The following is a 72,089-nucleotide window of genomic DNA, read 5'->3' on the forward strand; positions in this document are numbered from 1 at the left end:
TAAAAAATATTTATATTTTTCAAATAGAGATGTTAGATTTATAACTTTAAAATATTTTTAAAATTTAGATGTAATGGGAGATTTGTAGGAATGATAGATTATTAAGTTTTTTTGAAATTTTTAATATTTAAAAAATAAATTTCTATTCTAAAGATTTTTTTTTTTTTTGCTTATTTCTTGAAATATGTTTAACTAGTACATCTAGTTTAAGATATATTTTTGTGTGGAGGCATTATTTAAAGAGGCCAAAAAAAAAAGGTGTCTTCTACATAACTTATTACATCGAAAGGTGATATACAATGGCACTTCCGTGTTTTTAAATGTTCATATATAAAATCCACTTTTTTTAACATAAGAATAAGAAGGAATATTAAAAAATATATAGTGATATAATAATATAATAATAATTGTATGCGGGAAAAGTGATTCAATGAAATCCAAAATGTGAAAATATTTCAAGGACTTGCCCACACACCCACGGACTCTTGGTATTAAATAGAAGAATGTGGATGATTTAATTAAATTAGATTTAACTAAAATAGAGGAATGAGAATAAAATGAACATTAAATATTCATTTAGGAATATGGTCATTTTTATACGTCTACAGTAATAACTAAGGCTTAATAACTTTTTTGCTTTTTTCATGAGTTTAATATCAAAAACCATTTGGCATTGGTGGTGTGGAGTCTGGAAGCAACCTTGTGTTCATGCTTTGTCCCTGGTTGATTTTTGGAATAGCTTAGGGAGGCCACCAACTAAAGCTTCATTTCTTCAGGTGGCTTGGAGTATTGGGTCATCTTGTATCATCTGGCAAATTTGGTTGGAAAGGAACTAGAGAGTTTTTGAGGAAGCAATCTATGGGCCTAGTAGTTATGGTTGAGGATTATTGGCATGATACAAGAAATGATATATGTGAATTGTGATATGGATACCCCCTTGGAGCCTAGTGAGATTGGGTTGAGATAAAGCTTGGGCTTGATTCTGAATGGTCTGAGATCTATTGTGTTTCAAGGAAGGCATGCCCCTAAAAGGAAAACCCAAAGGGATGGTAGATGGACTCTACCTCCCAAGGGGGTTTTCAAAATCAACACAAATGGGTCTTCTAGGGGTAATCTTGGGCATGCAGGCATTGGTGGAATCGGAAGGGATAGCTTTGATGCGTTGATTTTATTTTTCTCTGTCTACAAAGGAATGCATTCAAATAATATTATGGAAATTGTTGCTATTCTCTATGCTTTGGAGAGAAATCGTGCTCTTGACTGGTGCAAAGTTATTTGAGAATTTGATTCTCATATTCTAATCAACCCCCTAACCACGCAAAAATTTGATGGAGCTAATTGGCAACTTGCTTTGATGGCTTGACATATTCTCTTGCTCAACAATTCTTTGGGTGTTTCCTTTGTCTTCATCTTGGGGGAGTGGAATAGAGTGGTTGATTTCCCGACTAAATGGGCTTCTAATCATATGACTGGATGGAATGCTAATGAGTGGGAGCATCTTGATTTGGATTGTTCCCAAGAGTTAGATAAGTTAATTTAGGAGGATATGCCTGGTTGATGGGTGTGTTGGTGGTTTGTTAGGGGGTTTTGTTCTTTTGATGATGTCTTTTTTGGTTAGATGTTTGAGGAATATATATAATAACCAATCAAGAAAAAAATACAATAATATAATATTTTTTAAGCGGAATAATGGACTAATAAAATAATTGCCTCTATAATGATATATTTTGATGTCTTTTACATAAATTAGGTAATGTAACATTTGGAGATTACATATATTATGAGTAATATTTTTATAAAATATAATATCAATTAATAATCTAGATAGATAATATTATATTATACTTAACACATTATTAGTATATTACTATAAATAAAAAATATTAATTAATAATATAGATAAATAATATTATATTTTAGCATGTGTAGAGATTAATTAATTTATTATTGATATTATTATAGTTTATTTGTACTAACACTTGCACCAAAAAGAGATGCAAGGGTTACACGATAGAAAATTATATAAGTTAATATGTTAGAGAGCATAATGTTATATGTGCATAGAAGATACATTAATTTAATTCACAATATCTTATGTATAGAATAGTATTTTTTGTATATACAATTTTGAAATACAATCTTGATTTTAGGTTAATGTTTTGTCGTCAAGCTATCATTTTTCCCTCTCTAAATTTTCAACAATAAAAAAAATTGTATTGAAGATGTGAAGTAGTCTTTTAAACTATTTGGATTCTTTTGATATATGTCATTATTGGATATTATTTTTTAGTATCAACCATGTGAAGTATATAGTACTTATGCCATTTCTTCCATGGCTCATATCATATGAGTAGTCATTCTTTCTTTAACCCATCTCTTCTGAACTTGAATAGTTCAGTCTATACTCATTCCCACTTGAGATTAAAAGGTACAACAAAATAAATCATGGCATAGCATCAATAAGAATCAATATTAGACAGGGGTTCTTATATGATGGCATTGGAGACGAAGCCTCACGACCTCAAAATTATTTTTAAAAAAATGGATCAATTCGAGATTTTAAATTTTAGACATAAAACACATTTACCAATTACCTATTTGTTTATCTTCTATATCTTTGGTCATAAAAACTATTAAATTGCATTCTTCTCCATCTATTTTTGGGTAATGGTGTTTGAATTTGATTCGAACTCCCATTTGCATGTTTTCTCCTAAAAGACCATGCCTAGATTGCAGACGTAGATTTACTTGAAAGTTAGGGTCTTAAATGACTCCTTGAATAGATATCCCTTTATGATACACAACTTCAAATACCCAGCAAAAATAAATGAAGTAAAATAAAAAAATTCCTATTTTAAATATTAAATAATTCTATGGAAAATTAGATGCACTTCACAGTAGAAAATCAAATTGAAAAAAAATAAAAATAAAAATTTCTCTCAAATACTTATAATTTTATAAAAATAGAAATGTCAAAACAATGCAAAACCTCAAATTAAAAACTAAATAAAAATAATTATTTTTAACTCAAATAATACGATTTTTTATTTTAAAAAACTTATAATTTAAAATAAATAAATATGAAACATTGTCTTGCGTGGTGAATAATGAGTTGTTCTCATATCTCCATGAGACATGTTCATACATGACAATAATATTGACAAAGTTTTAAGGTTTACTCAAGTGAAAATTCATATTATAGTTGTGGATATAACATATTTTGTGAGGGAGAACAACCCAAAAAATAAAAATCACAAGAAAGAACCTTAAAAAATTTCAATATTTGTCATGCAAATTTTTTTGGGGGAGCTACGGTGTTGGCATATAGGTCAAAAGACGCCTTGTTACATCGAAAGTCGTTATACAATGGTTGGGGTTGTAAAATGTCCATACATAAAATCCACTTTTTTTCTCAAAGATAAGGATAAGAATGAATATTAAAAATATATAGTGATATATAATTTAATAATAATAATAATTTAGTCTTAATAACTTTTTTTCTTTTTTTATGAATATAATAGGATATAAAAATATTAAAATAATAATATATTAAATATAATAATATAATCATATAAATCTAATAATTTAATATTAATTATAATATAATAATTTTTTAACTTGGAATAATTGACAAATAAAATAACTACCTCCATAATGATATCTTTCAACATCTTTTACATCAATTTTCTATAGGTATGCTAGTATTATAAGGACATAACAAAAAAAATACTTTATCAATAAAAATGAAAATCTACCAACATGGTGGACAAAAGGCTTTCAAGAGTAGAAGCTATGTAGTTATTTATCTTTATTAATGGTTGTAGAATGTCAGAAGGTTGTTGTAGTTTCACGAGGTCAAACAAGGCATAGATTTCCAGCTCTAGAGTTAATGTCATATGCTACTTCGTTTAGTTGGTTTATGTTCCAAAAATTTCTTTGTTTCCAAACATGTGTATGATTACTTGTGTGGATTTACAATTTTTAGTTACTTAACTATTGGCTTTAGAAATAGTTCTCTTTGCATGCAGATGGGATGTGGATAGGCGATGTATGGACAAATGTCACTAGACAAGGTTGGTATGTCTAAGCCAAGACTAGATTCTACACTGGCCATAATATGCTTTGACTCATATGAGAGTAGGTATTCTTCTAACATGGTAAGCAATCTTGATTTCTCACTTGTCAAAATCAAACTTTCAAAGCCCATTTTGCCAATTGTGGTTGCATCACAAAATTATCAAAACCCATGTTAATGGTAGAACTTTTAGTCCATTTTGATTGTAACTATTCATAAAACAAAACTTCCAAATAAGAAACATCCTTCTATGGGCATTTGAAAATAGGACTGGGCTTCACATCTTCAAACCAAAATTTTGATTGCCTTGTCAAGCAATCTAAATGAAATGGAATTATACGTTTCATAGGAATTCCAAATTTGAAAATTAATGTCACCCTTTGAAATAAAATCCAACTTCATGTAAGATTTCTTTCTAGGAATGTTGTGGGCACTTCAATCAATATTTGAAATGTTGAATTGCTTCTTTAGATTGATATGCCGAAAATTCATTATTTCATTATTTGTACACCTAAGAAGCATCGAGGCAATCTGTGACAACTTGTAATTTTCAGACAAAGTTCACTTCAAATTGAAATTTTAAGTTAATTTTGAAAGAAATATGTAATATAATTGAAAGGTGGCTATAAAGTAAGGTTGAGATAATCATCTTCTCTTGTTGGGAGAAAAGCCCTTGTTTTAGGTCAAGCCTTAATTAATTGATCCATTGAAGCCTAAATATTTTCTATATTAGAGAAGGGCATTAAAAACTAAAGGTAGAGACACATTCCGGTTCGAAGCAATGAATTATTTGAAATGATATAAAATGCTAAAGTATAAATTTTGGACATAACTCTTTCTCAAACATCAAATGGGGTGCATTCATATTAATTTTAAAATAGGTTATGTATAACATGTGTATATCTCATTGGTGTGTTTCATGGCTATCAATTATTAGATTATGAAAATTTAATATGAAATGATATCTTTTTCTTTCCTATTTTGTGTATCAGCAAACTCATAAAAAAGTGACATATCAAGCTTTCATAATTTTGAAAAGGGCATCTCATGCTTATTTTGAATTATCCTCCAATAAATACTAAATAATCATCTTATTAAATCTTTGTAGCCACTGAGAGATTTTTATTAGAGAAAATAAAATATTGTTGGACCTATAAAAAATTGCTACTGCAACCAAAAAAGATTCACCAAAATTTTTACCTAACCATTAAAATTTATACTAAAAGCTAGAAAAACTACCGACTCAGGGCTCATGTAGAGGAGAAACATCATGAACCAAAAGTTTTCTTACAGAATTTAGGGGGTCATGTGAGGCCTAAGTTGGAGCATAATTTCCCAAGCAATTATTCCAGCAACAAAAGAGTTAGTGCCTCTAAGCATGGAGGGCATGTATTATGATGGCATAATAGTCCTTCTAGTTTCAACAAGGATTCCTACAAGTACAATAGAGTGCATAACACATTTTCAGTAGCTAGTTTGCATTTTTTCATTTCAATGTTCATTCTTTTTATATACATTTTGGGCAATGGTTTGCAATAAATGCATTTGTCGGTTGCACTAAAGAAATTCAATTATGGATTTAGCATTTATCAAATTTCTCATATGACAAAAATTCTTATCTCAAATCATATATCCGATGTCTATATTTTTTTATAGGGGATCATAAATTGTTTACCAAGAAGATGAGAGTTGTTTCTTGGGCACGAGATAGGTTTTCAACTGAAAACTCACACTATATGCAACCTATCAACAAATTATATTATATTAATACTAGTATACCTATATTCTACAAAAAATATATGTAAAATAATGTCAAGAGATATCACATATGTCTTGCATGTTTATTAGTTGTCAAGAAGGACACGAAGTTGAATAATGTTGCACTCTTTCACTCTCATTAAAGATGTAATTGTTTCATATACTTAGAGACAAGTGGCAATGATTCTATTTTATTCAGAGTAATAAAATAATATTTATAGAGAAACTGAAACATGCATGCATTTACCTGTCATCTACACGTCAAATTTATTCAAAATCAATTTTTTGTTTTACGAATATTTGTATGTCATTGTAGATTCCTCTTAGCATAATTATATAATATTAATAGAATATATTATATAATATTAATTAATAATATAGGCCAAAAATATTATATTATTGTATGTGAAGAGATTAATTTATTTGTTATCGATAGAATTATAGTTTATCAATATTACATTATATTTATGATACTATATTAATTATGTTATATTAATATAATAATATCAATATTACGGAGGAGAGATGGCGGATAGACCCTGGCAGGGCTTCAAACACCATGAGAGTTTCAACTACAGTGGAGGGCTCAATGGAAAATGACCTAGGAACAAGAATGGATACTGTGGCCACTTCAAAGATACCCGCTCACTGTTCAAAGACCAGTCTTGGCCATGGAAGGGTCTAGAGATTGTGCAACAAAGGAGGATGACAGCGAGAGGATTTAAAAGAAATGATAGGTTTAGGATATGAGACTCTGAGCAACTGACAAAAGGTGGATTTCAAGACAGTGCAAGAGAAATTTTGGAAGTCGAAGCCTTCGCGGGAAGCTGCGAAAGTTTTAGAGGTATGCCCAAACTCAACCTATAATAGAGTCCTAAACATTGAAATCTCGAATGTTGAATGGGGTGAAAACATCAACTTTCTTAATGCACATGCTCTCTTCTTGAAATGGGGGGGTTCGTGGTCGTCTTTGTCAAAAATCAGGGCATGGTGTGACTCTATTTGGGGGGAGGGTGTAGAACTGAAAACAATAGAAAATGGATTTTTCCTGGTTACATGCCCATCTAGTATGGATAGCGATTGGATTCTTGACAATGGACCTTTCTTTATGGATGGAAAAGGCTTTAGCATTCTCAAATGGAAGCCAAATTTCAACCCAAACACAGAAACCATCAATAGGGTGCCATTATGGATTAAATTTCTAGGGTTGCCTCATGGATACAGGAACACAGAAACCCTAAGAAAAATAGGGGAAAACCTAGATTTTTTCAGAAAAGCTGAGGAATTTATAGACCCTACAGATTTCAGTGTGGTCTCACAGATATGCATTGATTGGGATCCGGTGCATCACTTACCGGACACAATAGAAATTAAATCTAGTTCAGGGATCTGGGCACAGAAGGTGGTCCTTGAAGAAAGGATGGCATCATGCTCAGACTGCAATTCATTTTCTCATGCTAAAGGGGATTGAAAAATCGAAGACAAAGGAAAGTCTAAAGTTCATGATGGATTAGCGGAGGATATAGTCAGGCTTTCAGAATCCAAGGATTGGGAACGTCAATGGGAAACCTTGGATTGGGATGTACTGCAATAATCTAGGAAGAGTTATGGTTCTGATCTGAACACTTGATAGTCTCTCTCTGTTCTAGAAAAGGGTTGATTAATGATCTATTTACATCCGAGTCATCTACAAAGCACTTGGAAATCCTAACAAACACGGTTAGATCAGTTTAATTCGTGATCCAAAACCAAGGTAGTGATCCTTAAATGCAAAGTAAGGTGAAGGGTGCAGCGGGGAACAACTGGGTCCCTACTATTGGTTTAAGTGCTCCAGATATAACCCCATCGGAGAATCATAAGAAAAATGTTGGCCATCCTGAAGAGGAAGGCAATGTGTCCCCACAAGATTATCAAGTTGTTACCATAGTAGATGAGGAAGAGACAATAGTCCCAGAGACTCAAATGGAGGATATGCCTAATGAACATAATGAGGTGCCTCAAGAACGGACACACTTACAGGATAACAAGCTTTCTTCTACACCTCTAACAGTTTATCAGATAGTGGAGGAAATGGTCTTTAAGGACATCCAAATCTCTCCCATTTGAAACCTAGATGCATCCTTTGAAGGGGTGAAAGATAGTGGAGGTGACCTGGTTTTGTCAGAATCCGAGGGAGATCTATCTGATAATCCGAAGGGAGAGGAATGACATAGGGCTTCTTTCTATAGGAGGGGTTTCAGATAGGAGAACTCTGGAAATGACTTTGGCTCGAAATGCTAAATTAAAGATAGGTGAAAGTAAGAAAAGAGGACCTAAATCCAACAGAGTTAGACTGGAGATTGCAGGTAATGTTGCTGACCAAAGCAAACTCAGACTTAGATCAGGAAGGGACGTGGTCTCTTCCTGGAAGCAATGAGGTTCCTTTCATGGAATGTCAAGGGTTGCAATGCCCCTGACAAGGTTAGACCGATTAAGAGATGCCTTGATCAGTTTTGCCCGGATCTCGTTTGCTTACAGGAAACCAAAATTAAGTCTGAAGATTTTGAAACCTTTTATAGTAGATTCAAAAAATGAAAATTTGTATTAGTTGAAGCTCAAGAAGCCTCGGGTGGTTTAGCCATTTTATGGAATGAGTCTCTAGTGGAAGTCAACAGTATGAACCAGAGACACTAGTGGCAATGGGTGTGAATTTACTCGAAGCAACTTCAGGTGCAATGATATCTCATAATGCCTCAAACAGGACACTGAAACACCCTTCCTTATAGGTGGAGACTTCAATGCCTTGATTAGACCATCTGACAAAATGGGTGGCAATGGTTGGATGAGGCAAAGTAACTTAGATTTTTGCTCTTTCATTACAGAGTCGGGATTAATAGAAATCCCTTTCAAAACTGGGGAATTCACATGAAAAAACAAAAGAAGTCACTTCTTAAATATCGCAGAAGGACTTGACAAATGTTTTGTAGATGGTGACTGGTCTTCTCACCCGTGGACGTGTAGTGTTGATGTTCTACCATTCACGGGATAAGATCATTACCCCATTGGCATCCGAATTCAAGATGAAAGAGCCCCTGATAGACGCCCCTTCAAATTCGAAGCTATGTGGCTAAGTGATAACATTGTAAGATCATTGGTGGAGACATGGTGGAAACAACCCCTCGAAAGTCCTGATGATAAAGCTTTTGTGTTCTTCAAAAAACTTTAATTTATAAAAGAACAACTCAAAAAGTGGAATGGAGAGTTTTTCAGAAACATTTTCAATGAGAAATTGAGTTTAGAGGAAGAGTTAAAAAATTTACACGAACAAATTATTCTACAAGGCATGGATGAATTGTCCTTCTTGAAAGATAAACAACTTAATAAGGTGTACTCTGAAGTCTTAGCAAGAGAAGAAACCTTTTGGAGATAGAAATCCTGTGAAACGTGGCTGAAGGAGGGTGACAGGAATACCAAATTTTTCCACAATTCTACAAAGGTAAGGAGAAATTATAACAAAATCTTCTCAATTCACAATATGGTGGGGAAGCTGCTAACATACTAGGATTCCATTAACAGAGAGGCGGTGAACTTCTTCTCAAGTGCTTTCAATGGAGAGGCAATGGCAGACTAGGATCTGCATTCTATCATGGACATCTTACCCACCCATGTGAAGGAACAACATAACAAAATGTTACTCGGGGCTGTGTCGATGGAGGAAGTAAAGGCTGCAGTTTTTGACATGGGAGCAGACAAAGCCCCAGGGCCGGATGGGTTCCCAGCTCTTTTCTTTCAACATTTCTGGGACATTCTGGCAAATGACCTATGGGAAGTGGTGGAGGAGTCTAGAACAGGTGGTTTCATCCTTAAGGATTTTAACAATACATTCATAGCATTGATTCTGAAAAAGGAAAACATGTCTACTTTCTATGGTTTCAAGCCCATCTCTTTGTGCAACATGATCTATAAAGTGATCTCTAAAGTGATAGAAAATAGGCTAAAATGTATTCTGGAAGAGGTTATCTCCTCGGAACATAGTGGTTTTGCCCTCGGAAGATCGATATATGAAGGTATTATTTTGGCACATGAGGCAATTCACTCCATCTGTTTATCTAAGAAGGAGAATATGGTGATAAAAGTGGATATAAGGAAAGCCTATGATGAGGTTAATAGAGATTTCCTCTTAAAAGTCCTAGAAAAAATTGGCTTTGACCCGGTTTGGATAGCCTGGATAGAAAGCTATATTAAATCCCCTCAGTTCTCAGTTCTTATCAATGGGAGCCCTCAAGGATTCTTCTCTTCTAACAAGGGTGTAAGATAGGGGGACCCACTGTCTCCTTTTCTTTTCATTATTATGGCAGAGGTGTTGGGGCGTATGATCTCGAAAGATTGCAGAGTTGGCCGGTGGATGGGTATAAGGATTGTTGCAGGGGTGGATCCTCTAACTCATCTGCAATTCACTGATGATACTTTTCTGGCTGGAGAGGCCTCGTCAAGGGAAGCTCGAGTAGTAAAACATGTGATAGATAAATATGAACAAGTGTCAGGTCAAAAAGTGAACTGGCTCAAATCTAAGATTTTTTCTTCAATACTCCACCTCTTAAACAGAGGGAAGTCAACAACGTACTTGGCATGAAGCTAGGAACTTTACCAAGTAAATTTTTAGGTGTTCCCTTATTTGGAGGCACCAATAAGTCAACAATTTGGAAAAAAATTGTAGAAAGCTGCTTCAACAGATTGGAGGGATGGAAGAGTAAATGGCTGACTTTGGTAGGCATAATTTTGATGTTGAAAACAGTTGTCTCTGCCATTCCCATATTCTCAATGACATGTCTAAAAATTCCCAATAAAATCATCAATGTGATCAAACAAAAAATGAGAAAATTCTTCTAGAATGGAGCTAATGAACAAGATAAAATCCCTCTATTGGCCTGGGAAAAAGTTTGCAGCTCAAAAGTGAAGGGTTGTGTTGGGCTTAGGAATTGGCAAATCATGAATGAGGCTCTGGGAGCTAAACTCTCTTGGAGCATTTATGCTAACCCAAATCAATTATGGGTTAAGGTTATGATGGCCAAATATCTGGACTCAATGGAGAATCACAAAATATTCATAATAAAAAACCCTCCCAGGGGATCTGCAATTTGGAACTTCATAGTGAGCAGTAGGAAAGTTCTTACAGAACATCTTTCATGGCATATTGGTAACGGAAAGTCAGCTAAATTTTGGGATGACTCTTGGGTGGTGTACCCAGTTATAAAACACATGGCCGATTTTTCCGAAACAAAATCACATCTATGTAGGATATGGGGTGACAAAGTCAGTGATTATTTGGTGACCAAACAAAGTCACCTGGGAGAAGTATGGTGCTAGAAAGACCTCTCATACATAGGTCTGTCGGATCAACAACAAGTGCTGTGAAATCAAGTTTTCGATCAGAGAAATATTTACCTCATAAAAGGTCAGGACAAAGTAATTTGGTGTGGTACTAAAGATGGGAACTACTCGGTTAAATTAGGCTATAGGCTTTTGGAAGGCATGGTGGGGGACAACATAACAACTAATGATTTAATTTGGCATAAGCATTGTTTACCCAAAGCGTGGTCATTTGCATGGTTGGCTCTAAAAGGGAGAATTCTTATAGGTGAGAGGAGGAAAAGGCTTGGTTTGGCAGGACTGACCAAGTGCTTAATGTGTGGGAAAGTTGAAGAGGGTCTTGACCACTTTCTGTTACAATGCAAGATAGCGCAAAAATGTTGGTATATGGTGAAAGGCAAATTGCAATGGCAAAGCCCATTGCCAAATTCGCTCAAAGATGTGTTTGATAGTTGGCTAAGACAAAACAAGAAATCAACTTTCTCAAGCATATGGAACATATGCCCATCACTTGTGATATGGGAAATATGGAAGGAAAGAAATCGTAGGATCTTCCAAGACAAGGCTGAGGATGTTAGGAGGTTGTGTAGCAGGCTTGATCAGGCAGTTGAGGAAACTCTAGGGGCTGCAACTTCTCAGATGGATTCTATGAAACACCTATTTACCATAGAGGATATGAAAATACAAAAAGCATGGCCTAATGTCAAAGTAAGACATGGGGCCTGGCCTCCTAGGTTGATGAGTAAGAAATGTAATTCACCCACAGAATGGATTCCACATCAGAAGGGGTGGATCAAAGCCAATTTTGATGGGGCAGCTCAATATGGAGGGGGTTTGTCAGGGGTGGGAGTGGTTTTTCGAGATCACAATGGCAACATTAAAAAATCAGGAGCTCAACGTATCAAACAGGGCACCAACAATGAGGCGGAAGCTTATGCAGCTTGGTTGGCAACTCGATGTGCTCAGAATATGGGGATTAAAAAACTACATCTAGAAGGGGACTCATTGATCATAATCCAGGCCATAAAAAATGGTCAAATTAAAGCATGGCACCTGCAAAATTTTATCTCACTAATTTTAGAGGATTTGAATCACTTTGAAGAAGTCATGGTTAGCCACATCAGACAAGAGGGTAATACAGAAGCAGACAAATTGTCTAAATGGGCTCTATCCTTTAATCAGATTGAGGATACTTTTTTTGAAGATTTTCACGGCAAGTTGGATTTAGAATAAAATTGGCTATAATTCAAAATCTAAATGTTGACAAGATAGTGTCATCTCATGCTTACAAACAACATAAGATAATCTTTGTTTCCTGAGTACATATGTGATTTATGTGAATCACAATTTGATGGTCATTAATCCTTGCTTTGTAATGATTGGCAGTTTAAGTGTGTTACTCCTCAATTTTTTGTTTTTGGTGTGCGTGAATGATGGCAATGGCAGCAGTGATGTGAACCGTAACATGTGATTCCTTACAACAAGCTCCTGATTATAATGTTTCCATCTATGTGAGCGGGTGATGACGTGATATTCACAAGATCAAGTATTAACTATCAAGAGTCGTGATAGTAATGTGATTGATTACTCGCACAAACCAACTTTCTTTTTAAAGAAGCTAAATTTGATGCATTTCATTGTTCTCCTGTTAGCTGTCTTGTGTGTTTTTTATGTGCAGGTGTTGTTTGGCGAAAGGATGGAGGCCACGTTCACCTTCCAAATGAAGAAGCAGCAGAAAGCGCTATATGGGCTAGTGGAAAATTGAAGACTCAAACTATTGCTCAAATGCCCATCAGAGGAGGTGATAAGTGCGATGCAGGGGACGCTGGGCTTCTTCTTCCAGCAAGCTACTCATCAGTGGAAATGCAATATGGATATAGCTGCTATGATTTTGGCCTGGGGCCTGGAATTAGGGATTGTCGAGCAGGATATTCGCTGGGTCGTGAACTCTCTTTTTGATCAAGAGCTAATATCTAGAATGGATTATGTTCTTGAATGGACGCACTCGGGACATGGTTTTCATTTTGGCGAGTGCTTTGAGAGTCAAATCGCAATGGAAGATTTGGGGTTTGTTCCTTTTGTGCGATGGTCGAATATGGTAAACCAAAGACTCTATCTAAGTCATATCAGAGCAGAGTGGAATTCGTTAATGGAAGCTATTAGAACATATCAACATGCGCAAGAGAGGTGGAGGCCATGGTTTTTGAGTTTCATTCCGAGGAAATGACGAAGTGCGAGACAATGACCAGCTCAGGTTTGAAGTTTGAGCGTGTGAGGTTTTTTCTCCTCTAGTTTGAATAGGAGATTTTGCCTACAAGTTTTTGTGTTTCTAGCTCGGTCTCGGATGCAGCTTCCGGTCCTTCATGGTGTGAATCGTTAAATGTCGATATGAATATACTATTTTAGCAGGACAATTTAGTAGTTAAGGATGGTGAGCCATGGTTTTTTGCGGCCCAAGCCCTTTCAAGGGTTTAAGCTATAGTCCCTTTTTGCAATATCTTTGTAATGTACAGGGGCAGGCAAATCTCTTTAAAGTATGCATGTAATACTCTGGGCTTAAGATAGGCCCCTTTTGTATTGTAATCTTATATTTTCATATATTAATACAAAAAATCTATATTACCGACCAAAAAAAATAAAAAATAATATCAATATTACATAAATGTTTTAATATTATATTATTAATATATATAGTAAATTGCTACCAAGGGGGTAGCTCCCTTTTATTTATGAAAAATCAAGTACATAGATTGTGCAACAAAATGTGAATAGCTTCAACAAGCAAGCCATTATTGCACTTTGCCACAGTATATGTTTCTCCTCTCGCAATGCAATCCCGAACACATTAGTAGGGAAGAATTTGATTTAGATGTGAGCTAATTAGGTCTTGAAGAATGCATAAATGATAATAGAAATTGTTGAAATAGAATTATAAACTCATAGAAAACCACCAAAATATTTAGAAATGGAACAAAGACATAGAAGTGCACTTGTGACATCAAGAAGAGCCCAAATTTTCCCGACACAAATGGAGAGAATCCTGGTCCTAATGGTGTCCAAACTAATAGAAAGGTTCAAAAAAGAACTCAAGAGGTCCTATAAGCTCGTTTCTCATAATTCCAACCAAAAAATATTAGACACGGGTGGAGAGCAACCTAGTTCAGGTGTTTCTACCCATTTGAAATCTAGAGTTGTTTGTTACAATTTTCTATGCACTTTTGTAGTCTCCTTTGTTGTTAGATTTGAATCTACTCAAGCACAAAGAGAGGAAAAATTGTTGGGGTTATATAGGGGTTTGCCTTAATCAAACACCCATTTTGTTGTTTCCATTTCTACTAATAGCCACACTAGATCTAAGATAAAAGTGTGTGCTTTGAACCTTAAGTGTGTAAAAGATTGTGACAATCAATAATTTGCATAAACATAAACAAGAGCCCTACTAAAGTGTGTTAGAGTGAACCCTAAAGGAGGCAATAAAAAGGTGGTGTACAAACCAACTCAAGAATGCATGAACACATGTAAATAACAAGTGAATGAATAAATATTAGTAAACTGAAGATTAAACTCATAAATTTAAGAATGACATGAGACCATATCAAACCTTTGAGGAGAGGTACAAGCTAATCATCAATTAGTAATTCTAGGCTATCATTCTCCATCATTTCTTGAAGCTTCAATCATCTTTGGAATAATGGTGAATGAACAATGTTGAAGACTTGATGTTGTTGATTATCCTTCAAATTTCAAGATGTGTGATCAATTTGGAAGCTTCGTTATCATAAAGATTCTATATCCAAATGAGGAAAGCTACTAGCTTCCACAAGGTTGATTTTTTGATAAAAAGACAACATAAAATGATCATAAACAAAAATCAAGACCTGATTTTGTAACGATAAGGCTAACACTTAAGGGTGAACTCACAAAGCTGGTTCCCACTTTTTGGTACGTCCTAATTTTTGTTGAAATCGTACATTTTTTAGAAAATATAATGATTTAAGCTTTAAGAGGTCCCATTTGAAGTAATTAATTGAAGAGAGTTAAATAAAAGGCTCTTAGATCAAAATTTCTTGGATAGAACCTCTCTACTTCTAAATCATACTTGCAATGGAGTCTCCTTTGCATCTATCAAATGCTAATAAAAAACCAATTTTACATTAGCTTTTGGGGGGTCAAATTAATTCATTTAATTTTTATTTTTTTTAGGTATTTAGTCCTTATTATAAGCTTTCCAAATAGTATAACTTTTAATATATTTAATTTCATTAATATATTTTTATTTTATTTCTTATGAATGTAGGTTTTTCACCGAACATGAACTTCTTTGTTCAATGCATTGGGAAAAATAGTAAACTAATTCAAAAAAATTCAAAAAAATATTTATGCACTAGGTATTGGTGTTTTCTTTCTAAAAAAAAAAAGAAAATTGAATTTTGATATATATAGAACAAGTTATGTGTTCAAACGTACACCTATATCTGAATTATAATTAGTCGAACTTCAAAAATTAATAAAATGAAAAATGTTCAACATAACACTATCAAACCAACTGCATACCCTGGGTATTGATGTTACAAACCAAAATTCAAAAGAATTAAGTTTTTATCACTTAAAGAAAGAAAATTATGCGTTTCGGGATACACATCACTCTTAAAAAATGTTGTTTGCTATAAAAACTACTTTTTGAGGGAGACAGAAAAATCAATAAAATTTTATTCAAACAAATTTGAAAAAAAAATATTTAGAATCTGCAAACAAGATGCTAAAAATCACTAGTTTATACCATCTTCAAATTCTTAACGGTTTAAAAGTTATAGGTGTCGGAAAGTGAAGTTTTTTTTCAAAATATTCATCTCAGTGTCAAAGTTGGTCAAAAAGTGGGAACCAGTATTGTGAATTCACCCTTAAAATATTTGAAATTTCAAAAGATTTTTGCAAGAAATGATTATCGGCCACTTTGGTCCCACCAAAAAATAGGCTCTTTGAAAGTAGAGTGCAAGAGTTGAGGCTCGTGATATTTAGATCCAATCCTAATTTTGATTATTGATGATGATGAAGTACATAATAAGATAATTAAGTGTTAAAATGACATAGGACACATCTCCTTGAGTTGGGCGATAAATTTAAGGTTAGAAATGGTCCTAAAATTTTCTAGTTACTGAAAACTAAAGCAAGTGTTAAGGAGAGTGTGAAATTGGGCTCATAATTAAGGAGTACAATTTATGACACTACATTTAGCCCTCACTTTAGTATTCATAGGATATATGTGAATATGCAAGCTAAATTGCATAAAAGTAAACATTCATGAAACATGATACTCAAAAGGATGCACAATGAATCCCCCAGTGTAGTGATGTGTACAATACAATGTTAGGAATTGTATCTTGCAAAACCACTCTATTCATGAAATAAAAATCACCTACAATGTTTACTAAGAGTGATGAAATTCGAGGGCAGATATATGCCTCCTACTTCTTCTTGCTTCTTATGTAGGTAGAAACAAGTTATCATGTTGACCACATTGAACTATGAAAAGAGGTGATGGCAAATGGTTTCAATAGGGCCATTTAGAAAAATAATACAATTCCTTTAAGATAATTTGGTATGAATGAGAAGAGAGTCACAATTCCAACACAACAAATGGCATCCAAATCAATTTTCTCTAGCTCAAGTTATGATGAAATGATCGAGATGTGCTAAATTAGGGGTTTGAGAGAATTTTACCTTAAATAGTGAATTTTTTAAAACTTTTTACTATTCATTTGTCTTATTTAGTATTTTCATCATTCTATATGGGTATGCACTAGCGTGCAAGTAAGGATGGAATGTAGACGAGCATATCAACCACCCATACTTTAGATGTTCAAGTGGCATGTCAGAGAGGGCATCTAGACCCATGGGGTACGCCACACTGACCTTGTTGTGTGTTTGTTCTTCATTTTGTATTCATTTTTTATTTTTTTAGGTTTACATATATGCAAAATGACATTTTTTAAGGCTCTAGTATCCATTTTGGAAGCCATAGGCCAAAATGGGCATCATAGTCTAGATTGGGAGCTTATGCTCATTTTGGGTGCCTAAGTCCACACATGTTCATGGTATTTTGCATGAAACTTGGTGATTTTGTTAGAAACTTGATGATGTGATTTGAGATTTATACTGATTAAATCTCTTCAATGTTGTTACGAGCCCCTCTAGTGATGCAAGAACATGCAAGTAATCGCATATACAAGTTATTACGTGACAAGGCACATTCTATATCATGAGAGGGTATGAGACATATATAAGATATTAGGCTATGGTGGGTTGACACCATGTTGATGATGAGATTCCAGAATGTGAAGTTGATGATTTTGATGGAGTGATGGGATGGGGGACATAATGGTCACATCAGAGGATACTATATAATTGGATTCTACATAATTGGATTCTACATCTTCCAGTGGGAGGCAATACCATGGATTTAGTAGGACCATGCACACTTAGCATCACTAATGAAGGCCAAATATATTACATATGTTGGGTTATACCAAGAGATTCAAGAGGTTGCATCTATATACGTTGGATGCTACAAAGTACTATGGACATTCTTGTCTTGTGGAAAATACTTAGATGGGCAAGGTAGAAAGTTAAATTGGGCCTCATACATACTATCTAGATGGACGAGAGCACTGTAACCATCTTTGCATGGGGACAAATCATGCTAGTGCAACTCTATTATGATCTTAGACAATATGTTCACTTTGATGAGGCACACAATTTGATGACTTGCACAATTATCTAGGCGTTGGCATTCAAACATATTACATGCGTGAGGCCAGTGAGATACTTGATTAAGATCGATTGGGTGAGACCTCTAGAGAACACATTTTTATCCATCAAGAAGAGCATGACAAAGAGGTGATTTACTGCATTAGAGAGTTATATTTGATAGATTAGATCCTACAGACATCATATGAAGGTTGTATAAGACTATGAGAGCATGTACATGCATCCTAAATTAGCTAGCATAGATGCAATGATATCAACTTTTGGTTAGTTGTTATAAGTACATCGGTATGCTATTCTACTTCGACCAAATGACACAATAGTTTGGTCAGATACAACACGATCCTCATCCAGTACCAACATACATGCAGTCAACTCACAACATAATGAGACCTAGAGACAAACCCCAACTGATTACACTAGATGTTGCTGAGTGATCTAGATGATGAGAAACGAGATGCTTTTCCAGTATTTGATAAGGATGATGTAGGTGTATCTCGAGGATACACTAGATGGTGGAGAACTACTTGTCTTGCCCTCATGTTTCCTAGGCCATGGGCTTATTAGAGACATGACTCGGAGGAGGACAAGGAAGATGAGGATAGAGATGGAGATGAAGAGGATCGAGATCAAGATTAGGATCAGGACCCATGGATCGTAGAGGATATGGGGAGGAGATCAAAGGATAGAGTGGAGAGGGATGATGATATACCATTTGCGAGACCTATCTCAATCACGTGTATCATGATCAAATGTTACCCTCTTCAACCAAGAAACCAATCCATTACAAGCATGTGGAGACAAGTAGAGTTGCTAGTACTATGCCCCCAACTATAGTAAAGGTTATAGTGTCAAAGGCTCCTACCACTTCAATTGATCCTATTTGGTGAGATAGAGATCTAGGTGAGACATTATATATATGCATTGATTTATATAATATATGTTAGCTTTTGATTTTGATATCAATGAAGAGATGTTAGATTCCATACTTGTTTAATTTCTTATAGTAAACATGTGAGGATGGTGTGACTTCGTGGATCATGTCATATTAGAGATGGTCTCTTTTGTAGACACCCAACAACCAGTGCAAGTTACTCATAGGCCTTTACATAGTGTGAGGAGACATGAGGACATCTTCAAGCATGTGGTATAGTTAAGGAAAAAATATTAGGAAATAATGACATATTTCTCTCATGTGGATTCCCTACAAGATGAGGTGGAGTGAGTGAAAGCTAAGAGAGATCAACTATAGTGTGAGAAAATGAGGGTCATGGTAGAGGTAGTGGAGTTGAGAGGCCTTCTCCAAGGACTACATACATAGAGTAGCACTAGGAGTTACTCACGATCTATGACATCACACAAACATACATCCATATCATTGCCACCACCACTAGGACATGAGGGTTTAGCTAGTAGCCATGCCTAGGGTGATAAGACATGTTTTTATTATACACCACATTTTTTTCCAGTGGTAATTTTGTTGCATATATTGTATTGAAAGCTATTGCATATATATGATGATGATGATTGTGTTTATGAGATGCTTTTCATAGATGTATCATGTGATTTAATGCAAAACATTGTGTTGTATTGCTTTCATTAAATACAAAAATGATCCAAGAAACCATAATGATGAACATGTATGTCTAAATTAATACAATTGTGATTGAGTAAATAACCTAATGACATCACTTCATAAATACCCCAATCATTAGTGTGAAATGTGTGCTAATTAAACAATTTATCATTAGTGCTTAATTAAATGCAACAAGTGATGATGTACTGTATGCATGTTAAGTTAAATTTCAATATGATCTAGCTAACATGTATCTAACTAAATATTAATATTGTACATGAAATACTAAATTATATGCTAACACAAATGACGTAATTTCTTAATCTATGAAAAAGAAACTATGATATGAATCCAAGGCAACCTTTAATTTTTGTCATTGATTTGAAGGAAGCAATGTATAACTAAATAGAAAGAGATCCTAGCTATCTAAAATAACAAGCTTTAAAGATGAAAATGCTAGCATACCATTCAGTAAAGATAGAGAAAAGGAGATTAAGCATAATGTCTACATAAGTGCATAACATTGATGGGTTCCTTGAGAGGCATACTATCCATTCCTACTAATGTGTAGGCACTCAATCCATAGACTTCAATGGTGATGTATGACCCTAACAAGTTTGGGCTAAACTTCATTTTTTGACCTAGAGGAGTGTTTATGTTGTGTTGATTCTCATAGAGCACAAAATCACCAACCATAAAGGATCATTGAATAAATCGTTCATTATAGCTTCGTTGTATGGTCTTTTGATAAGCTTGTAACATTGTTCTCAAACATTTCCATTTTTTTTACAAATCTTTCTACCTTGTTGTATTGCATGGCTCACATTGAACTATAGGTTAATATATACATGATATAACATCTAGGAGACCCAAAACACAACCAAAAGTCCTTAACTAAACTAAACCTAGTGTGAAAATGTCCTAAGTGGAGAACTAGCTAGGAAATGAACTAATTAGATAATGTACCATGTTAATATTGATAATTGTAAAAAATGAAGACACAAGGGAATTTGAATGGTTATTAAAGAATTGAAGTGTCTCCAAAGCAATTATTTATGGTTGCATGCATATGTGCATCAATAATGAAAATGAGCTTCATCCATCATATTCTTCTTGTTTAATTTCTTGTCCATTTCATTGTCAATTTGTCCCTTGCATTTCATTCTTGGGTCTTCAAGGTCTTCCTAATTAGTATGTGGCAAAGAATAATTACCCTTTAATTCCAAATAATATCAAGATGTTATTTCAATGACTAGATACATGATTGTTGAAACATTATCCAATAAGTAAGTGTTATAGATGATTGTGATGCACAAATTCTCTACTAATTGTCCGAGTAATAATTCATGTAAGTAGTAATAATAACTATAAATAAAGGATATTTAGTAATTTCAGATGCCTCTAGAATGAATTAGGGCAACCTCTTTAAATAGAAGACCGAGGATCAAAAAAATAAATTCTGTTATATTGACTTGGCACACAATGATAATACAAATAAGTTAAAATGACCCTAAAGTAGAACATAAATTTAAAAAATGAATGTGTCATTTCTACGAATGAGTGTGATTGGGATCACTTTTACAACCATGAATCTAATAAAAAGTATAAACCTAAACAGTAAGATTGACCCTTGAAAAAGCTCTTTCTCAATACTATCAAAATGAACATCTAGGCATAAAATTTTCACCATTATACAACCATTGTATTTAGGCATCATCCTATTCAATAGTTAAATAAAAAACATCAATTTCACACCTCTTCCATTCCAAAAAAAATGCTAAATATTTCTCCTATTTATATTAGTTGAAATTTATCTTTTACAACATTAAGAAAATGTTGTGTGATTAATGATATAGCCAATTGTTTAAGTCTTGCTACTTGACCATCAAGACCCTCCATGTGTTTAGTCGACCATATATCCATCTCTCCATCTAGTGAATGAAAAAATTATAAAACAAAAAAAATGATCTTTATTCATTCAATAGATTACAAAAACTTCTTGATCACATGATCAAAGATCAACTATCAAATGATTAGAGACAAAGAATTCATTACAATAGCCTCATTATATAGCGGTCTTGGCCAAATCAAAGGATAACTAAAAATAGAAGAGATCCTCCCCGTGTTTAGTCAACCAAATATACATCTCTCCATCTTGTGAATGAAGAAATTAGAAAACAAATAAAATAATTCTTTATTCATTAAAGGGATTACAAAAACTTCTTGATCACATGATCGAAGATCAACTAATTAAATTATCAAAAACAAAAAATCATTACAATAGCCTTATTATATAAAGGTCTTGTACAAATCAAAAGACAACTAAAAATAAAAGAGATCTTCCTTGTGTTTACTGTTTAGTCAACTATATATACATCTCTCTATCTAATGATTGAAGAAATTAGAAAACATAAAAAATAATCTTTATTCATTTAAGAGATTACAAATATTTCTTGATCACATGATCAAAGATTAACCGATCAAATTATGAAAGACAAAAAAATTCATTACAATAGCCTCATTATATAGATGTTTTGGACAAATTGAAAGACAATTAAAAGAAATGACATGCATGAATAGGGATTCGTCTAATCTGGCTCCAAAACCGCGCTATTGTATGACCGATAACTTTCATGTTATGCGGACACAAAAACTGTAGAATAGACATAGAATGACTGTGAGACTCGGTAGAAGTGTTGTGACCACTATCCCCAACTATAATATAACATGAAAATTTAACGATGTACGACAAAACGTTTTTGGAGCCAGAATAGCTACCGCCCATGAATAGTGGGAGTGATTAACTATTCCAACAGTGAAGGCTAAGCCTGGCTTCGCCAATTCATTGATCTTACCACTTGCACATCAAGGAAGGGTAGTGATGCTGGATGAGACCAACTTCGGCACATGTTATTGTTTGATGCCCCTGACTTAGTTATGTGATGGAACTGAGAGGAAGATGGAAATGGGGATTCTCTATCTCTCTCTCTGCTCTCATGTGATGTTGTGGCAGCACTAGCAGCAGATCTTATCCAAACAAGCTCCTCCACCACTTGTTTCATGGATGGTCTCCTCCTTCCTTCCAGTTCAAGGCATTCTCTGGCCAGCACTGACACATTCTCCATCTCTGCCTCATTACTGTCCTTGGTGATCTTGGGATCCAAAATCTGTGTCAAGCAGTTGCAGTCAATTTTAGAGATAAACAAGGCTGATAAGAGGCACTCCTCTTTAAGCTTTTCAAGAATCAATGACCTCAAACCTGTGAGAAGCTCCACCAGCACTACCCCAAAGCTGTAAACATCACTCCTATCCGTGAGCTGAAAAGTCTGAAAGTACTGGAGATCCATGTAACCTCTAGTGCCCATCACATCAGTTGTCAGATGGGTGTCATCTGCAGAGAGCAAACGAGAAATCCCAAAGTGTCCAACTTTTGGATTAAATGTCTTGTCCAAAAGAATGTTGGAAAATTTCTCATCACGGTGAAATATGGGCTGTGCTGCTGCTGAATGCAGATAGGCCAATGCCTCTGCTGTTTCAATGGCATATCCAAACAGCAGAGGCATTGGCATATCTGCATTCAGCAGCAGCACAGCCCATATTTCAATGTAGGTGTTCAAAAAGTGTCCCATTTTCAACAAATTCATATACCAGCAATGGTGATTTAGTTTCTAGGCAACAACCAAACAATTTCACAACATTTCTGTGATTAATCTGTGAGAGTATGATAACTTCGTTGATAAACTGATCGTCCTCTTTTACGTCACAAATTTCCTTGGACTTTTTAATGGTCACAACTGAGCCATCTGAGAATATGCCTCTGTATACACTATACAGTGCCATAGCCACCACTTCCCAATTTCATATGATCTGAGTAATTCTCTGAGGCATTTTGCAGCTCCTGTGCAGAATATATTCGTAGACTTTGTCTTCCCCCTTTGGAAGCTATGTACTGCTGCAACTGTATCCCTCCATTGTGTTGGAAATACTTGGCCTTTACAAGCTTCATATTACGTTTTCTCAGCCAACACAGTATTCCACAGGCTACTAAAGAAATTCCAACAAACGAAGAAATTGACCCTGCGTTTAATACACTTTTCTCTTATTAGATGCTTCTATCACCCTCGAGCTAGACAATGTGATATCAGTCAAATTCATTTGTGCTGAATGATAGATGTTTTTGAAACAAACCAGCTCTGTGAATTCATGTTATAGTTTCTGAACCAAATTTATTAAGTTATAAGTAGAATTCACAAGAATCTATTTCTACACAGTTGAATCCTAATAAAATATCTCTACATATCAAACTCTGTTATTATCAAGATAAAAGAGAGTGGCAGCATAATCATCTATGATTACTAAGGTGATGGTATTATTTGAGCTTGAGGGTTCGCATCTTGTTCAGTTCTGAAAGCCATCACCGACATAACCCTCATTCGTCTATATCTGCATGTAAATTCATTATCTATCTATTAGAGGTTACTCTTAAACCACACTAAGCGATATATTAAGTCTAGAGAATGTCAGTCAATTTTGAGTGTCTTAACACTTTTAAGTTTAAAAGTGTAAGTTTAGTATATGTGATTTAAACCGTTCGATTACAAAACAATCTGTGATAACACAAAAAAATAGAAAGCTTTTCAAATAAATGTACAGTTCTATTTTCTTTTAATGAATACTGTCAATATTATCATTTATTAATAGTGTTACACATGATCAAAAGAGATGGTGGAAAAATCATATCATGAAAGCCTCAGATTTCAGAACAAAACATAATTATTCAGAGAGCATTGAGGGAGGAGGGACTCTAATCTTCTCAATTATCTCATAGATGAGCGAGGTCTGAATTGTATACAGACAAGAATATAACATTGATCTCAGTCCAAATAGAAATTTCATTATGATAGACAGTAAGCAACCAGTTGATGGGTAGTTTTCAAATAACTGGATTTAAGTGTTAATGGCTGAGAGGTTTCTTAACTATACTTTAAAGATTGAGCGGTTGAAAGTTTGCCTTAACTGTGAAGGTCTTATGAGTTGTTTTATAAAGTTCTCACGAATGAGAGATTTCACTTTCTTAATGACTAGGATAGAGTTATTTTTAATTAAATATTAAGAATTAATGGATTTTGGTAAGTTTATAATTCTTTTAGGGTTCTTTTAATTGAACATGAAGAATTATAAGGTTTGAAAGATGTAGAGGTTATTTTAATTTAATATTAAAAAATAATGGATTTTGATAAGTCTAAATGATTAAATAATAAAAAAGATTGTGGAAAAAGTTATATTGAAAAAGTCTAAATGAGGTTGATTTTATAACAAAATACAATTATATAAAATTTCTATTTGGTCAGAGCAAGAATAGACAGAAAGATTTTTTTGATTTAATATGAAGAATTGAAGGCTTTGAAAGATAAATGGTTAAGCATAAAGAATTAAGAGATTTTTTTGACTCAAGATGAAGAATTGAAGGATTTGAAGGATGAAAGGAGGATTGATAGATCTCACTGGTAGAACTACTACCAAATAAAGTCATGTAGTTTCCACAATCCATATAGATGTGTAGCATATTTTTTACTTACTCTGTGTGCAATTTTTTCATCATCAATGTTGTGAGTCATACTACACTATAGATCCGAAACATTAATGATGAAAAAATTGCACACAATTTAAACCAAAAACTTGCTACAAAACTACCAAATAAAACAAATCATAAAACACATTGTATTTAGCTTTTGTGGATTTGATTGTGTAATTTTTTTTTGTATCAATGTTTCAGAACCATCATCAAGATGAGAGACCTCAAAGAGTTACAAAATGATGGTTCATGTAGTGCGACCCGAAACGTTGATGCACAATTTTTTAACACAGTCAAATCCAAAAACAATGAATAATCATACTAATAAAATAAATTGTTATGATTTTTTTTTAAAACATGGAACATACCTGTACAACCTGTGCCATTAGAATAGCCTTTCCCCTGATACCCAGGAGAGCATTTGCAGAGGCTCCCATCCCCTGAAGTTGAATCAATGCATTGAGCATGGGCATCACAAGAATAAGCCGGCGTTCCTTTCACTACAGAGCAATTTCCATTACCAACAGTCCAGTCAAGTCGAAGGCCATAACGACCTCTGGAAAAGAAGCACTTTTCATTTTCTGGTACGCTCCATGTCTGAGGATCCAGCACAGTTGAGAACCCACATGCTCTTGCAGCATTCTTAAAATAAAATCCCCTACCTGTGAAATTGATAAACTTCCAATAGCCTGGAATGCCTGCTTCACAACAGCCATAACAATTGCAGTATTGTGGGTCATACTGATTCAAACAAGCAGCTTGGCATCTCCCCACAGGTGAACTTGAGTCACTGAAAAACCCAACTGACCTACACCCAATAACTGCAAATCTGTTGAGGGATGAAATGGTGAAAGGCCCTTCAACAGATAGACTGAAGAGTACAGATGCATCGTCTGTTCCATTGCAGGACATGGCTTTCAAAGAAGTAGAATTTATTACAACATGCCCACCATAATTTATGTCTGTGATCTCAAAATCCCCACCTAGAGTGGGAAGAAATGGGGCAGATTGGTCCCCAATGGACTTGCATTTGATCTGAAAACCAGGGTACCCTTGATCCAAAATGGGTAGTTTACATTCATCGATCCACATCTTTCAGGGACACATTTTGAAGCTGCAAATGCCACCAAAGACATCTAAACCAGAGACAACCAGGGATGCATTTGAATTACAGAGCTTTTACAGTCCATGAAAATAGGCTTTAGAAAACAATGTGCTGATGGGTAGTGCTCCCTTGATAAGTAGTCTGAGAAAGATGTGAGATTACGCTTGCGTGTGCAACGTTTTCAGCAGAGTTGAAATGTTAGAAATACTGTATTTAGGCCACAGGGAAATTGCTGTGGAATCAAGGTAACCACCTTGCTGTGGAATCAAGATTAGCCAACTCTGTCATGATCAGTATTGTTGTAAAGCTTAATCTCTGTTTGACTTTATGTTAAATATTACATATGCTATTCATCATACTAGATGCCTATCTACTATTAATTAACTGAAATTTAAAAATCTGTTTTAGAATTTCCATTAGTTATTATACGCAGCTGTATCTGTATCAGCTGGATAGACTAAGCCAAATCTATGTCCACTACTAAACTAGCATCTAAATGAGGTGCAATGATTACGTCGATAGTAATTTATATCATGTCTATTAGAGAAATTTGAATTACAATATCTGACAAAATGCCCACTTCTATTATGCTTTGCTAGATGTTTATAGCTTGTATAACCTCTGTGAAGCAAATTCAAAAGCTTTTTTGCAAATGCAATGTAAGCAATTTCCCTCTTGTAGGAATATTGTTTTGAGTCTTGTTCGCAGACTGAAAATTCTGTACATATAAAGTAGAAATCTAATCAGCACGATATGAATTCTTTGGGCTTGTTTTATGTTTCAATGAATGAACTTGTTAAAAAATATAATTGCATTACAACATCAACAGTAGCTAGTACCCATTCAATACCAAGATAATAATTCTATTGTAAAAATTGTCATTAAAAATAACCTCCAGCAAGAAAAGAAAAATAAACAAAAATTTAAAACCACCAAATAAATGTAAAATTCATTTCAAAGTTCAAAATATCTCTACATGAAGAAACAAAAAAAATCTAACACTTATATTACAATGATATCATATACAAAAGCAACCATAGGTAAAACCATAGAAACAATTCCTTCATTTAACAAAGAAGTACAAAATTGTTTTTGAGTGAAGCAAAATGCAATAGAAAGTAATATGGTGGCCTACATAGAAAACCTCACTGAAACTATAGCAGGTGACTTACCTCAAGAATCTACACCATTTTCTGTAACATTTTATAAGGCCAGTGAATTGGAAAACCTAATGCCATTTTATATCTTTCTTATAATTGTTTTGTTCGAAAGGGTTTTGGTATAGCTTCAAAACATGCACAGAGATCCATAGCTTGAGGCGTTGACTTTTTAAAATTTATTTTCTAATTTAATTATTTATTTGTTTTTCTTGATCTTGAAAATTTTTACTATCTATTTATTATTATTTGCTTTGTACAACTCTGATACACCATTTCTTAGTATTGAGTGGGTCCCAGCCACTATTGATGCTATAAATGCAATGACAATAGAGCTAATTTCAAATATTGACTCTTAGTGGTCCATCAATAGTTTAACAAATACAGATTCTATTACAAAAATTGACAATCAAATTGGTAGTATGACTTTAGAAGAATTTAAACTAATCAATCATCTATGAAATTGTTAAACTTACTATGAAAAACTTATAATGTTTAAATGTTGAAAAAATATGATAAGAATTTTCTAAGTTCAGAAATTCTTAAAATATTTATTAATAATTTTTAAAAACTAGTAGAATAAGCACTAGAAATTTTAAATATGTCAAATTATATCCTCCTAGATATTAAAGTTTCAGATTTCTTTACAAACAATATTTATTTTTTTATAAAATTGCCTAAACTTATATTATTAATATAAAGTACATATATAAATTTACAACTAAAGCTTCCACGTAAGAAAAATGGTAGCAACAGAAGTCCACCTTACAACAAACTGTTTACAGAGAGTACCATGAAGTAGGCCAAGATACATTAACATACAGGCCAATAGATTATGGATAACATTTACAGAGGCGAAAATTGTAAAAAGCTAGAAAGATATTAACCCAATTCTATGTAGGTATGCACTAATTGAGAAAGGAATGTCCTCCAAAAAGTGTGCAGAGTGCAACATGTTGATCACTTGAATCACCGAGTTGCAGAGTGACTTTCATGTGTTGCTTGCAACATGGACAAACAGGGGGATGCGAGATATGAGTAATTAGATAGAGCAGAGCCCTAAAGACTTCCACCATTTTATCACATAATATCACGCCCATTTGTTTATTGTGGGTGGTAATGGCCTGAGCCACAGTTGCCTGATCTTGTTCGTATAAAGCCCTTTTGAGTACAAGAAACCTGAATTAGTTTGAAGATCTTTGTGGCAAAACAAGACACCCACAAAAGCATCACCATTAAAAGATCATATTCTCTAAGGCAGTTGTTGAGAGTCATATGAAAGCAGCGGCCAAAAGGTGAAGAGCTGCGTTGAGAGAAGAGTATGTGCATGGGAAAGAAAAATGGTTGAACATGCACAAAAACAGAGAGGGCTCGTGTGTGAGGAAGGGGAAGAGACCCCGCAATGAAAAGTAGAAGAGTTGATAGCACGTGAGAAGACAAGAGAAGGTTGCGTTAAATAAAACAGTGAACTTATTATTTGATGTTTGCGTGAGGAGAGTGTGTAACCTACGCAAAAGATGCAAAAGATGTAGATAAGCGTGGTTGGGTGCACAAGGAGAAGCAGAGTGTAATGCTAAAAGGGGAGTGCATAGCAATGCGTGGAGACGGGAAAACCTTTGTAAAGGTGCAAAGAAAGAGAGGTTTGACTGCCGAAAGACAAATAGAAAAACCAGTAACCGCACCTTTTTCGGCAACTGAACTGAAACAACTACAATTTAACGGCGTGAGACCCTTTCCCGATGTGGGGTACCCGGTACCCCACAGGAGATAGCCTATCGGCTAAATATTGGAAAAGAAAAACTTACGTGGGGTACCAGGTACTCTACAGGAGATAGCCTATCGGCTAAATATTGGAAAAGAAAAACTTTTCTCAGACGACAAATGTATATGTTAGTTTAGGGGGAAATTGTTTTAGGAAGATTTTAGGATACTAAAGATATTATCTTTTTTATTAGATAAATGTCTATGTTTTTACGTTGGTCTTTTGTTTTTTCAAAGGTTGAGTTTAGTTTTTTTGGATCAAATTTATGATTATAGATTTTTTCTATATTTAAAAATTCATTCTTGTTTGAAGTGGAATTATGCTTTTCTAAGATTGGTCTACTCTACCTTTCGAACTAACTTAAAGACTTATTGTATTTCTATAATGAGTTACTTCTACTCATGCGAGAGCATATTCTCCAAGGTCAACCCTTGAAAAACAAAGAGAAAATCAGTTAAAGAGTAAGCATTTTATACACTTTTTAGTGCATCAAATTCATATTATTTCTTTAATGTTCTAGAATGAAAGAGTACAAGTGTGGATGAAATATGTATTAGATGATTATAATTAAATGTCTTTAAATGCAAGTACAAAGCAATAAATCACACAAATATATGTGTAGACACCCAAAATTGAACACGTGTTTAGTCAATTTATCTATATTTTGTTAATTCTCCATGATTTATATTAATTGAATAATATCCTATTGGATATTAATTAATTCATGTTTCCTATTTTTCTAAACTCTTAACCTAAGGTAAATGCTTGATTTAATTATTTACCTCCATCCTTAATCTCCTTCCAAATAAATAAAATAAATAAATCTTATTTATTTATGTACCCTTCTCACATATCAAATGCCCCATCACTTTTACTTAACCTCTAATCTAACTCCTAGTCCACTCCTTAATCATGTGCACACACTTATTCTTTGATAAAGCAAGTCAACCCCTCCCCATCACACTAAGCACGTGGCTTTGGTAGCATGTCATATGAGCCTTATCCCCTCAAATATTCAAAGAGATTTTTCATTCTTGTATTTCTTTTATTCCTCCTACCTTGCCTTTATGGAAAGATATCCTTTCACAATCCAAAATACTATTTGCCTCTCTTTTCACCTCATGGTGTCACTTGGCACTATCCTATGAGATGAGAGGACTCTCTCTCTCTCTCTCTCTCTCTCTCTCTCTCTCTCTCTCTCTCTCTCTCTCTCTCTCTCTCTCTCTCTATATATATATATATATATATAACCCTTAACCATTTATGTCTCTCTCAATTCCTTTGTAATTGAGCATCATTATGCTATCAAAATTACATGAGCATACATTAAAATCAATCATCTTGGACAAATTGTTGAAATGAGAGTCTTGATATACCTCATTTTTATGGTATTTCGTGCTAATTTGACCTCTTTTCACTTTATCTTTGATGTTTGTTTGGTTTAAATAACTAGATCATTCACATATTGAGCACAGATTTCTTGCATAGATTTCTAGCATTCATGGGTCATTTAATCTTGAAATTTGGTTGTTTGTAGTTATTTTCATGTTTGCAGGTGTAGAAAGGCAAATTAATTGTTGTTTGGGTGAATACACTCTCCATATATGAAAATACAACCCTATAGGAGCAAATCCATACTCTACGCTTTCTTAATCACAAAAAGGTGAATACACAAAAACTAAGGTGAATGTGCATGAACTCAGTGAAATGCATCTGGAACTAAGGAAAATGCACTAGGGACACAAAAGGCATAGGCAATAGATTGAAGCTGAAGAAGTTGTGAGAAATTTAACATGTAGAAATTAGGAAGAGTAGTACAAATTCAATATAATTGAAAGAAAGGAAAGGTAAAATAGTGCTAAACTATAGAAATAACTACCCAGTGAAGAGAAAAGAGGGAATAAATGACTATTGCATTGTCCATAGGCCTAAAATAAATATTGCAAAGTTTGATAGAGATACTAAACATTACTTTAAATCCTCATCACTATAAAAATTCTCTCTCATATAAAATAAACTAGTCCAATATGATGAATGGTTGAGAAATTGGCAATTTATGTGTCATAAATGAGGCTCAAGATGAGGATTGTTTATATATTTTTTGTGAGAAGTAAAGAATTTAGGTTTATTTGATTTAAATTTAAGATACATTTCTTATGATTGGATTCTTTTTTATTTTTCTTCTCTTTTAATGCCACCCACATGATATATCCCCATTCGATTAGTAAGATATATGGGATAAACACTAAAGATTAGACTATAGGGTTTTGGATATTTTTAATTTAGTTATCACCTCCATAGTTGTAATATCCCCAATCAGGGATACTACATATTTTTAATTGATTTAACTCCATGGAAAAAAAATATCTAAATATAATTTCAAATTAGATCTACTATAAAAAATAATGTGCAAAAATGAATAGTAAATCCTTACAAAGCGAGAAAACAACATAAAAATTCACAAAATAGGTTAATCCTCTTATTATAGTGATAATTAAACTTACAAATAATGAAGTTTGCCAAAATATTTAAGAATAATTATAATAATATTGTGATAGAAATATAGAAAATCTATTAAAAAAAAATAAAATTATAATTCATAGGCACTAAGAGAGCCACCTAAATATAAGACAATCAAGTATTGTAGGAGCGACCTAAATTAAAAAATTTACTGAATCCCAAATATAGTCCTTATATGAAACAACCATGACTAGTTTAGGGGCTTTCATCCTCTAAACAACTATGGATATAAGTGGGTTTCTATCCTGCAATATCTAATGATAGACAATTTAAGATGTCCAATTCATTCAAATAAAATCAATAGATAAACAAGCTTGTCTTCTCTCAAATGTTGTCTTGAATAAATTTAAAGTTTTAAAATTATTTTCCTTTCCCTACAAAATAAACCCACACACACACGCCTTGGTTGATAGTGCCATTATTAAAATGATTAGCTTATTACATAACACTTATGAACCATTATTAAGACACCTAATGTAAACACATACACTTCCCAATTAGTTTACTTGACTATATATGAGAAACAATAAATGGGCTTATGGACCAAATCCAAAATATTATAGAAAAGGGGGCACAATAGTCCTCCCTCCTTGAGATTTCTTTCCTTCAAGATATTCAAATTTGGATTTTTTGAGATGTTGGTTCCTACCCATGTAGTGTCTTTAGTTGGCAAATCCTTCCACATCACTAGACACTCCCTTATGGTTCTATCCATTATCTTTCTTTCCCAAGTGTTCATGATAGATTTTGGTATTATAATGAACCTTCTTTGTTCATCAAAGGTAGAAAGTCTTTGGATAGTACAATGTGCTACCCTATTGCATTTCAAGGTAGGAAACAATAAAGATATTTTTCATTCTATTTTCTCAAGTAGCACTATTTTATAGGCTACTTCTCCCACCATTCTTATAATCTTGTACGGTGTTGACGATAAAATCTAGGTTTTAACTTCTCTTCTTCTTTCTTCTTTAATGAAGACCACTTATAGGGTTTTCATCTAAGGTAAATCATGTCCCCAACTCCAAATAACTTTTTTGGTATGCTACTAGTTTGCATAGATTTTCTACTTGTTTTGGGTATCTTGAATATGGTCCTTGAAGGATCTCAACACCTCTTGACTCTACTTGACCATATATGTTGCTCTAGGCACCCTATTTTTTGTGATTGCAAGATCCATAAATGTTAAATCATTATATTTTGATACAAAGTCATGAAAGGCGACTTACCTAATATCCTAAGAGATGTTAAAATAATGTTCTCTCAAATGTGATCGTGCTTGACCCAAGTTTTTAGCTACTCAAGAATGTAATTTCTTAGGTACCCTTCAATCCATTTATTGACTTATTATATCCATCCATCTAGAGCTAATAACTCATGCTAGACACAATGAGATCTGTGCGAAAAACGGAGCGAATTGTGCGAAAAACTGCAGAGCAAGTTTGAAAAAATCTTGACGTCTATCAAGCAAGTTGCCTGATGGTGGCGTCACCACCTGCGGCCGCGGGTGATCCCGGCGACTCCGGGCAACACCTAGCACCTCGGCCCGCTTCCCCAGCTCCCTCCTCTACGGCGCGTTATGAAGACACAGGCGATCATAATGGATCGCGCGTGCAGAATTTACTTGATGGTTGCAATGACGGTGAAGCCGGTATTGCACCCACCATTTCTCGACCTAAATCGTTTTCTGAGGCTGTGGCTTCCATGGCTGGTTTCAATGGTAAATCCAGGTTTGATGTTATCTCCCCTAGCTCGAATGAAGCGCCATCAGAAGCTGGTAAGAGCCCCTCGGCTCCCTCTGTATCTCTTTCTATTATTCCTAACTCTGATATGCTGGATGAAATATTAAAGGAAAAGAATAGGCTGTGTAATCTCGCAATTTTCTTTTCGGCCACTGAAATTGATAAGTGCCCGCCAAGGAAATTTATGGATGATTGGTTTCACAATTTCTGGAATAATAAGCTAGGTTACCATATTTCGTTCTGTAGAAAGATTCAAAAGGGTCTGTATGTTGTATTTTTTGTTAATTCGGAGGCTCAAAAGGAAGTTTTGAAAAGACAATTCTGGTCTGTGGGTGCATCAACCTTTAGGGCTCTTGCATGGTCGCCGGATGTACTCCATGACGAGGTGCTGGCTTTAGCTGCCCCCAGATGGGTATTAGTTAAAAACGTTTCGCCCTTTCTTTGGCGTTTTTTGCCTCAGTTGATGGAGCCGCTTGGAAAAACGATCCGTATGGACGAATCTGCGCGGCTTGTCCCCAATATGGACGCTAGACTGCTCATCTCTCTGTTACCTGGCAAAGAAATCCCTGAGTCTATTGTGGTTGATATTGCGAATGAGTCTTTTACCTGTCCTCTTGAGGTCTTGGGTGGTCTGAATGCATGCTTCCTTTGCCGCAAGGAAGGCCATCTTAGGCGTGATTGTCCTATTATTAAGAGGAATCTTCCTAGAAACCCTAAAGTCGTCCATACTACCCCACCTGTTAATGATGGAAGCCCTTCTGGCGTCCAGTGTACCCCTCCTTCCAAAGAAAATACTGATGCAGGTACTAAGGTTAATAATGCATCCGCCCCGACCAGTGCCGTTGACAATAGTAACCCTGTGTGTTCAACCCTGTCACCGGTTTCCGACAATACGCCCCGTGATGTCTCTGGCCCCACCGTGGAAACCCAACCATCCCTTGTGGACTTTTCTGGCATTGATCTTAATTCCGATGATGGTTTTATTTTGGTTCGCGATAAAAAAAGCGGAAAGCAAATCATGGTTCAGGGATAAGGAAAGAGGCGAGTACTACTAAGAACATGCATAATACTAATACCCACCTGGGGGCTGTCTCTACCACTAACCGTCATGTGAGTGTGGGTAATCTTGGAAGTAACAATATCAATTCGGGGAAAGAGACTGTCATCTCGCTTTCTGCTACCTGATGTTCTGGAAAGAAAAAGGAGACTCCTCAAAAAAAATTTAAAGAGATTGAGGATGGATACATGCTGGAAGTCATTCCAGCGGGTCCACCCATTGAAAGCCAAGCTGTTACTCCCTACATGGATGTTGACTCTGGTTCTGTTAAAGGCGGTAATTTTGCGTCACCTCAGCTTAACTAAGTTCCTCATGAATTGCTTATCTTGGAACATTAGGGGGCTCGAGTCTCCTGACAGGAAATTTGTTATTAAGCGGGTTTTATCTTCTCAGCAGAACATTGATTTTTTTATGTTACAGAAATTAAATCCACTGGTTTTAAATTAGATACTAATCTTAATTTCATATGGAAGGATGCAGTTAAATTTTACACAAATCATGATAGAGGCAGGGGGGGAGTTGCCATATTGGCTAACCCTAAGTGGGAAAAGTCCATCGTCCAACATGGCTGCTCCCCATGTCAAAGGGCGGTGTGGTGTATCCTTGAACAGGACCACCTCCCCTTTGGCATATGCTCTATTTATGCTCCTAATGATGCCAAAGAAAGAGGTAATTTGTGGGACTGGTTATGCTCCCTGCCTGAAATCCCCTGGTTCTTTGGGGGTGACTTCAATATGATAGAATCGCAGGAGGATAAAATTGGTGGTAATTCGTTTAATTGGAATAATAATGAGTTGGATCACTGGAATAGATTCATTAGTACCAAGAACCTTTTCGACCCGCTGACTAGTAATAAAGCCATCCACCAAGGCCTTTGGCACACCTGGTGCAACTTTCAACAGGGTCCTTCCAGGATCTATTCTAGACTTGATCGTTTTTATGCGAACAAATTCTTTTTTACCTTCATTCCTTGTGATTCTGGCAGCATCGTTAAAACTATTGCCACTACTCTTTCTGATCACCACCCTATTCTTGCTCGTGTTAACTTCATTTCTACTCCTGCCAATCCTTCCCCCAGGAAGCACAAATTCATTCTTAATACCAGTCTTCTTATGGACGATGACGTCCTGGTTGCATTGCAGATTATCAATGGTATTAATAAACTTAATTTTCGGAATTGTTCTAAGTTAGATATGTGGCTATACAATATTTCTACCTGGACGAGCTTCCTTCAAACGATTGGCCAAAAGAAGGCCAAGGATTTCAAGTTTGCTGAAAAACAGTTGAACATTAACTTGCAAATCGCTGAGTATAATGTGCAGGCCAATCCTTCTGATCCCAATCGGCTATCCCAGGTTCTTGCAGCCAAAGATGCGCTTAGAAATCACCAACAGATTAAGATTAGGGGAGCTAAGATTAGGTCTAGGGCGCACTGGTTACAGGTGGGTGACAAAGGTTCTAAGTTTTTTTTTAATCTCCTTAAGCACAAGCATTGTAAAGAATACATTGATATGCTATCCATAGATGACCAGGAGATCTCCGACCCTTATGCTATATCATGTGCGTTTGCTGACTACTATAAAACTCTGTTTTCTTCTGATGATTCGATGGAGGCCGATAATTATAGATCCAAGTGCAGGTCGCTTATCCCCACTAAGCTTGATCCTAATGATGTCACCAGGCTGGCTGAGCCTATTTCCTTAAGTGAGATTGAGGCTGCGGTTCTTGCCCTGAATAATGATAAGGCCCCGGGTCCGGATGGTTTCCCTGTGGAATTCTATAAGGCTAACTTAAACTGGATTAGTAAAGACCTTCTGGATTTATATAATGAAGCTATTTCTAAAGGCTCCCTAGGACCAGATATTAATAAAGGCACTATCAAGCTGCTCCCTAAAGAGGGCAATAAGGCTCTCATCAAAAACTGGAGGCCCATTACATTGCTCAATGTGTCATATAAGGTTCTTGCCAAAGTCCTTGCTCTTAGATTAGTCGATATTCTACCTAAATTTATTAATCCCTCACAGACCGGCTTCATTAAAGGCAGGTATATTCTTGAAAATCTGATCACCAGTTGGGAAGCCATGGATTGGGCTAAGGCTTCCCAACAGAACGCTGCTATGCTGCTTCTTGACTTTGAGAAGGCATATGATAGAATTGAATGGAAATTCGTCTTAATGATGTTGGAAGCCTTTGGATTCCCCCCTTTTTTTTGCCTTGCTGTTCAAACCCTCCTGAAGGACGCCTGTGCTACTGTTGAGGTCAATGGTATTCCCGCCCCCTCATTCCCCCTTAGTAGGTCTATCAGACAGGGGTGTCCGTTAGCCCCTACGTTATTTGTCATTGCGTCTGAAGCTTTATTTTTTATCCTCAGAGATTTTTCTGTTTCTCCTAATGTCAGAGGTATCTGCCTTCCTAATAATGAAGAGCTCCTGAATTGTCAGTTTGCAGATGACACTGGTCTTTTCTTCATTCTTACTGAGAATAACTTTAATGCTCTTAAAGGTAAATTGGATCTCTTTTATTCTGCTTCGGGAGCTCGTATATCCCATGCCAAGTCAATATGTCTTGGTTGGGATGAGTTTCCTCCTGAGTGGTTTGCTAGTTCTGGCTTTTTATGGGGCGGCCCTAGTAAAATTGTGAAATATCTGGGGATACCCTTTTCTGTGGACCCCTCCCTCAAAAATATGTGGCTTTGGATCAAGGACAAGATCCTCAATAAGCTTAATAAATGGCACAATAGAACTCTTTCGCTAGCCGGTAGGATCCAAGTTTGCCAAAAAATATTATCATCATACAGTATATATTACTCGTCTGCTTGGTTGTTTAGCAACTACCAAATTCAAGAAATTCAAAGTGCTATTAGAACTTTCCTTTGGTCTGATGGCAAAGGTGTTAAGAAGCATCATTCTGTTAAATGGTCCTGGTGTCATGTTGATAAGATTCTCGAGGGACTTGGCCTAAAGGATCTCAGAATTCAGGGTATCGCTCTCTCCTCTAAATGGATATTTCACTCCCTGGAAGGTAATAACCCTTGGAAGGTTCTTGTTAGACATAATATTGAGAGAGGGTTCCCTAGGAAGGCTAAATTTTGGAAAAATCTCCCGTTAGGTGATCTTCTTCTTGGTGACTTTCCTGTCACTGTTCAAGGTTCGGCTGTGTTTAAGTCAATTTGGAAGGCTTGGGATATTGCTAAGAAACACTTATCTAATAAGGACAGTTATTATAAGGACCAACTGCATGGTGAAAGGTCTATTTGGTGGAATCTTATTGTTCATGGGAAGCCCCTTGCTCTTTCGCAAGGATGCTCTGCCAAGGCTTGGGCTATGAAAGGGATCCAGCTGTTCGCTGATCTCTTTGAGTTTGATCACCTTCTATCCTGGGAGACTATCAAAAACAAGTTTAACATACCTGATTCTCAAAAGAAGACATACAGTATGATTCGATTGGCCGTCAGAAACATTCCTACAATGTGCCATGTCGACTCTCATAGATATCTCCATTGCAGGTGGCCGAATGGTGTGGTCTTGTCAAAAATCAAAGCCAAGGATATTTATGCTGGTCTCAATCAGTCTCATGATATCATTAATCATGTTAACAAGGTTTGGTACTCTTCTTTAGATGTTAAAGTTTGGAACAAGCTGTTCTCTCTCTTATGGAGGACGCCTATTGAGCCAAAAATTAATTGTTTTAAATGGCTGGTTTTACTTGATAAGCTCCCCGTTAAATTTTGCAACTCTGACTCTGATTTGTGCTCATTGTGTAGACTCCCCGAAATTGGGAGGCATATTCTATTTGACTGTCTCTTTGCCAAAGAAATATGGGGCATGTTTGGAATTTTCTATCCGATTTCTGCTAGTATTCTTGATATTATCACTGGTCATATTTCTGGTATTCCTAAAGATGCTAATATGTTCTGGAACATGCTTTCTTCTAATATTTTGTGGCAGCTTTGGAAGTGCAGGAATGAGGAGAAATACCAAGGTAAGCCAAGGGCTCTTACGGAGTTTTCCAGGAAACTCACACACTTTAAAATTTTCATGCAGGTTCAGGTTTCTATGATTATGGAGAGGAAGAAGTTGAAAAGGTTTCTCAAGGCGGGACAGGCTACGTTCTATTACTATGAGCTAAAGAATGGTTATATGTGGCGAAGAACCCTTGAAGACTTACGGGCTTTTGAAAGTGCGTGCAATAAACTCAAGGAAGAAATCAGAAAGAGTGCTAATATGAGGATGGACGAGATTGCTTTACTCTCCCAGGTGCAAGCTCACAAAAGTATAATCTGGATGGAAGGCCCTCTCGGTTGGACTACCTGGGTGGACAATTTCTGGGATGCTCCTCTTTAAGTTATATTTACTTTTTCTCCATATATGTACTAAAGTGTAATTTCCGGTGGTGACTCATTTTTTGATGTACTCGTTCTGAGCTGTTTTGGGCTCCTCTGTTGAACTCCTTATTATCAATATAAAAAAATAACTCATGCTAGTAGTGAGATTTATTTCTACCAAACAAAATAATTATTAACAAAAGTAACTCAAAAGCCTCTTTTCCCTTCCACTAACAATGTTCTTCGATAAACCATGTAATTCGAAAACCTTTTTGAAGAATAAATCAACAATTGGGAAGCCTCGAAATCAAAGCATATGGAAAAAAATGTGCACACTTGATGAGTCTATCCACCACAATAAACATAAAAACTTTGCCATTTATCTTGTGTAACCTAATGATAACTTCTATACATATACTTTTTCATTTCTTCTCAAGAATGGGTAAGGGATGAAGTAAGCCTATGGGATATACTTTCTTTTGCCTTTTACTTCTGGTAAGATAAATGTTCCTTAATTTTCTTGAGCACATCTCATTCCATTCTTTTTTAGGAGAATTTCTCTTTGAGATGTTTGAATTGCAAGAATGTCTTACAATTTTTTGGACAAGAGCAAGTTGCTGATCTTTGAAAATTCAATAATGTGGATTTATTATAGGCCTTAGGAGAAAAATGAATATTTGAAGACAACAAAAATTCTCACAAATTTTACAATAGACGAGAAGATTATAATGTGGAAACATAACCAACCTTAACCAAAAAGATGAATGAAAAAGGCCTCAACTCAAATTTTATCATACAAGTGAAAAATTATAATGTATAAATATAACCAACCTAAACCCAATAGAGAAAAGGAAATGGCTCTGATTAGTGCCTATGAAATTAAATATCCTAAAGGGTGAATAAAGAGTGAAGCTCTACACTTAAATTAGTACCATATTATTGGATTATGTGCACCTTATACATGTAACTTGAATTTGTAGATGTGTACTTCACATTTAAATTATATAGCCCAATTAGGAGTTTAATACGTTGACCTAATCTTATGTGGTTTGATGAGGCATATATAATAGAAGCATTGCCTCCTTGCTTGTTAACCAGAAAGTTACAACTATTCATTATTATGCAATTCTATTCCATAGTTTTGATTTCTTTACTTGATGTATATACATATTTTTTCTTCGATGATAATAAAATTTGTTTGTTTGATAATGGATATCATTTAACATATAATATATATTAGATACTATCATTAAAATTGATAGACTAATAAATTTAAATGATTAAAAAATGGTTAAATTTGTAAATTGAAAATATTTTTTAACAAGAATTGGTGGTGACAATACACCACAATACCAATGAGTGATAATAATACGTACTTTCTTACTTTCCTTTTGGTAAGAAATAAACTTTGTATCTTTAAATAAAGAATTCCTCTAGTAGTGTTTTGGATGGAATGCAATGCTCAAATATGAAGAAGTACAATTTTGTTTTGTTTTGTTTTAGTATACTTTTGGCATGTGGGAAGGGATTGGGATGGGTTGTGAAAGGTCATCGAGATTGAAAATTGTTACTTCGGATGGCCCAAGCAAAGATGAATGCAAAGAGAAGCACAAAACCCACAATAACAACTGCAACAGGTCCCAAAAAGTCATGCTTAAATCCAAAGTAGCTCTCTAAGAATTGGTGCAATGGCTCCTGTTCCTCACTTCCAGCTTTGGTCATGAGATTAGTGATGTCTCCATATTGAGATGTGATCAGGCCATACAAAGTCCATGCATAGGGGCATGCCCAATAGTACCACCTCCACCACATTGGGATTTTCTGCATTCAATTCCCATATATACACATTCAGCAACAGTCTTTTTCCTATAATAACAAAAACAATGTTAAAAGAAAAAATCAAGTAAGCAGCTGATATCATATTTCAAGTACTTACAGGGCGAGTGATTAAAAAACCAGAGAAAAGCATCCAAATGCCATAGAAGGCAGATGAGACAATTGCAGCAGTGGTGGCATTTGGAGTGATAGCTACAGTCATCATCCCGTAATATGTGTGGTACAAGAAGGTGAAAAACATGAAAAAGAAGAACCAAAAAAATTTGGCTGTGATCCAATTGAAATCGATCATTGCATACACTATCAACCCATACATCACTGATTGGAGAAATACATAAGGTAGCTCAATCAATATCTGCAACAAGAAGTCCATCATTTGTTTGCCATTAATATTGTTAAGAAACAAGAATGTTTATTTTTCTCAATAATTTTTGTATTGTATAGACTACAATGGAGAGAGTGATTATTATATACCTGAGCAAAAGCATAAGGAAGAGGTGAGTACATTCCTGCTGCTTTTTCTCGATAGAAAACGGTTCTCTCAACTTCAACCACAGGTTGAATAGAAGAGGCGTTATTTACTCCAATGAACACAATTGCTGCAAACATTGATCCCATTGCATTCAACACATCTTGTTGCTTCTTTCTGCATATATTTATCATGGCCCAAATCAATTTTCAAGTAAAAATCAATACCAAATTTAAAATTATAGTCACTTGAACAACTCAAATGCATGCAACTTACATCTTACTCCCCATCTTCCAAAAGATGGTACCAAACAACAAAGCACAGACAAGAGTGAAGAAGAATCTGATGACGTTGTATTGTGGATTTCTCCAATAGGACAAGTGTTGCTTCCATAGACATGCTTCTGTTTGGATTAAAAAAGGCTGTGAAAATTGTGACTCAAAATATAAATCTTGGGAGCCTGGAGCAGGTGTGCTAATTTCCTTTATCAAATCTTGGTTTTGCCTGCACTCGTTAACATTTGGTTGGTATCCATTGTTAAATATTTGTTTTTTTTAAGGAACAATATACATAGATTCCATTTCGCTTTTACCTAATTCAAGTGAATAAATATATTTGATATGATGAGAGTTCCTACTTGTATAGGGATGAAGATCGATATATATCTGCAAAATCTACTCCCAAACGCATTTCTGAACCCACGGAGGTTACTTCAAGCATCCACGTGGCAGGGTTGTATCCCGGTGTGATGTCAGGAACTCCTTTTATTGACTGGAAGTAGTCAATGAGAGTTTGAGAGTGGCGACCAAGAAGTCCCACATATATCATACGCCCACCACGCTTCATCAACACAAGCTGCAGAGATTCACATTCATTTGATTGATTAGGTGACTGCTCAGTAGAAAGCTCTGGAGTACCTATGATACCTAGAACTACCTAGGTATAGTCTGGATAATTTACCCACACCCACCTCATCAAAAGCTTCAAAAATATCAATGCTAGGTTGGTGAATGGTGCAGACAACAGTTCTTCCTGTATCCACAGTGTTTCGCACAGTTCTCATAACAATGGCAGCAGCTCTCGCATCCAAACCTGATGTTGGTTCGTCCATGAAAATGATGGAAGGATTTGCCACCAATTCAACTGCAATTGTCAGTCTCTTGCGTTGCTCTGTGGAGAGACCGTTCACTCCAGGGAGCCCAACAAGTGATTCTCTCAGATTGTTTAACTCAACCAGCTCCATCACTTCATCCACGAATGCCTGCAATAAAAAGAAATTCCACAAAAAGATCTTCACTTTACTTAAATTCTGATAAACATTACCCACAATGCACATTGTTTTGAATTTGAGAATGAGAAAATGGAGGGAGGGAGGAGGGAACGGAGCAGTTACAAATTTGTACAGAGAATGCAATCATATACCTTTCTTGCTTGAGAATCAACCTCCTTTGGAAGACGAAGCCAAGCAGAATAGACGAGGGACTCGTAAACTGTAACATAGGGAGAATGGATGTCATTTTGCTCACAATAACCAGAAATGCGAGCAAAAGTCTGTTGCTGCTTTGGATAGCCTGAGATGGTGATGGACCCTTCAATGTATCCCCCTGTTTTCCTTCCGGCAAGAACATCCATTAATGTTGTCTTCCCAGCCCCGCTTACGCCCATCAAACAAGTGAGCACACCAGGCCGAAACGACCCACTCACTTCACGCAGTAGCTGGAGTCTATCCTCTGTAACTCCCTGCTGCTTCATTTCCTACATTTATCAATAGTTTATCTTATGAATATCAATAGTTTTCACCAAGGAATAGAATTCAATTTAAGATATAACTATATATAAGTGAGGGATGGCAGGGCAGAGAGCATACTGCAGGCATGTCGACGAAGTAACTGACATTTTCGAATGCCATTGACAAGGGTTGGAAAGGCAATACCATTCCCTTCTTACCTGCTGTGATCAAAGTTCAAACACAACACCTTAGAAACATTACTACTAATACTACCCTCCCTACCCACTTCAACTTTGATTCAAACAACTTATAAAAACCTTGGACCATTAACAAATTTGAAACAAGCTTACTTCCAACCGAGGAGATAGTTTTCATTTCTTGTGGAGCCTGTCTATCACCTTGGCTTTCCTCTACGCCTTCTGGAATCAATGCTTGAGGTCTCCCAAGAGCTTCACACGTAGTGATTTACATGGACAGGTAGATCATCATTTTCTTGAACTATCTGAATTACCCATTACCTAATAAGACAATAAAATTCAGAGAAAGGGGGAGTGGGGATTTCAAGGATTCAACTTACGATCTAGATACGCCAATGCCAGGGTGTAGAGCAAATTAAAGATAATGGCATATCCTACTAGCACTCCAATGGCCATCCAATACCAGTAGCTTTCAGCAAACAATCCGCGAGATTCCAACAATGTTGTACCAATGTTGTTTCCGGGCTGCAACCATACCCAGCATGATAAAAAAAAATCAGCACGGACAAACATCAATGGTCTTGGTTTGCATAAATTTTAAGTTTAGCTTAGCTCCGATCCTAACCTTTTGCCAACGATTTGCTAGAAACTCAACCACTGCAATGGCATTTTGAGCATACATGAGAGGAGATGCCCAATAACCCCATATCCACCAGGGCTTAATATCATCTGCAAACATAAAATCCGCAAGGAATGTTAAATTATTTCAAGCCTTGATTACATCCTAATATTTTTTGTATCTCATATGATATTTGTTGAAAATGGTATGGCACCTCTGGATACAATGAATCCTCCAAGAACTAATACAATCAAAAGTGCAAATGTTCCAAATGTGTTTGCCACAATCTGACTTCGTCCGACTGCAGCAATGAAACGAAAAAGTGACAGAGACATTTGGTGGAGGATGAATAAGAGAAAAAACTGTCGAAAAAACCTGCATCAGAAAATGGATTAGAGTCATCATTGGATCAAGAAATGATTTTACCCTAACGAAATGAATGGTCAAATTCAATACCTGTTTGGATTTGGATCAAAGCCAATGGTATAGTAGGTGAGAATGACCCAGATGGAAGACTCCATGAGTGACAGAGGGACTCTCATAACCCATGTAGGAAGTGAATAAGCCCAGGCAGGATACAGCTTGGAATCTCTCTGCTTGTAGAACACAGGAAGCCGAGTAATCGTGATAGACAGCTCTACAAAGCCATTAAACATTATGTTAACCAATGTATAAAACAGAGCACCGTAGTAAACTGACGCATCGACTATGTCTCTGTCATGCATTTCCGTGCGGAAGAAAACCGTCAGCGTAATCAACGCAGTGGTCGTAATCTGTCATCAACATTGCAAAACATCAAGAGAATTTAGGGAAAAATTATGGTACTCTGCTCAAGACAAATTTATGCAGTAATAACCCAATGAACTTACTTGGAAGAGCTTGAATATATATATGAAGGAGCTTCTCTTCATCAGCAAAATCTCTCTGTCAATACAGGCCTTAATAAGCTCCATGTTACCCAAACCATACTCTTTGGTTGTAAGAGCTGTGGGATGGCTTTTACTTTTATCATATGGAATGGCCAGTTGCGTGTTTAGCTCTACACCAACTTTAAAGGATTGAAATGCATCTGCGAACTCCTTCACAGGGACGTAACGGTATATCTGGCTTTCTCTAGTCCAGTACTGCTCTTGATCTTTTCTAGATGTCACCTGTTAATTCCAAATGGTGGGCATGTAAAAGCTAGCAAAAAGTTGAAATGAAATGCAGTGGACACTTGGCACTGGGTAAGGAGAAGAAGAAGAAGAGGATGATGAATATACCTCTTGCAGGAAATCTGCAACTCCTTTTCTCTCAGGGCAAGCAAAACCCATGGACTCGAAGAATTTTACTATCAACTCTCGGGGGCCCTGGTATAAAAGTTGCCCTTCTGAGAGTAAGATGACATCGTCGAAGAGGTCAAAGGTTTCAGGAGCAGGTTGCAAGAGCGAAATCACCATTGTTGTGTTGTACACGTGAACAATCTGTCGCAAGCATTGCACAATCTGAAATGTTGTAGAGCTGTCCAGACCAGTTGAGATCTCGTCCATGAAAAATGCCTTTGCAGGTCCAACGATCATCTCCCCAGTTGTCACTCTTTTCTTTTGACCTCCAGATATCCCTCTTGTCATGTTGTCTCCCACCAACGTATCCCCACATATGTCTAACCCCAATATCTGCCCACAATCACAATCATTGCTAATTCTGGTTATTCCACGAAATGGAGTCGTTATAGTAACCTATCTTTTGGCACATCTTATAGTACTTCTAAAGGGCTACAATGTTAATGTTCGTTCCATATAAAATCATCTCACCTTCAAAACATAGTCTGTTACCATACTGGACCTCTGGCCCTTCATAGCTGCAGCCTAAGGGGAAAATAAAAAAGAGTCAGAAACCCATTCTCATGAGGTGAGTAAGTTACAAAGAATTACTATCCTAGGAATGCAGGTATGTGAATTGTATTATTATTACTTGTGCTGTTATAGTACCTTCATGAAGACATCAATGTCAAGGTCTGGTTTGATCCCCAGCTCCTTTTCTCGTCTTGAAAGTTCACTTAACACATCTACAACAAAGATTTCCCTTCCTCTTATTAGGCTCTTTCCTGTTAGGAAATTATAATAGAACACTAGCTTGATTAAATAAGGCTATAGTTACCGTATCTTTCACCCACTCCTTGGCATCGAGCAGAGAAGTCGAGGGTCTCTCTCACAGTCATTTCTGCAATGTGCAGATCGTGCTGACTAATATAAGCAGAAGTTCTCTGGGCCACGAATTCATCCATCTTACTTCCGTTGTAAGTTACTTCTCCTCTCACCTGAAGCATTCACAGATCATTTGATTCAATTCATTTTTCTTCATTTTATAAATGACAATCTTAAGAAAGAGAAATGAGGCTCAAGCTAGACAGATTGACTAACTCTTAGTGTTGAGCCCAGTTTTCCTGAAAGAGCTAACAGCAAAGTAGTCTTTCCAGCACCGGGCGGACCCAGAAGCAGTGTCATTCTGCATAATCTCAATTCATTAATGCCTGGAATCTCTATTGTACACTTCTTAACAAGTTACTGCAACAATGGGTATTTCTCTTTGTCATGTTTACCTGCCAGGCTTTATGATACCACTGACATCCTTAAGAATCGTCATGGTTTTCTTATTGCTCCTACACAAACGAAGGGACTCCAAAAGACTCTGACAAAGAGAACCCAAACAGAGACACCATCAGATACAATTTATATATGAAGCGTATGAGATATATTAGTATGTAGATAAACAAAAATATGAATTAATGCTATCAGATTTTTACATAAAATTCACTTGTTTTTGGATTCGATTGTGTATGCAAATTTTTATCATCAATGTTTTGAATCATACTTCTTGATTCATCAATTACATCATACTCTGTGATTCATCATCAGGATGAACAAGAATCAAGAATCTTGTTCATCCTGATGATGAATCATGAAATATGATTCGAAACATTGATAATAAAAATTTACATACACAATCGAATCCAAAAATAACAAGTAAAAAATATGAATTTCAATTTGTCCATTAAAGTGTTGGGGTCAATACCTCAGCCATATTAGCTGTATAGTTGAAAAGTGTGGGCAATGCTCTGCTTCCAATGTATGCATCAACACCCACATTGAGGTTCTCAAAACGGACTTCTATCTCAGGCAAATTAATCCCCACCCTGCTTACAACAAAGGAAACCAATTATGTTAAAAGAAATGTTCTTGTACCCGTATGACAAGGGTGAGAATAAGAACAACTGCACGAAAGTCTGTTCACAAGTTAGGTGTGAAAAAGAAACCCACTTCAGAAGTTAAAATCCTCAAAGACATGGACCATTGGGAATGCGCAATTACACTCGTATCTTTAAGCTCCATCTTGTTCTCACTATTTAGCATTCTAGTTAATTCAGAATCAAATAAAAAAAACAAAAAAAACAGGTACCTATCAATCCTTTCCCTTAGTTTATGCAAAAAGGGTCCATTGTCTTGATCAGCAGCCTTCACAAGCCTGTCAAGCAGTTGCTGTCTTGTCCCCAGCTCCATATTTCTGACATCTATTTGGTGTAAAACCTCATCTTCTCCCTCTAACTGTTTGAAGATGGATGTTCTTATGCGATCATATGTGGGAAGCTTCTCTAAAGCTGCCCATTTGAGGGCCTCCTCGTCATCCTCTTTCTGTTGATGTTGAGACCCAAAAACACTAGATGAACTTTCAAACAATCTGGTGCTCCCAGAGCGCAGGCTTCCAGTCCATGTCAAGCCTATAACTCTTTCACCCTCTAAAGGTATAGATGCAGCCATTCTACTTCAGTTATCTCCACACTCACCTCCTAAAAAATACTGCTGCTCTACACTTCCTCCCAGTTAAAATCACATTTCATTGCCAAAATACTATAAGAATACCATCGTTGTGATCCACATTTGAAAAGAATTGAAGAATTACAGAGGGTGAATGTATGTTTTATTGCTCCTTATGATGAAGAACTTCTGTAAAGAGATGGAAGGGGCTTGCAAATACAATTACAGCTTGAGTGCATTGAGAAAGAAGGAATGGAAGATTATAAAGAGAGAGTCATTGATAGGACTTGAGCATTCCAGAAGGAGGTGATCAATGGTTCCAAAAAAGGATACCAATCTATTGAAATCAAAATAAAAAACTCGAAACGAAACTCAGCCACTATAACTAAATCCCAAGAGAAGTATTTCATGCAGTGAAATTACCACCAACTATAGACAAACTAACGTATCTTGTATATATATCTCCCGCATTTTTAGGAATATAGTCAACTCAACGGTCAATGCCTTTTTGTGGTTGATGCTTTTTTAATTTTTATTTAATAAATAAATTTGGTCAAAGGTGTATTTTAGGTGTTATACAGATTTTTGACGAGGAAGATATATTTGATTACACTTAAAATAGATTTCTATTCTAATTTGATTTGAGGGGTTAGTATCATGAAATAAAATTTAGAAGTATATAAGAAAGGGTTTACAATAATAAGTAATTAGGTGATTAGATACTTAAAAATCTTTATTATGTATTTTTTTATTAATTTAATAATTTAAATAATTTTTTAATATATCAAATTATTTATTAAAATTTTAATTTATTATTTAAATTTTCTTTTTTGTCTAATATACATTCTAATTAATCATTAACTAATAATTTAAATAAAAAATTTATAAAAAAAATTATAATTAAAAATATTTGTTTCTCTTCACCCTTCATTTCACTACCACTTAATCAATTCATCTTTAATAGTTGATATTTCTCAACCACTTAATCAACTCATCTTTCCACATATCATTTTCAATAGCTGCCCCAAGGTAGGAGTTGCGTTGAGGCATGTGACAAAGATGGCCAAGAATCGAGAACCCAAAAAGATTGCTTCTATTGTTTACTTTCATATCAAGATTATTTAATTAATGGAGGTGACAAATCAGTACTTTGAATGAGACCCTTTACATGGCTAGAGAAAATAAGAGGCTATAGAGAAATCTTTCTTAGCATGTATTCAAGTAAATCATCTAAGAGGTTGGGAGTGAAGATGTAGAAGGGACTACACATTGATCAAAAGACAAAAAGTGAGGTGGAATCATAAGCCTCAGTTGGCAATAAACTCATTGAGGGTGTGTGATATAATAGATGAAAATAGGAGGCTATAGAGAAATCTTTCTTAGCATGTATTCAAGTAAATCATCTAAGAGGGTGGGAGTGAAGATGTAGAAGGGACTACACATTGATCAAAAGACAAAAAGTGAGGTGGAATCATATGCCTCAGTTGGCAATAATTTCAATGTTATCCTTAAAGATAAAGATAAGTATATTTCTCCATATTTACTTTCCCAAAATATATTTACTTTTGAATTAGCTACTTAGTTAAAGGTTGATACTATTATAAGTAATGTTGATAATAATTGTGGGGTCTTTGGGCATCGAATGCATGGTCGATTACATTAATTAACCCTTGTTAGTAAGATTCATTATTTAAAGGAGTATGTAGTTCATTGTTCTAATATTTTTTTACGAGGGATTTCATTATTTTTCTTATGGGCTAGAGTAAGCTAAATAGATTAGATATTTTTAAAGAATGTGTTTAGCATTTGAGCCCTTCATTCTAAATTTGTGTACATATAATGTTGACAAACCTTATAATATTATTATCATCAAATGGTTAAACAAGATAAGGAAAATAATAGGGAGAGTGTGTCTTATCTAACTTATTAATTAGACTCATGTTTTATTTTATCAACTATAAGAGTCCATACACTTGATTTTATGTCATTAATAATTTTAATAAACAAATTGTATTTCCATGGTACAAAAATGGTTTGAACCACTTGAAAACATTGGCAACTAGCATACATTGTGTACATAAGATTCTTGATAGTTAAAACCAAGGAACTTGTAATGGGTTTGATTTGAGAGCACAATTCCTCTATTGCATTTGGTTCTATGAGTAGTTGAGACTAATGTACTTATATATAAAATTATTTAAATGGTTTAAATGAGGCATCATGGTTATTAATTTTGTTGCAATGTTTACCAGCAAACATCCTTTGAATTGTGTTTGACGGTGATGTCAAGATTAAATTTATGATGAGTTGTGAAATTTTGCTTACATCTACATCTTTGTAAGAGAAATGTAATTGTAGACACCCAAAATTGTCATGTCTAATTAAATAAATATTTTATTTATTTAATTATCTAAGCCTAATTCTTCTATTAATTAAATAAATTTTTATTTATTTAACTAATTCATTTATCCTCTTCTAGCCTTATTTCTCATTTAAATAAATACATTTATTTATTTAAATTATCCCTTTCCTAAATTAAATAAATATTTTATTTATTTAATTGTCCTACTTCTTCTATTAATTAAATAAATCTTTATTTATTTAATTAATTCATTATCTTTTTCTACACATGACACATGTCATTCATCTCTTAATTCCTACACTACCTACCTCTTTCATTATTTTGGTATTTCTTTTACCTACCCTCTAATCCTAGCCGACCTCTCTTTTTACACCTCTCAATCTTAACGCTCCATTTCATATTGTGTCTTCTATTTAAGGAGATGCTTTCTTCATTGTCAAACCCTAATCACCCATGCTAATAATCTTCCATGCAACTTGCTACATTACGATCCTACTTGCAACCACATTCCGTTCTTTATTGAGCTCTTGTGTATACAAAAATCTGAGAGCAAATATATCAAGCAAGATCAATGGAGATCAAAACCCTATTGGACATGTGATGGTATAATCTTTGTGATTTTTGAGTTATTTTGCATTGTCTTAGGTTATCTTCATATGTTATGGTGGATCTTTGTTCATTGTTAGGCTAGGGTTTGGTGGTTGAATCCATTTAGTCTTTCAATATTGTTGTTTATTGTTATCCATTTTCATCATATACATTTTGGCACGCCCGGTGGGACCCTTGTCCCTTTGCATTTAACATTTTTGTTGCAGATTTTGCATTTTTGAAGTTGCAGATCGGACGATTTCGACGACATTTTAGGTTTTTTCCGCGTCTGCGAGTGTTCGGATCGCGTTTTTGTATTTCAGAGGCGTCTGCGATATCTTGGATCGCGTCTGTGTTTCTGTCATTTTCTATTTTTGCAGGTTTCCGAAAGTCGCGTCTGTGATTCCGAATCGCGTCTGTGCATCATCTTATCGCGTCTGTAGCAGAAAGAAGCGTCTGTGTTATGTGATCGCGTCTGTGAACTACAGAACCGCGTCTGTGTCGGACAGACGCGTCTGTGTCTGGTATAACAGCGTCTGTGCATTCTGTTTTGCAAATTTTTCAAGTTTTTCGATTCGGGTTTTCGGATTTTGTACTTAGGGTTTCAGATCTGGTTTATTTTCGGCTAACCTTTGCAGATCTAGCTAACCTGGTTTGTGCAGCTTGCTTTGGAGGCAAATACGTTTTTGTTGAAGGCCCCTTTTCACAAAGTCTTTTTGGGTTTTCTAAAAATTTACCTAACTTGTGTGCTTGCAGGAAGGGGTTATCATTTGAAACAATCCAAACTACTAACAATTTTGTTGCAGGGCCTTAGCTAGGGTTTTGTAATTTTTATTGTGTGCCTTGTTTTCATAGCTTAGCAAACACTTCAATTGGTGCACTAAAATTGAATCATTGTCTTTTGTGTCTTGAGCAATAGGCTCTTTTTGTTTAATCTTTAGAGGGCCTGTCTTCCCGTGTGGTCATTAGGACTACTAGTGAGAAGAGAACGACCCAAGTGGTAGCGAGGAAAACCCACCTCATCCGAACCACTATAATCAAATGTATTCATGGTGAAAACTATGAATAACGTGTGCTGATTAGTTCATACCGACACTATGTCTCCCCATAAACCCGTTTGATCAAATTTATTTGATCATTTGTAGGGCGTAACCCCTACCGGCTGGGAGCCTTCTGTATTTACAGAGCTGAAAGTGCCGCATGTATGGCCACACGAGCGGATGCCCTTACTAGCACCATTTTGTTTTAGAGGCCCAAATCCTTCTAGTTGTTGGGGCAGGAGGTCGGACCTCTGGTAGCGGCCCACACACATACGGTTCTTAGTAGAGATACAAAGTTCTCCATGGGGAGTTTTCATGGGGACTGATGCTTGGCTGACCCGAGAAGTGAGTGTCGAGGGTGGAGCCAGTGAGGTCAAGCATCTAAGTATCCGCTCTGAATAGCGTAGCCTCGGGGGTAAAACCCCATGTGGGATCAACAACTATTGTCTTGGCCAGCCATAAGAATTGTGCTTGACTTATGATAAACATTCAAACACTCAAAAACAAAACAGCAAAACATTGTGTCTTTTGTGTCTTCAAGTGTATGCAAAAACTTTTTACATCAAACAACACACTTTTTGGAGCCTAAACACTAGCAAACATTGAGTCATCAACACTGTGTCCTCTTGTCATGAAAAACAGTCGAACAATCAGATTTGGTCACAACAAAACAACTTCACAGATAGGAAAGATTGCACGAAGGTTACAGAAACGCGTCTGTGTCTGTTCAAACCGCGTCTATGTCGGATAAACGCGTCTGTGAAGTACAGAATAGCGTCTGTGTTTTTATCAGCGTCTGTGTCGAACAGAGACACGTCTGTGTCTAGGAATCGCGTCTGTGAAGTATACAGGCGCGTCTGTGTCCACAATTGCAAAAAAAAAACTGTTACAGTCCCAGCAAACATCAACAGGAAAATCTCAGAATCACGTCTGCGTTAAACAGAGTAGCGTCTGTGTCTTAAAACCGCGTCTGTGAAGTATACAGAGGCATCTGTGTCAGGATTTGAAAATTTTAACAGTAAAAAAAACAAAGAAAATCAGTTTCGGCATACTTGAGCTTCCTAGGTTGTCTCTTCAGATTTAATCTAGCATTCAGCCTGTCCTAAGGTCTTACATAGTCCATCATTGCTTCACATCTCATTTTACATTCATACTTGTCTAAACTTGAGTCAAAAGGTCACTTGCTTGTCCTCATCATACTTTGTCAACACACTACATACAACTACACTTTGCTAAGTGGTCCCTCATCAAGGTTTCTTACCTTTGGGTCTCATTTGGTCTTACTTAGAGTCAAGGTCAGCTTACCTCATCAAGAGAAACTACCCTCTCTTTGGAAGTCACACCTACTCTACTACTTATATACTTGGTCTTACACTTTGGACATTGCAAGTACACCTCAAGATTCATTTACACTCCATACAACTCTTGGTCTTCCATACTCTTTTCATATTTTCCTTCTAGTCTCTCACATATTGGTCAAACACCTAGTTCATGGTTGAAACCCGCCTTCAAAAATCTAGGAGAATAGCTAAAGAAGCTCAAGAATCCGCAAACATGAGTTCTTATGAGTATGACAATGATCTATTCTACAATCCTGAGCACACTATATTACCAGACATGAATGTTTATAGACACAATCCAAATGTGGAAAGCGCAAACGCTATAAACAACAATACTACACACAATGACAATGTTGACAACTCTTCAATACTATCAGCAGACATACAAGAATCTATAATGGATCCTCAATTCAATAGATTGGTTGAAGAGATAATGAGGAGAGATCGTCAATACTTTCTAAACATGATGGCACAAAGTGGAGCCAAAATACCGCATGATTTTGACTTATCTCAACTTATGGAAAGTCGACCCTCACAACAAACTCAATCCAACATGGATCAAAGGAGACCAAATAGTGGAGGAAATAGAGGACCGAATATGATGCCTGAGTCACCATCAGTTTTGCTTCAAAAACCGGCAATCCCACATACACAAGCTCAAACATATGATACTTACATTCAAAGACCATCATGGAGGCCTTATGCTCAAACACATGCTCAAGATATGGGTCAATTAAGACAAGTGGATACACAAGGACATCCTCAAAATTTTGACACAAGGAGACCTCATGCCAAAATTGGGGGCAACACAATGGAAAACGAAAGGCCTATTGAATATGGTTTATATACACAAAACAGATATGGGGTCCCTCAGCAAGAAATTATGCCAAGTGCTCCATACATGTCACAACAATATAGACCTCCATATGGACATGTTTACGATCAGTATCATCCATACATGCAACAAGCTCCTCCTCAAATGGGTGTTTCAAACATGGGATATGCTACAAGAAATCCATCTCCTCCCAAAAATAATTTGGAGCAACAAATTAGAGATCTACAAAAGAAAGTGGAAGACATGGGCACATCAAAACCCACATATACTATGAGAGATATATGCCCTTATCCCTTTGATAAGAGCATTCCAATGCCTCCGTTTCCTCCGCACTTTGTGACACCAAAATTTGACAAATATAGAGGGAGAGGAGACCCCAAGGCACATATAAGACAATTCTTCACAGCTTGCATTGAGGTAGCGGCAGAAGAAACATACTTGATGAGGTTGTTCCCACAGAGCTTAGGAGACCAAGCTATGGAATGGTTTTCTCAATTACCTCCCGGTATTAAGTCATGGGGTGACTTGGCAGAAGCATTCATTCAACATTTCTCTTACAACATTGAAACAGATGTCTCAGTTACTACCTTGTGCAATACTAAACAAAAGGAAGGAGAATCTTTCGCAACATTTTTACAGAGATGGAGAAACCTAGCTAGCAGATGCTCTTGCGAAATTCCGCAAAAACAAATGGTGGAGATGTTCACACAAAATGTTAACAAGGCTATTGGCTATGATCTCAGAAAAGCTTGTTTGTCTACATTCAAGGATGTCATTGAAAAGGGCCTAGCAACAGAAAAGGTCTTAATTGAACAAGGAGTTATCAAGCTATTCAAAGAAAACAAAGAGGACTTCAAAGGAAAGGACAAACCAAAATTTTGGAACAAGAACAAGAACACGGTTAATGATGGTGTTGTTGATGCCAATACAGTGAGACCAAAGTTCATCTTTTCTGGATCAAGTTCTACCAACAATCAAGTGAACAATCAAACGGTTGCTAAACCACGAAGGAAGTACACTCCATTGGGAGAACCACTTGAATCAGTATTCAAAAAGCTTGTAGCAAACAAAGTGATCACGGTCCCAGATTTTCCTCCATATGAACCAAAGGTCAAACCGAATTGGTGGAATGATGATGAATTTTGCGAATTTCATAAGAGCAAGGGTCACAAGACAAGTAATTGCCATCGATTGAAAAACATTGTACAAGATCTCATTGACAGAGGAGATATAGAGATTGAGGGACATTCATCTAACCAAGAGCATGAGGTGTTTAAGGAACCATTCCCAAAACATGACAAGGGAAAAGGCAAAGTCACAGATGATCAAGCCAATTACACTAGAGCATCTTACAATTATGATTCCACTATTAATCACATCTCAATGGACAATCATATTTCTACCATTACTATCAAAAATAAAAATCCTGAGAATTCTTCTCAAAGACCCAAAATTGTCCTAAAAGGTGTGGGATCTTCGTCCGCATCTACCTCTGAATGTCATGTTACAACCCGTCGAGGTAAGATCACATTGCCAGGTACCTCTACTAAGAATACCAATCTTCCGTCAACTAAGCCTGAGTACGACCTTGTAGAGCAATTAGGGAAAACACCCGCACTAATCTCTATTCTTGAGCTCTTACGTATATCTCCTGCACATAAAGCTATCCTTGATAAAATCTTGAGAGATACTGCCGTCCCTACTGATCTGAACGTGGACCAGTTTCAAGCCATGGTGGGATACTTATCCGTTCCACACTCCCTCACATTCACAGAAGCCGATGATGCCTCCATAAGTCAGCCTCATAATGCACCTCTACATATTGAAGCCTTCATACATAAACACCGAATAAAACGAGTCCTGATAGATGGAGGAGCAGGTCTTAATATTTGTACATTGAGCACCATCAGACAATTGGGATATTCTGACAAAGCTGTAAATTCTACAAACCAAATCACTATTAAGGCTTATGATGATGAAGAGCGTTCGTCCAAGGGTACAGTCACCTTACCACTAAGAATAGGGCCAGTCACAAAGGACGTGGTTTGTCAAGTCCTGGATCTAGACCTCACGTATAACATATTGCTAGGACGTCCGTGGATTCATGAAATGAGGGCAGTCCCATCAACATACCATCAGTGCATTAAGTTTCCTCATAATGGAGTCGAGGTAACGGTCAATGGTGATCCAAATCCATTCATATATTGCAATAACTTGAGATCACATACTGAGACTATCATTCCCAGCAATCGTGAGGCTACTCCTTCTTCAGCATATATTGATCCTGAGTCATTAAAGCCCTCGACATCCAAACAAGGTGAACTTAGAGCCAAGTTTCAAGACAAAGGCATGGGAGAATACACTCTGAATCAAACAATGTTCTTACGACAAGTCATGACCTCTCCCAAGGAATATGGGAGGCCACATCCTAATAAGCAAATATCCATCATGCTACTCAAATGGGATCCTACCGTCTTTCAAAAATGGGGCGAACTAGAGGAAGAAACTTTATATAAAATGCTATATAAGGATGCTGAAGAGGATACACATGATCAAATTATAATACCCTGTGAGAACTATGGCAAAGGTTTCAAAATTCTACAAAGATTTGGGTATGATGGAAAAATCCCTCTTGGACTACGCAAAGAAGGTGTCATGGAGCCTTTACAACCTGAGCTAACTACAAGAAGGGAACGCTCCAAGGGGCTTGGTTTTCTAAATCCCAAGATTCACAATAAAAGAACAAAACAGATATGGCGAGTCAAAGTGGCTGAAGTTCAACAAGAAGATGACTATTCTACAGATTCCAACGAATGGGAATGGGGTTCAGACAAATCCTCCAGCGACTATGAGCTCAACGAGACATTTAGAGAGCCAGAGGAACCTACAGAGGAGGAGGAGTTTTACAAGAAATTCAGAGTTGGTCAAGAACCGACCCATAAGGATCCCGCACAAGATTCATTTCAAGGCCCTAGGTCAAGATCACATAGGATGAGGACACCTGTCCCTGAGGGTGCTACTAGTGATGATAATTTGGACTCACTCACGATCGAAACTGATGAGGAGAGTGCCATTGACGACCTCGATGACTACCTTGACATACCTGAATATAACCACATCTTCACTATTAGCCTTGCGAACTCTGAAAACACTAAAGACCTTCCCCTCGTTCACCCCCAACTCATTGACTGGGATCAGGATGGACCAGCACAGCTTGATACATTTCAAAATGACGAAGCTATTGTCGATTATCTTGGCATTCGCGATGATCTTCCTCTTGGAGACCATAAAGCAGGATACGCCATAGAGCTTAATAACATGGCATACTTTGGTGAGGGTGTCGGGCCTTCTAGTCGCAAAAATGTGAAAATAAAAACAAAACAAGGGTCCTATGGCGAAAACCACACTGTGGCGCTATCTGACTTTAAAAAAGTAAAAAGAAAGGACGTATCTGAGGGTGAAAACCTCTCTGAGGCACCCGAAGATGGAAGGCTTGACATTCTCCCAGCATCATACGAGGAAAAATCATCCATGTTGGTAGAGGAGACTATAAAGACAAACATTGGTACAACAGAGGTTCCACATAACATATTTTTGGCTCAATCATTGACAGAGGCCGAGAAAGCAAGGTTCATAAGCTTCTTTAAGGAACGACAAGTCAACTTCGCATGGTCTTATGCTGATATGCCTGGACTAGACCCCGATTTAGTAATGCATCATTTAACAATCAAACTGGGGGCAAAACCAGTAAAACAGAAATTGAGAAAAATGCATCCACAAGTGGCATTATTAGTCAAGGCAGAGCTGGAGAAATTACTGGATGTCGGATTCATACGCCCAATTGATTATCCTGAATGGATTTCCAACTTAGTACCTGTTAGCAAACCAGATCGTAGCATCCGAATATGTACAGACTTCATGGATATCAACAAGGCTTGTCCGAAGGACGATTTCCCATTACCAAACATTGATTTAATTGTTGATCTCACAGCAGGCCATGAGATGTTATCTCTAATGGACGGATTCTCTGGATATAATCAGATCAAGATTGCACCTGAAGATCAACATAAAACATCATTCACGTGTCCATGGGGAACCTTCTGCTGGAATGTCATGCCCTTTGGGCTGAAAAATGCAGGTGCCACGTATCAACGAGCTATGACTACTATCTTCCATGATCTCATGCATGTAACGGTGGAAGATTATGTTGACAACCTTTTGGTTAAATCAATAGACAGAAATACACACTTGGACATACTTTCAGTTGCTTTTGATAGGCTGGAAAAATACAAGGTAAGATTAAACCCAAAGAAATGTGTCTTTGGAGTAACCTCCGGGAAGCTCCTAGGATTCATTGTGTCTAAAAGAGGAATAGAAGCTGATCCAGCAAAAGTCAAGGCTATCTTGGACATGCCGCCACCCAAGAATATCAGTCAACTTCGATCTTTACAAGGGAGACTCCAGTCCATACGAAGATTCATAGCACAACTTGCAGATAAGTGTAACCCTTTCCAGCACCTGCTACACAAAAACATCAAGTTCAAATGGGATGAGAACTGTCAACAGGCTTTTCAGGCGCTCAAAGACTATCTTTTGAACCCGCCAGTTTTGATGCCACCAATTCAAGATCAACCATTGCTACTTTACATATCAGCTACTCCAACAGCACTGGGGGCACTCCTAGCACAACAAATACCTGACGGCAAGGAAAAAGCAGTCTACTATATCAGTCGCACATTGGTGGGATATGAGCTGAACTACACACCAATTGAGCGTGCATGTCTCGCTGTGGTCTTTGCTTCACAAAAATTACGACATTATATGCTCACTCACAAGACTAAGTTGATTGCCAGAATTGATCCACTAAAGTATCTTCTCAACAAAGCTACACTTACTGGGCGGCTGGCCAAGTGGGTAATGATTTTGAGTGAATTCGACATTGAATATGTGGACAGAAAAGCCATAAAAGGACAAGCCATCGCAGATCAACTGGCAGATGCTCCCATGATAGATGATGTTCCTCTACAGTCAGAATTTCCAGATGAGTCCATTCTAACAATATCACCTGCAAAGCCATGGCAACTATACTTTGATGGCTCATACACACAGCATGGAGCAGGAGGGGGTATACTCTTTATAACTCCCCAAGGCGATTCTATACCAAAGTCATACCGCTTATCATTTCCTTGCACCAACAATATAGCGGAATACGAGGCATTAACAACTGGGCTAAGAATTGCAGTTCAGTGGAAGATCCAAGAACTTCGTGTTTTTGGGGATTCTCAACTTGTCATTCGTCAAGCAACTGATGATTATCAAACAAAAGATGAAAAGCTAATGCCTTACAAACAACTGGTAGATGATCTGAAACAACACTTTGCAAAGATAGAGTTTGAGCAGATACCAAGAGAACAGAATCGTGCTGCTGATGCCATGGCTACAATTGCTTCGCTCATTGATCTACCGCAAAATGAGACCTGCTATGAGTTCCTGGTTGACAACCTGCTGATTCCGTCATATGAAATCACTCCTACGGAAATGATATGTGTTGTTGGTCCTGAATCCCAGTTATATGGTTCCATATTCACATACCTTCGCGACAATATCTTACCTCCCGATCTATCGAACAACCAACGCCGCACTTTCATTCGCCAATCCTCCCGATACGTTATCCTAGCTGATATCCTATACCGACGAGGTCTAGATGGCACCCTTCTTAGATGTTTAGAGAGTGACGAAGCTCAGATTGCGTTACGAGAAGTGCACGAAGGGATATGTGGTCCGCATACTAGTGGTCCTACCTTGGCCAAGAAACTCATCAGGACTGGATACTACTGGCCTACTATGGAAAAAGATGCATATCAGTTTGTCAAGAAGTGTAAGCAGTGTCAAATTCATGGAGACCTTATACATGCACCAGCACAAGAACTACAGCCACTTGCATCTCCTTGGCCCTTTTGTCAGTGGGGACTCGATCTCATAGGCAAGATTCACCCTCCTTCTTCCAATGGACATAAATTCATTATCACAGCCACAAAGTATTTCACAAAGTGGATTGAAGCCGTGCCTCTCACACAAGTCACTGGGAAACAAATCGCTACCTTCATCTTGAACTACATCATTTGCCGATACGGGATCCCTACTTCCATTATTACCGATAACGGGCGTCCTTTCAAGAACCAGGATGTTCGTGAACTCTGTGAGCGCTTCCATATCTCTCACCGTTTCTCCACACCATACTACCCCCAAGGTAATGGCCAAGCTGAGGCGTCTAACAAAACAATTCTCAAAATCCTTAAAAAGACAGTCGACGACACTGGCCGTAACTGGCATGTCCAACTCAATCCCGCACTTTGGGCCTATCGTACCAGTGTCCGCACACCTACAGGAGCTACACCCTACTCACTTGTCTACGGCGCTGAAGCCATCTTGCCTATTGAGGTCGAGCTACCTTCTTTACGGGTCTCCTTGAGAAACATAATCAACGATGAAGACTACAGGGTCTCTCGCTTACAAGAACTAGAACTGCTGGAGGAACGACGACACACTGCTTTTAATCATCTCAAGGCTTACCAACAACGAATGAGTCGCAGTTACAATCACAAGGTCAAGCCTCGCACATTTGAGGTAGGTGACTTAGTCCTCAGAGAGAACCCCAAAAATCAGCAAGACAGAGATAAGAAGGGCAAGTTCGAACCAAACTGGCTTGGTCCTTACATCATCACAGCAGCATATGGATCTGGGGCATATTAGCTCTCTACTACAGAAGGTGAACCTTTGGAGGATCCTATCAACAGCATGCACCTTCGCAGGTTCTACACATAGCTCATCGGAATATCCTAATTCAAAAATACAAAAAAAAAAATCAAAAACACTCAAAAATACAAAAAAAACTATAAAACAAAAAAATCGTTACTTGGTGAAAACCTGGCAAACAGGCGCCTTGTGACAACAAAAAAATTGAAAAATCGAAAAAAGTAAAGAGAAATAATTTCGTCCAACGGTGAAAACCACTTCGGTGGCGCCCTGGGCAAGTACCATGGTGAAAACTGGGTCACCAGCGCCATGCGTAGAGACTTTGCTCCTCCCTCCTTCAGGATTCTCTTTCATCTTTCACTTTGCACACACTCACGACTAATTCATCCATAATAAACTTACCCATTCCCATCATGGCTTGTTATTGATCTACCTAAGATTGGTTAGCCATTCATAATAAACATCCCTTTTCATCCATAATTAATCAGATCCTATCTGTGACTACGGCCAATTCCTACGTCTAGTGATGGGTGTGGAACTGAGAACATCACATGTTTCGAGGAGTACAGTTTCTTTCAGCTTTCTTCAGTCTATCTGCACACAATCCGCAATAAAGCAGCATCTGCATCGAAGATCCGCAATAAAGTTTCATCTTCTCCACAATAAAGTATCAGTTTCATGGATTCAGTCAGTTTCAGATGAGACACAGCAGCAACAATGGGCTTCAACAAATCAAATCTTTCAACAGACTCAGACAACATATGGTTCAGTGCTATCTATCCTTTTTGTGAAAGTAAACATTGTGACCACAATCGAATAAGACTTATACAAGTGACAAGAGACACTAAACTTGAGGACTACAGTGGATGTTGGTGTCGAGTCTTGGTTTTCTTTTGATTTTATCTTTTTGGTGACATGTCTTTTAGCTTTTCCAGGATGTCTTTGACTAGAGATTCTATCTCCAGGATGTCTTTGACTAGAAAGGCGAGGATGGGGTATCGTCACCTATTTGCATTTGCTGTCTGTGGATTGTCTTTTAGTAATGCTATGACTTGTCCAAGGATATGAGGACACTGTGAGTCTAGTATGAACTGGGGCATTCCTTGTTTGTGACTGTCTTATCTCCATGCAAACAGGTACAATGACTTTCTGGGTCGAACAAATGCCTCGATTGTCCTAACCTATTTTGCCATAATAAGCTCAATGATGATAACGCACAAGAAGCTCTTTCACGTTCATATCTTCTGTCTTCCATCCCCCTTTCTTGATTGACTTCCATTGTCCTTCTCGAGTCCGCGTAGCCCGCTATCACATGACTGAGTATAATGACACACCAAAAACATGTGCATTTCATATAGTTACACCTGCATCACCACATATAAGCATTCCATACATACATATAGATATCACAATTGCATCACATCCTGCATACAACACATGTTAGCACATTTCACATTTTCATTATGTAAATAATCATTTGCATTATCATATTCATTTGCATTACATACATTCACATTTGCATCATGCATCTCATATAAAACATAAAAGAACAAAGATATATTGCATTGCATCATATAAGCATCCATATCATAAAACATGTATCACATAAGAACATTTCATCACATAAGGTACACATGCATATAGCTGCCGCAAAAATGGATCATCTCTCATATATAATCAAAATGTGTCATGATACAATGATGTCAAAAGAATCATATGGCTACAAAAGAATCACCCACAGGTGTCTACAATACAAGAAGTGATACATATACTGATACAATGGGAGCCCACTATAGCTATGATGAACTCCCTCCCTCGGAGCCGCCTGGCCTCGACGGAGTCTGAGCTGTAGATGGTCCCGCCCCAGGATCCCCCTGTCTCTCTAGTGGTGGTGGAGGCCCCATGACCCCACCGTTGGATGCCTGTCTCCTGCGGCTCCCTCCCGTAGCCGTCGCTGTGCGCGACGATCTATGGAAACTCCTAGCTCGCTGATCTGCTGGCACGGCTGCATAGTATAGATCCCTCCAGTAGGCGATCTCCTCTCCGGCTCGCAAAACATATGCGTAGCCTGCCCCTACATCCTCTGCTGCCCGCCTACCTGCCCTCAGAGCTGTCTCGGCCTCTGTGTATCTCTGGATGGCCTGATCCCTCTCCCGCTCTGTGTCTCGGACTCTGATCCTGAGGTGGTTCCTCTCCCGCACCAAATCCTCAATCTCATCTGCCTGGCCCTGGCAGATCTCCCGTAGCCTCAACACCTCATCCTCCTCAGAGTCTCCGCTCTCCGCCTCCGCCTGTGGCTCCTCCCCTACAGGTGCCTGTCCCTCAACCTCTGCCTGCACTTGTCCCTGTGCCTGTATAGGTACCTGTGGCTGCACCTGTCTCTGTCCCTCTGCCTGTACCTGTCTCGGTCCCTGTCTAGGACCCTATGCTGCTGGCACCTGTAGGGGCAGTCCACCCCGTCCTCTCACCACCGGAGCTGCTCTCTCCTGTCCTCCCTCCCTCCGAGGTGCCACCCGCCTCTCTCCCACCACTCCCCTCCGCCTCCGCCAGCCCCTACCTCCATCCCCTCCTCCATCATCATCATCTCCTCCACCCTCTCCATCCAGTGGCTCTGCCGGATCTGTTAATCTGGGAAATGGATGCTTTGCCCAATACGCAGAGTACTCTGCGTCCATCCCTGCATCATCTACCTCTGGCCACATGTCCCATGGCATCGACATCATCTCCGCTAGCTGCGTCACCGCCTGATCATATGATAGCAGTGGGCCAAACTGCACCTGATCTCTGATCGTACGGGCATACATGCCCGAGCCCCGTGGCATCCGCTGGATCCGCCCAAACTGCCTGCACACCCTATCAACAAGCTGCCTCTCTAGAATATAGGGCATCCGCCCAATTAGATACCTGCTCCTGAACACATAGGGTAGCTCCAGCGCGTCGTCCTCCCACTCCTCGCACCCCAGGTACGGCCTCCAGATGACCGTGTCTATATCATCAATGACTCGCCTCCAATGCTCCAATCTCCCAATCCGAGGCTGGGATGTGATCATGTTATACAGGTGCACGAAACTCTGTCCCTGTCCTCTGCCTCTGAAATGAATGGGCCGTGTGATGGGAAGGTGCTCATAGGCCCACACCTGCAAGAGAGTCACGCCGCAGCCCAAACCCACTGATCCGTGGTACACAAACTGATGCAGCTCATAATATAAATGTGCCAGGACACATGGCCCCCATGCATACCTAGTGTGCTCTGCCATCAGCGTCTCCAAGGCCCCTCCCCAGCCCACTGCCAATCCTCGTGTGGCCCTGTCTGGACACAAATACCCACTGATGACTCCCCCAATAACTGCCGGCAATGCTAAACCTGTGGCAGTCATGGTATCCCAGGCTACATGACCTGCTCGCATCTCCAAATCGGGATCCTGAAAAAACCCGTCTCAATGCCTCCTTGTCACCGTCACGGTCGTAGGGAATCAACTCTCCATCAATAGGAACATGCAGAATCCTGTATACATCCTCTAATGTCACTGTCATCTCACCCATCGGTAGGTGAAACGTGCACGTCTCCGAGTGCCATCTCTCGGCCAACGCAGTCAGCAACCCCATGTTTGCCCGAAACTCGGGCACATAGAGCACATGTGTGAGACCCATCTCCTCAATGGAAATCATGTCCTGAATCGACAACTCTGGTCGCAGTCTCTGAGTCGACGGGAATCTCTCCCGTGACTCTAACATCGGCAAATACTCCTGCAGTCACGCAATCAATTTTGTCAGTTATCGTGGCATTCACTGTTTATCACAAAATGCTACTTGCTACCTAAATGCATCTGGTTATCTATCCTAGTGACACTCACTGTTCATCACAAAGTGTTGCTATCTATCCTAGTATTGCTCCCTGTTCATCACAAAGTACTACGTGTATGACATTCCCTGTTCATCACAAAGTGTCACTCACATTCGCACTCCCTGTTCATCACAAAGTGTTGCCTATCCTGGTGCTCCCTGTTCATCACAAAGTGCCTTGATCTATCCTAGTCTTCCTAGAGGACCTGCTTGAGTGTATCCTCTCAGCAGCTTATCCAATCGACAGCGTATGTTCATCACAAAACTGCCGATATGACCTAAAAGACTAAAACCATGCATTTAAACACACAAACACACTTTTAAACACACAAACGCGCTTTTAACTCCTAAACGCGCTTATAGACTACATAAACGCGCTTCTGAAACACAGACGCGTTTTCCGAACACAAACGTGCCTATGCCAGACACAAACGCGACCAGGGAACACAGACGTCCCTACATTACATAAACGCTCCTAAAAAGCACAGACGCTGCTACATTTCACAAACGCGTCCGCATTCAACACAAACGCGGTTCCAGGCACAAACGCGCCTGGACCCGACACAGATGCGCCTGTTGGACACAGACGCGCCTGGCGCTGACACAGACGCGGTTGCGCGTTTTTGCACTTTTTAAATATCCTATTCCTAGCGCATTTATTGCTCCTAAACATGCATTTATGACAAAACTCGAAATGCGTGAAAGTACGAGGAGGTTTTCGGGTACTTACCGGCTCTCCTGCATCGGCTGGTCGCTAGAATCGACGGACACGGTCGAATCTATGAATGAATGCCATCGCTGCCTGCTGCTGCTCTTTTCTCGCTCTGCACTGTGATCTTCTAAGGGTGTGGATGACAATGAGGATGTCTTTTGCCCGTGGTCTATCTTATAGCCTACCCTAGCCCTGGCCTTCATTTCCCGAGTCAGTCTTTCTCATCCCATGACTTTGTCACTTTATCCTGCCATTCCATTCTAGCCTTTCTTTCTTATCGAGAGATTGTCTGCAATCTTTTCAAACATTTTTCATCCAATCTCTCGAGGGGGCATATCATTCCCATACTGGGGCAACTCTGTATCAGTTCATCTTATTTTCTTTGAAACAACGCGACAAGCCGCATTGTCTCAAAGAGGGGCAAAATGTAGACACCCAAAATTGTCATGTCTAATTAAATAAATATTTTATTTATTTAATTATCTAAGCCTAATTCTTCTATTAATTAAATAAATTTTTATTTATTTAACTAATTCATTTATCCTCTTCTAGCCTTATTTCTCATTTAAATAAATACATTTATTTATTTAAATTATCCCTTTCCTAAATTAAATAAATATTTTATTTATTTAATTGTCCTACTTCTTCTATTAATTAAATAAATCTTTATTTATTTAATTAATTCATTATCTTTTTCTACACATGACACATGTCATTCATCTCTTAATTCCTACACTACCTACCTCTTTCATTATTTTGGTATTTCTTTTACCTACCCTCTAATCCTAGCCGACCTCTCTTTTTACACCTCTCAATCTTAACCCTCCATTTCATATTGTGTCTTCTATTTAAGGAGATGCTTTCTTCATTGTCAAACCCTAATCACCCATGCTAATAATCTTTCATGCAACTTGCTACATTACGATCCTACTTGCAACCACATTCCGTTCTTTATTGAGCTCTTGTGTATACAAAAATCTGAGAGCAAATATATCAAGCAAGATCAATGGAGATAGGAAGAATGGAGATCAAAACCCTATTGGACATGTGATGGTATAATCTTTGTGATTTTTGAGTTATTTTGCATTGTCTTAGGTTATCCTCATATGTTATGGTAGATCTTTGTTCATTGTTAGGCTAGGGTTTGGTGGTTGAATCCATTTAGTCTTTCAATATTGTTGTTTATTGTTATCCATTTTCACCATATACAGTAATATATTAGAATAAGGGTTTGTCAACCACAATGAAAAGAGTTGATTGTAAACAACAAGGATAGAATTAGTAGTAGTGGAGAGGACAAATATTGGCTTGTGTTTAAGCTAAAATATTCTAGGAATATGAAGTCTCGCCATTAAATAAATAAGATATAAAGGGGTTCTTATTCATATTATTTGATGTAGTTTTCCCAACTAGGGGTTTTTCAAAAGTATTAAATTGTTATTTGTGCTCATTATAGCCATTAACTTAGTTATACTTTTGGGGCTAAGTATAATTGTTGCATTATGAATAATAACGGTGGTGAGGTCTAATTAGAGATCTTGATGCCCTTAAATATGAATTGTTGAATTTTAGACTTGCTAAATTAGAAATGGTGTTGGAATTCCTTGCATATTGCTAAGCACTAATAATAGTTGAGAATACATGGAAGGAACCATATTTGGGCAACAAAGGAACTTGACTTTTATGGATAAGATTGGATATGAAGTGGGTATTAATGTAAGTGAAGTTATATATAACCCTCTATCATATTATCCTCAACGTAAGATGATACAATAATTATCATGTATGCATCAACATTAATAAATATATAACATTTCATCCCTTGTGGAAAACTCTAAACATTTGTGCACTCCTACGTTGGGGTGTATCTGGCTAATAAATTATTCAAGTTAGAAAATATTAGATGTGACTGTGTTGGACAACTAAGCATGAGAAAATCTATTGTAGTGACAATAGGTGTAAGTGTAATAAATTCATTTGACATCATTTTATCATCCCTACCTAATGCAATAATAAGACATGCTATATAATTTTAGAATGGAATTTGGGTATGGGGTAAAGGCTTTTATATGACTAAAACATATCTATTGACCCCTTAAGTATAAGAACCTCCATATTGAACATATTAAATGAATTTCCAATAGAACTACTTGAAACCTATGGGTTGTGTGAACCAAGGCAATTTTGTGTTGAGTAATAAGCCTAAACGCTAAGTGTGTGTGGTGAAACCTCGAGAATTTGTGTATAGGTTTCATTTGAGAAACCTTGTGAGGAGAACTATGTGTGACTTTGATTCATTTGGAAGAAGGTATGCAGATGGTCCTTGGATAAAGGATGCCCCTATGACCTAAGTCTGTAGGGGGAGGGTTTAGGGGGGATAATCTAAGGATTGGAGATTATTTCTAACTTGCTTGACCTTCTCCCTTTGTAGGTTTCAGATAAGGTTGAATGTGTATTAGACGATTATAACAGACAAGAAAAATTAATAACTTACACATAATACAATTTTCTTTTGAATAGTGAGCTAAAGGAAGTGAATGAGTTGACTACCCTATGGTCAATATGTAGTTAAGAATACATGTTGATTCCAAGTTGTCATGTGTTAGTTCTATGTAATTGTGAAATTTAATACTAGACCCATAGGCTCCTAAATTGGTTGATTGTGATATACTTATCTATTTGATCACTACAATGAGTCATGTTATGTTTGATGTAGACAAGTGTGAACCATTGGGATATTTATGTAGTGAAAGGTAGTCATTGGACTATGCTAATGATCGATATCTGGGCTACTACAAGGGATTAGTTGGCATTCACCTGGTTCATGGAGGTGAAGTTGTTAATGAATACCCTAGATATGATACGGTAATAGTTAGTAGTGTTACAAGTGTGGTTGTCGTTGCACCAAAAGATCGACTTGTTAATGCCTAATACAACCACTAGACTTATAGAATCCATGAGGCAGTTAAGCCATGTCACAAACCTAAGGGTTGTATTACACAACAAAAGGAGACCAAGGGTGCACACCTTGCAACAATTCCCCCCAGCGCAAGCAAGGGGTTTGAACCTATGACCGAGCTCTGATACCATTTATTACAAGTGTGGTTGTTGTTGCACCAAAAGATAGACCTATTAATGCCTGATACAACCACTAGACTTATAGAATCCACAAGAGGCGGTTAAGCCATGTCACAAACCTGAGCATTGTGTTGCACAACACAAGGAGACCAAGGGCGTACACCTTGCAGCAAGTAGGTTGTCAATGGACCACACTAATGGAAAATTCCTAGAGATACTATTGTATCTTTTGTAGTGGTCAGCGTTCACCTAGTTCACAAAGGTGAAGGATTGCTAGAGGCTATCCAATATTTGGTACAATAATTGTTGCATGGGTAGTTACCTTATCATGTGGGTAGAGATAATTGGATCAAACTATTATATCAAGAGGGTTCATTGGTAGTCACCTATAGCATGGTGGTGATCAATGTCAAGTGTTACTTACGATTGTGAATAAGATAGCTGATAGTATCACTAAGGTCACCAAGTGGTAAATGTCAAAAGCTATTTCTTCCTAGTTGGACAAACTTTTTGCTAGTGGCATGTAGGAAACTGAAGTCAGAATCCACTAGGTTAGGTCGGTTCACTACTTGTGGAAATCCTTGGGATTGAGGATAGACCCATAGTGTAGTATGGGATGCATTGAATCCTCTTTTGGATTATCCAATGATATACTTGACCTTGTTGGGTTGAGGACTGGCCCCATGTGTAGTATGGGATACATCAAATAATCTTCTTAGTTGTTGTTGTTGAAAACTAGGGTCAAGAATGGGACCCATAATGTAGTGCAAAATGCATCAAAATCTCTTTTCTCTTTGGGATGCACTATAAACAAGAGGTAGTTAGCCATTATGGATGAGTCATTCATTGTTGTTTAGTTGTTATAACTATAAGAGCCAATCATTATTGTCTTTGTGATGCCTATATGAGCTAGTCACCATTGTCTTTATAGTTTTTGTGTTGAACACCCAATAGGACTAAGAGGAGGGGTGAATTAGTCCATAACTTCAAAAACAATTATTAATCAACTTATTTAACAATAGCACATTAACCATCAGCACATAAGCATCAAGCATCAACACACAAATACCAGATTTACATGGAAAACCCAAACAAGAAAAAACCATAGTGAGAATCTAACTCACAATATGAATGGGTATGTGCACCAAGTTGTGGTACCAAAAAGGTGCCACTTTGTATCTTTTCATAAAAATGCGTCATTGACATGAAAAGGTCGTCCAAACCTTTGGGTTGGATGCCCAAGGAAAATCCAGCCCAAAGGGTTGGTATTTTCCAATGCAAACTATTTGGCGAGCGCTCGCCAAATTCAAATTTTTGAATTTTCACGTTCCCTATGTCTATCTCCTCGTTCCCTATGTCTTTGACTCCCTCCATGTTTACCTCTCCATCCATTCCCTCTTACTCATCTCTTTTCTCTTTTATCTATTCCCTCTCTCCATTGTCTAGGTCATCACATCTCCCTCATACTTTCACTCCCTCCCTCTCAAAAATTTCTAGGTTTCTCCCTCATTCTCTCTCCACGTCTCCACCTCTATATCTCTACATCTATGTCTCATTAGGCACCTATCTCTATGCCCCTCCATCTATCTCTCCCCTCTCTCTCCCATCTAGGTATTTAACCTCTCTCACCCTCTACATATCTCATCTCTTTATCTATCCCCTCTCTAGTTCTCTCCCTTCCTCTCCACCTCTCTCTCTCCATCGTATCTTACCCATCTCTCTTTATGAACTCTCTCCTTCACTTATCTCTCTCATCACCTCTTTATCTCCCATAAACTCTATACCTATTACTCTCCCTCTCTTCTCTTTATTTGTTCTCTCTCTCTCTCCCCTCTCCCCTCTCTAGGCCTCTCCTATACTCTCTCCCTCTCTCTCACCTTCCCTCCTTATCTCCATATCTATCCTTCCCTCCCTCCATCTCTCTTCTCCTCCTATTTCTTCTCTCCACTCTCTCTTTGTTCTCTTCATCACTACCTACCCCTCCCAACCTCTCTCTCCATACATATTTTTCTCCCTCCATCTTTACCTCTCTACCACTCCTTCTTTGTATCATTACCCACCTCTCTCTCCCCCTCTATCTCCCTCACCTCTATCTTTCCACCCTTGGTCTCTCACCTCTCTCTTCCTAGCCTCTAGATCGCTCACCTCTATATCTCTCTCATCTCTAATTCTTTCCTCTCCACTTGCTTACCCCTCTTTCTCTCTTTGTGAACTTATATATCTTATTTTCTTCTCTCTCTCTATCTCTCTCCCTTACCTATCTACCTCTTCCCTCTCTCTTTCTCAATCACTCCCTACCCATCTCTCCCTCTCTTCTTATCTCTCTCTTTCTCTTTATTCTTCCTTCTCTCCTCTTCTCTCTCCCTCCCCTCTCTAGGTAATCACATCTCCCTCCTCTTAGGATCCCATATGACCCCTAATGATACCATATGACCCCTTAGGACACCATATGACCCCTTAAGACACCATATGACCCCTTTTAAACACCATATGACCCCTTAGGACAATATGATGTCTTAAGGGGTCATATGGTATCCTGAGGGGTCATATGGCGTTCTAACACATATATGGTGGGTAATGATACAAAGAGGAGAGAGATCTAGAGGTGAGAGATCTAGAGCATGGGAAGAGAGAGGTGAGAGACCAAGGGTGGAAAGATAGAGGTGAGGGAGATAGAGGGGGAGAGAGAGGTGGGTAATGATACAAAGAGGGAGTGGTAGAGAGGTAGAGATGGAAGGAAGGAGAAACATAAGGATGGAGAGAGAAGTTGGGAGGGAGAGGTAGTGATAAAGAGAACAAATAGAGATGGAGGGAGGTAAGGATAGATATGGTGATAAGGAGGGAAGGTGAGAGAGAGAAAGAGAGATTACATAGGAGAGACTTGGAGAGGGGAGAGAGAGGAGAAAGAGAGAGAAGAGAGGGAGTCATATGGGGTCCTAAGGGGTCATATGGCGTTCTAACACATGTGTGGCCCTTTAGGACCCCAAATGACCCCTAACAACACCGTATGACCCCTTAGGACACCATATGACCTCTAATGACACCATATGACCCCTTAGGACACTATATGACCCTCAAGACACCATATGACCCCTTAGGACCCCACATGACCCCTCAGGACACCATATGACACCTTTGGACACCATATGACCCCCTAAGACACCATATGACCCATTTTAATATCCTAGTACATGACATGACCCCTTAGGACACCATGTGACCCCTTAGGACAAAATGACCCCTTAGGACACCATATGATCCCTAACGAAACCATATGACCCCTTAGGACACCATTTAACCCCTAACAACACCATATTATGTTTTGAGGGGTCATATGGTGTCACAAATGGCCATGTCATGTACTAGGATGTTAAAAGGGGTCATATGGTGTCCTAGGGGGTCATAGAACACTATATGACCCCTCAGGACACCATATGACCTCTTAGGACACCATATGGTGTCGTTAGGGGTCATATGGTGTCCTAAGGGGTCATATGGTGTCCTAAGGGGTCATATGGTGTTGTTAGGGGTCATATGGTATCCTAAGGTGTCACAGGGTATTCTATGACCCATTAGGATGTCATAGGACCCCTCAGAACACCATATAACCCCTAATGACACCATATGGTGTCATTAGGGGTCATATGGTGTCCTAAGAGGTCATATGGTGTCATAAGGGGTCATATGGTGTCCTAAGGGGTCATATAATGTTATATGACCCCTTAGGACACCATATGACCCCTAAGAGCACCATATGGTGTCTTGAGGGGTCATATGGTGTCGTTAGGGGTCATATTGTGTCCTAAGGGGTCATATGGTGTTCTATGACCCCATAGGACACCATATGACCCCTAACAACACCATATGGTGTCCTTAGGGGTCATATGGTGTTCTATGACCCCTTGAGACACTATATGACCCCTTAGAACATGTCATATGGTGTCATAAGGGGTCATATAGTGTCCTAAGGGGTCATATGATATTCATATGACCCCTTAGGACACCATATGACCCCTAACGTCACCATATGGTGTCCTAAGGGGTTATATGGTACTCTATGACCCCTTAGGACACCATATGACCCCATACAACACCATATAACTCCTAACAACACCATATGGTGTCCTAA

The 72,089-nt window shown here is 37.4% G+C and overlaps 1 protein-coding gene and 1 pseudogene across 1 annotated transcript; both read right to left on the reverse strand.

Moving 5' to 3' along the window:
• Positions 1–22,345: 22,345 nt before the first annotated feature.
• On the reverse strand, positions 22,346–23,363 carry LOC131062492 (wall-associated receptor kinase-like 9; annotated as a pseudogene).
• A 16,759-nt stretch (positions 23,364–40,122) lies between these two features.
• Positions 40,123–47,557, reverse strand: LOC131062525 (pleiotropic drug resistance protein 1). Its single transcript, XM_059221781.1, has 22 exons — positions 47,051–47,557; positions 46,667–46,787; positions 46,194–46,282; positions 46,015–46,099; positions 45,752–45,911; positions 45,583–45,659; positions 45,406–45,459; positions 44,875–45,267; positions 44,482–44,763; positions 44,069–44,385; positions 43,827–43,987; positions 43,607–43,722; positions 43,374–43,518; positions 43,147–43,245; positions 42,935–43,014; positions 42,490–42,822; positions 42,038–42,328; positions 41,705–41,922; positions 41,344–41,571; positions 41,073–41,244; positions 40,699–40,953; positions 40,123–40,583 (listed from the first exon to the last, which is right to left on the reverse strand). The coding sequence occupies exons 1-22, from the start codon at positions 47,407–47,409 to the stop codon at positions 40,311–40,313; spliced, it is 4,308 nt and encodes a 1,435-aa protein (XP_059077764.1). The 5' UTR covers positions 47,410–47,557; the 3' UTR covers positions 40,123–40,310.
• Between the last annotated feature and the right edge of the window lie 24,532 nt (positions 47,558–72,089).

Source organism: Cryptomeria japonica, chromosome 1, assembly GCF_030272615.1.
Source record: "Cryptomeria japonica chromosome 1, Sugi_1.0, whole genome shotgun sequence".
In the NCBI taxonomy this organism is placed as follows: Eukaryota; Viridiplantae; Streptophyta; class Pinopsida; order Cupressales; family Cupressaceae; genus Cryptomeria; species Cryptomeria japonica.

What these genes read in the sequence shown, in the direction of transcription:
- LOC131062525 (XM_059221781.1), bottom strand. Translation starts at nt 47,409, where the DNA reads ATGGCTGCATCTATACCTTTAGAGGGTGAAAGAGTTATAGGCTTGACA. An exon ending in TTTGATCCAAATCCAAACAG is followed by an intron (nt 43,988 to 44,068) that starts GTATTGAATTTG and finishes TTTCTGATGCAG; the next exon opens with GTTTTTTCGACAGTTTTTTC. An exon ending in AGGATTCATTGTATCCAGAG is followed by an intron (nt 43,723 to 43,826) that starts GTGCCATACCAT and finishes TTATGTTTGCAG; the next exon opens with ATGATATTAAGCCCTGGTGG.